General features: G+C 37.4%; 5 protein-coding genes across 19 annotated transcripts in view; all 5 read right to left on the bottom strand.

The window, feature by feature from the left end:
• The window catches only part of LOC111460242 (MAG2-interacting protein 2-like), an 11,596-nt gene extending 6,945 nt beyond the window's left edge, over positions 1–4,651 (bottom strand). For both annotated transcript variants that reach the window (XM_023103416.1, XM_023103406.1), the window contains exons 1-7: positions 4,503–4,651; positions 4,322–4,370; positions 3,795–3,962; positions 3,143–3,344; positions 2,808–3,025; positions 1,123–2,122; positions 1–817 (exon numbers count right to left, since the gene is read on the bottom strand). The exon at positions 1–817 is cut by the window's left edge and continues 151 nt beyond it. In XM_023103416.1, coding sequence (XP_022959184.1) covers positions 1–817; positions 1,123–2,122; positions 2,808–3,025; positions 3,143–3,344; positions 3,795–3,962; positions 4,322–4,370; positions 4,503–4,586 — 2,538 coding nt within the window. In that variant the 5' untranslated portion in view covers positions 4,587–4,651. The remainder of the gene's footprint in view (positions 818–1,122; positions 2,123–2,807; positions 3,026–3,142; positions 3,345–3,794; positions 3,963–4,321; positions 4,371–4,502) is intronic.
• Positions 4,652–8,013: 3,362 nt separating this feature from the next.
• On the bottom strand, positions 8,014–41,700 carry LOC111460282 (chaperone protein dnaJ 15-like). 5 transcript variants are annotated; one of them, XM_023103497.1, is made up of 13 exons: positions 41,586–41,700; positions 41,170–41,342; positions 40,092–40,215; positions 39,758–39,840; positions 39,571–39,682; positions 39,378–39,482; positions 39,181–39,231; positions 38,475–38,564; positions 38,240–38,348; positions 38,004–38,152; positions 37,862–37,915; positions 35,689–35,896; positions 8,014–8,179 (listed from the first exon to the last, which is right to left on the bottom strand). In XM_023103497.1, exons 2-13 carry the CDS (start codon positions 41,298–41,300, stop codon positions 8,157–8,159), a joined length of 1,239 nt encoding a protein of 412 aa, XP_022959265.1. In that variant the 5' UTR covers positions 41,301–41,342; positions 41,586–41,700; the 3' UTR covers positions 8,014–8,156. The 5 variants fall into 5 exon arrangements, with proteins under 5 accessions (XP_022959265.1, XP_022959258.1, XP_022959239.1 ...); XM_023103490.1 differs by lacking the exon at positions 8,014–8,179 and adding an exon at positions 35,348–35,508 and having other exon boundaries at positions 35,639–35,896; XM_023103471.1 differs by lacking the exon at positions 8,014–8,179 and having other exon boundaries at positions 35,348–35,896.
• On the bottom strand, positions 17,355–30,837 carry LOC111460253 (MAG2-interacting protein 2-like). 10 transcript variants are annotated; one of them, XR_002713398.1, is made up of 11 exons: positions 29,914–30,837; positions 28,608–29,572; positions 27,986–28,071; positions 27,505–27,864; positions 22,868–24,086; positions 22,484–22,749; positions 19,748–22,396; positions 18,909–19,306; positions 18,169–18,302; positions 17,760–17,900; positions 17,355–17,638 (listed from the first exon to the last, which is right to left on the bottom strand). XR_002713398.1 is itself a non-coding variant. In XM_023103456.1 (7 exons), exons 1-7 carry the CDS (start codon positions 30,285–30,287, stop codon positions 19,811–19,813), a joined length of 5,856 nt encoding a protein of 1,951 aa, XP_022959224.1. In that variant the 5' UTR covers positions 30,288–30,837; the 3' UTR covers positions 19,550–19,810. The 10 variants fall into 10 exon arrangements, 1 of the variants encoding a protein (XP_022959224.1); XR_002713403.1 differs by having other exon boundaries at positions 17,356–17,638; positions 17,840–17,900; XR_002713406.1 differs by lacking the exon at positions 17,760–17,900 and having other exon boundaries at positions 17,356–17,638; positions 19,095–19,306.
• On the bottom strand, positions 30,864–32,188 carry LOC111460309 (MAG2-interacting protein 2-like). The gene is made up of 5 exons (XM_023103515.1): positions 32,093–32,188; positions 31,912–31,960; positions 31,385–31,552; positions 31,115–31,263; positions 30,864–30,998 (listed from the first exon to the last, which is right to left on the bottom strand). Exons 1-5 carry the CDS (start codon positions 32,174–32,176, stop codon positions 30,942–30,944), a joined length of 507 nt encoding a protein of 168 aa, XP_022959283.1. The 5' UTR covers positions 32,177–32,188; the 3' UTR covers positions 30,864–30,941.
• A 9,418-nt stretch (positions 41,701–51,118) lies between the features above and the next one.
• On the bottom strand, positions 51,119–51,730 carry LOC111463373. The gene has a single exon (XM_023107295.1). It carries the CDS (start codon positions 51,593–51,595, stop codon positions 51,143–51,145), a length of 453 nt encoding a protein of 150 aa, XP_022963063.1. The 5' UTR covers positions 51,596–51,730; the 3' UTR covers positions 51,119–51,142.
• Positions 51,731–54,487: the final 2,757 nt, after the last annotated feature.

The raw sequence follows: 54,487 nt of genomic DNA on the forward strand, positions 1-54,487 counted from the left end.
AATGACCAATAGGCATATCTCCAACTTATTTTCCGAAGCTATTTCCTTCATCCATTTAACTAAAAATGATTCATTCATATCTTGGTTTTCCAAAAGCTCAGATTCTTCTTCTTTAGGAACTGAGGTCATATCAGCGGTTCTTTTTCTCATGAATGGAACTGCTTTTTCAACTAACCTTCTGATTACACTTTCCTTATTTATACCCTTTAGCATCAATTTAAATTTATCATATGAAGACAACTGCTCCCAAGAAACAAGATCAACGCAGATATTATCATTGCTTCCTTCAGAATAAATTAGCTGATGCAAGTAACGGACGTCCTCACACAATTCTTGTAATTCATGAATACCTTTTTGGTTAGCACAATCAAGCAAGCAGAGACAGTTGTCCAGCTGTCCACTCAAAGTATCAATGTCTCTAGCTCTTTTCATGTACCACATTGCAAGTTCACTAATTGAAGGCCAGATAAGTCCAAAATATTTCTTGACAATAGGTTCAGTTCTAATCTGTGAACTAAGCTCATGATTTTCAGGTAATTTCGTTATAAAGTTTAACATTTTCTGACATTCAACCCAGTCCTCTTCCCTCACTGCAATGCTGGTAGGAGGAGACCTTCCAGGGAGAAGCTGCAAATAAGTCCGCACAGGAACTGTTTCAGGAATAGCAGATAAAATTTCCAACAAGAAAGGACTCATAGAATATGTGTGGCGCTTGAACAAGAGGTTTAAGGCTCCAATTTTTCCATTTTGTGCAAGATGAATAGCAGCTTCCTTGATAGGCTTCATACGGAAGCTACTATATTCCTGCACAGAAAACCTGATGAAGTTGTGTTGTCAAATTGCTAGTCAAAATAAGTTACAAAAACAATGAAGCTTCGAGAAGAACGCAACACAGGTGTGCAATAGAAATGAGTCAAAAAATCTTATAATGTTCAAATGTACAATCCAGTTCAATACTAATCATTCATTCTTTCTCGCAATAACCATAAATCTATTACAGACATGCTATATCTACAATTGAATTGGTCAGAGACTCCCTTTCTCATAAAAAACAACGAATAATAGGGCTCATTATCAATCGTCAATATAGAATAATATTAAAATATTTCTCAAAGCATATACCTGCCCATATTTATGCCAAGATATGTTTCCAGTCTGTCCTTAAATTGCAGCAACCGGAGTCTAGCCAGACGGAAACTCCATATTTCATTGCTTTCAAGATCTTCTACTTCAAGAAACTGGTAATGGTTGGTTAGTTTCAGCCCAAAATCAAGCATTGCCTTTACAGAATCTTCTGTTGGTCCAACTTTTTCAATACATTCAGAAAGGATGAAAACCTGATCCTTTATCTTTGACAGATATGCATTCATATCATTAGTTCCTTGATCAGAATGCAGCCACTGTGACTTCAGAATTTCATCTTTATCCAAGCCATAACAATTAGCAAAGTTCAAGGCATCTTGATACTTCTGATTTCTAATGAAGATATTGTACATTTCCAGAACAGATCTCCGTGTGAGTGATAGCAAGCTCCACTCCAACCGGGAGATGTCAAGATTATTAATCGACTCTTCCATACTCTGGTCCGAGTGATGCAAGTCACCACATTCGTTATATTTAGCTGGATCTGACATTCCTTTATTTTCTGAACACTCTAAAAGAAAAATTTGGCCTTCTAACTGCTGTACCCTTTCTATAATAGGCCTAGAATACAAAGGACTGTCCTCCTGAATTTTTATACCACTGAGGATGTTAATCATAGCAACAAGTCCACTTCTCCTGGAAATTGCAAGTATGTGATCAGACCACCATGTAAAATCCAAAATGTCACTTAAAATCCTATTTGCTCCATTTAATGTCCTATCTGTCGCTTGAGATTCATGTTTCTCTTGAGGAAAAAAACTTGAAATGGTAAAGGGCTCCCTATGTAGATTAAAAATGTACAATTGTCCCGTCACATCTAGAGTGGCAACGAATTGTGCCTTCGGTGAAACTTGCAGCTTTGAATATGATGTTTGACCTTCATATCCTTTTGGTATAGTATATACACCGTCAAACTGAATTGAATGTAACAGCTCCAAATCAAGTATCCCACTACGCCAAAGGGACAGATAACATGATCCTGGAAAAAAACATTGAAAATAACTAAATAAACATGTCCGATTATAGTTAAATGCACCATTTATAGGATGCACACATCACATAGAATGTTCTACTTCATAACAGGAAGATTTATTACATGGAATGTCAAGAAATGTTCCAGTTCACTATATGCACATGAAAAGGATCTTAAAAGAACCATCTGGGAAGAGAAAGAGGAAACTCTGACTGAGAAAATACTGAAGCTTTATTAGAGCTATCACAACGTTTGGTAAAAATAAATAAATAAAAAGTAAAGAATGAAGGCTGGCAGAAAAAACCGATTGGCAAATATTGGCTCCATGGAAAAAAACTAGACCCTTCACTAGTGTACCAGTTCACATAAGAAGTATAGGCAAAGAACTCAGAAGGGTCTCAGACACTCATGTAAAGCAGACAACCTTCGACTATGGGGAACCAAACTTATAGGTCCAAAAGTGGTAGCATAAGTTCACACTGATATGAACACGTACAATTAGTATAAAAAGTAACCATAGAAAAAATAAGATGAAAGAAAACTAATTCTGGACTGCCTTTCAATAGAAATTTGTTTACGTTGCAGTTAGTGTTTAAATTATATTATTTTCTTTCTCATAGTTCCATGATGGCAGCTTAGAAATCAAGCATAAATTTTCTCTTCAATAATTCAAGAAAGTGGTACATCTTACCAGAGTTTCTACTGGAAGGTATAGAGGTGCTAAAACTACCAACAATGATGAACAAAGAAAGATCAGGATAATAATCAAAGCAGAAAACTCTGTTTGGAAATTGGCTCTTTGCGGTCAATACACTGTTTGAGTGTGCTGCCGGAAAAGATATAGTTGGCTCTTTACTGATCTCCATTTGTCGAATAGAACCATCTGATGCAACAATGATGAAGGTACACCTGAAATATAGAAGTTGACCAGATTACACGCTTGATCAAAAAAACGAAACTAGAAATCCCAACTAAATACTACACAAACCAGAACTTCTATAAAGCTAATCTTGGATAATTGCTTACAAGTAAGATCTCCGAGAATCAGAATCCTCCTTCGCAATCAGGCTTATTATAGGCAGAGAAACCTTTAATTGCCTCCCTGTAACTCTTGATATTTCTTCACCGTTTGATTTGATAAAATATATTGTATTGGTATCATCAACGACTCCAAGAACATTGCAACTTTCAGACCATGCTCCCATAGTGAATGAATTAACATTGGTGTCTGATGCATGGGAAGATGAAAATAAACTATTTTTATTTTTCTCTGCTTACTCAACTATCTGTGACATTGTCTAAATATAATGAATAAAATTAACTATTCCATGACGCTAGAAAAGACCAAACAATAGGAATTTGGGGAAAGAAATCTTTAATGAATGGTTTGGATTAGGAATTAAGTTTAAATTCATATAAGGAATAAACTAAGTAGGGCATAGTAACATACTACTTCTGGACAAATCTTACAAATTCAATTGAAATATGGAAATAAAATGAAAAAAATGAGAAAAAGAAAGGATAAAAAAAAAGGAATAAACATAATCCAGGTTAGTTATTGAAAACTGATTTTTCTGTCCTTTACAAAGTAGACTGTACGATATTGAATTTGACAACTTCTAAAGTAGTTATACTTCAAAAAGTGATTTGCAAAAAAAATTCATAAGAAAAACAATACCCAAAAAAATGCCAAATGGGTCCAAGTAGTCATCTTCCTTCCGCAATATCGTTATCTGATTTCCAGCAGCCACTGCAACACGTTCCCCACTTGAAGAAATAAATAACGATACCAATCTTTCTATTCTCTGCGGTTGGTTATATCCAATCCATTTATCCCTGAGTCTACCTGCCATTGCACGTATCAGGAGAAAGGTAAGAATAAATTCATAGAATATCTCAAAAGAATGAACATTGTCAAGAAGCTCAGTCTTCACGAACAAATCAAGGATCGTTATCTTGAAACGAAGTGATTTGAAGAACACAGCCACTCACAAGATACACATTCTTCAATAATAACTTTCGACATTTCTAATTCATCTTAACTTGAATTGATCCCAATTATATCACGATTGAACAGTAAAAGCTTTCAAAAACGATTGATTTACACAAGCGTGGAAATTCAGTTGAGCAACATGCCAATTTGTGGAGAGAAAAACTTGTCTGAAAATTGAATCCGAAAGAAAATTGCACAGAAATGCAACATACCTCCAATGCGAAACAGAGAAAGGAAACTCCCTTTGGAACCCGCGATCACCTAAATGCAAACGGAGAAATACACATATAATACAACAACAAGGAAATCCAGAAAAACAAATTGAACACTACGGAATTGGGGTTATATACTTCGAATCAGTGAGAGGTAAGAAGAAAGGAGTGAAGTACGGACCTGGTGAGGAGGATAGTTGGGACGGAATGGTCTCGAGGCGTGGCGACGAGTTTCGTAAAGTACTTTCTGCTCGAGCTCCTCCATGGCCAGATTTGAGTTTCGCACAGAAATCACGAACCAGAGGGAGAGAAAGGGGGCCAGATTATGGGTTTACCAAACCCCGAAAACCCGAACTGACGACCCAACCCGAATTATCCGGGTTGGATTTATCAAAAATAGAAATATATAAATTTAGATATGAAAACTTCTGTATTCATGGATGCGCCAGAGTGGTCATTCGGCGTTACTGCTATGCTGTCGTGCGCGGGTTCGAATCTTCACGACTACTTTTTAATATTATTTTATTTATATTCTTTTATTATTTTATTTAATTTCATATACATTATTTTTATTATTTATTTAGTTTTTATATTATTTTATTATTTTGTTTAATTTTTTTTTTTATATTATTTTATTTAATTTATATCATTTTTATTTTATAAAGGATAAAACTTAATATATTTCATACTATTTTTAAGTATATATATTCTATACTATTTTTAAACACGAATAAACTAACGAACCATTATCCATATATTTTATACTATTTCTTTTTATATTATTTTATTTGTTTTCTTTTATATTATTTTATTATTTTATTTGGTATCTTTTATATTATTTTATTACTTTCTCGTTATATTAAAATACGGATATGTACATTACGATATCTATGTACATCATGGTGTTATGTGGGCCCTTTTCCTTCAATAGCTTCAGCAATGAGCTAGTTGAAGGCCAGATCCACGGGAACATATATGAATCTCCTAGAGGATCCATGTATAGAGAAGTACTACGGATCCAATTTTACTCAAACAGAATAACAGAGTTCAAGGTCATGATCTTTTATGAAAACATAGATCCCATCATGATTGCATGCGATTGTATTTTCTAACCCCAATAGTAGAGCGACTTACTAAATATTTTTTAATATTCAAGTCACGTGCTATTTATTTTTCAAATAAATGTAAGACACTCATATATGGATGATGACGTCTTTGTGCAGGTCAGGGAAAGAAAGTCAGGATAGTCACATTTCCATTAAGTTGTAGCCCTCAGGTTAGAACCGGGCATATGCATCTATAAGAAACCTTGGTCCCAAGTTAGAAGCAAGGTCGAGTTGAATGATTTGGCCTAATGTAGAGGAAAGACAAATCTTGCATAAATTTTGTTCGGTGAGCAAAGACAAATCTTGCAAAAGGTTTGACGAAGCCACAAAATTGGGCGTGTAAGGCATGGGCTTCAGACTTCGACTTGGAGCTTGACTTGAAGGTGTAAAAAGACGGACAAATTTTTCGCAAAATAAAACAAAGATAATTTAAATATAATACACATTATATTTATATTATATCAAAATAATGCTCATACATAACCGGGTAGAAAAACACAAAATATTTAAAAACTAAAGGGTTGAGGATGATGGGTGAGACTTGTCTATGGCACCTGCTCCAAAGTCTGCTCCCACGGCTCCTTATTTACCTAAAAAACATGGAAAACATGGAGTGAGTACAAAGACTTGACAAGTAGCGTACTTGTAGGCTCTTACTCGTGTCCTTGGTATGCTAGGGTACCATATTCATTATTATCTTATTCTAGTTCTTGTTGCAAGTATGTAGGCCCGTTCTTGACTTGTGAGTTCTTATCATGATTTGTCCTCAGATCTAAAGACCTTGGTACTTTGGTTATGGGTTCTTGTCTTTAGAACTTGGGTCTTAATCCATGTTCTAGTTCTGAATTACTGTCCATGTTCTAGTTCTGAATTACTGTCTCGTTCTTGGTTACTTTCTATGCTCTTATGTTCTTGTTTTGTTCTCCAAGACACTCTCCCTGAGATATACGGTACTAATCATGAATCCAACAACCTTTGTCCAAGGCTTCATACATTTCAAGTGACACAGACTAACATACGTCTAAGGCTTCATGTGTGTCATAATTTGGAGTTAGTTCTCTTCGTAATCTTCTACAAAAACAAACCTTGGATGTGCAGAAACTGAATGGGGTTGGCCTCACTTAGTGAATTTGCCTATAGGCTCACATTGGAATTTCAAGCTTTTAAGCTTCTTCTTTAAATCTTGTGGGTAATCTTGTATAGAAGGTGTAGGAACAAGTTTAAAGGGAAATGGTGGATAATTTCTCTCGAATTTGGAAGAAACTCGAGAGTAGGAAATTCAAAATGTCAAAAGTTATGACTTACGATTGGGAGCTCGACTTAACTTGATTCTTGTTCCAAATGAAAACCCCAACTTTAGACTTTATAGAGAGAGCTTAAACCGGCTGATATTTCCAGAATCGTCATAATTTGGAGTTTGATTTTTTCTAGATTTTTTGTCAGAAATATCCTCTCCTATCAAAGAGCAAGCAACCTCCAATTTGAATTCTAGTCGTTAGATGTGATGGTGTGTGTCTCCTCTAGAACATACTCAAACTTGGTGAAGACCCAACGGTTGCAAGTGAAGATACGAAGCATTTTCTGATCACTACTCACTACCGCAAACCTAATTTTTTTACTATGGCATTTTTGTACTTTCAGCGAAGTTTAAGAGTATTTTGGTAATTTGTTATTTTCTTGTTATTGTATTATTATATTTATTAAAATTTAAACTTTATCTAAAATTCTTCATCCATTGTTGTCATTTTTGTTCCACTTTGAAATTCCTACTCATTCCTTTTCCAAAGGCCTTAAATTCTTAAAATTATAAGTTATTAAAATGACTTGCTTAAAGATTCTTGTCCTGACTTGAATTTCTTTCCTTGGATCCTTATAGCCTTACTTGAGCGGCTTAATCTTATTTGAGTTACTTTATCCTTATTTTGGGTGTTATGGGGTGAAAAATGAATATGGGACTTAATTTTTCCTCAAGACTGGTCGTAAGCGTGTCAAGACCACATGTTATATAGTTGAAAAGGTACAACCGTGACACTCAGTGTTTTCTAGAATTCACGCCAAAATGCCGACGTAAAGCATGAGTCTCGATCCGACACTACAAACATTGGAACTCCATGCAATCTAACAATCTCTTTCATGTATAACTATGCCCAGTTGATATCCACTGTATAAGTTGACTTGCTAGGTAATAAGTGCGCCGATCTAGTTAGCTTGTCAACGATTGTATACAATTTCAAAGTCTTAGGATACCTATATTCTCACGCTTTCATTCTAGCACGCTGAGCACATGCTTACAAACTCTACTCTATCCATCTTCCTACTTAATGATCTATTATGTGCCCTAGTTCCTTCCAAATTCAATAAAACCAAAAATGCCCTCTTTTAGACTTTAAAATTAAAAAAATAACTACAGAGGCCTAATAACAAGAACTTGAGGAAGCAAAAATTAAAATGTATCCAACAAAAACCAATTTAATATATGAAGGTATTGTATTGGAGTTATTTACACACAATTTAATACACTTTTGCTATGTCTTTGAGAACCACAGATAGCTTACCTCAACTCTGATGGGACAAAGAGTGATACACCAAAACAGAGACTAAAGTATCACAAGCATGGATGCACCAATCTGACCATTGAATTCTAGAACACAAAATATGGTTGAAACTTTATTTTTGTTGCTCATTGGGAAGACGAAATAAACCTTGGCACACGTAATGCAACGATTCTATCAACCCAGCTTTTTGTCTGACCCTCGAGGAATCCCTTTTCCATAAAATTTTACGTTGCTCCAACAAAAATTTCACCCACAAACATCTCCTAAACACATTCCAAAATCCCATTCTCATATAAGTCAAGAAATTCCAAAAGGTACTCGTAATGGTTACCTTTTTAGTTAGTATATTGAACAAGAAAGCAAAGACTGACTAAAGCTTTTACCTTTTAAACCTGTAAAGACTAACTAAGAAGCGTTAGAGTGAGTTTCTAGTCTTTGTTTGAATAAAAGGAAATTGGTTAGAAGCTATCCTTTCTTCTCTGCATCATTAATTAACTCGCATATGAAATAATACTTGCTATGCTTTCTTTACAGTCTTTGTAAAGTAGACTAAGAATGAAAGAGATTGAACTCTTTCGTCTGGACTCTCCACTCTCCTTTCATTTAGTCTTGAACTGTAAACTAAGACTCAACCTTTAATTCTCATGAACCTCGTAAACTATCAGCTTCTCTCTCAATTGTCCCTATTCCTCTCTTGCTTGTAAACTCCCGAACCTTCTTGCTTTCTCTTTCATCGTCCCAAACATGGCAATATTAGCACTGATGGTACGTAAATGTAACTCGTTGTTCAAACAACTATTCAGAGTTCCTAGAGCTCCTTGTAAGGCTTGTTGGAAAACCTGTTGTCGTACTTGATTAATCGCTTTTTGTTGTTCAAAACGAATAGTTTCATTTTTATAATTTTCTAATTGCTCCTACCCCTATGGATTCTTTCTCCTTATTCCTAGTTATTCTTTCATAAGGTAAAGCATATTCATTTAGTATCTCTTTTCTTTTACTGGGTAAAGCAGCTTCTCTCCTTCTGGAACTGTAACCTCCCCTCCTTTTCTTTTCCTATTTCTTCTTTGCCTGGGTAAATGGGTGAATTCAGTCCTGTTCCATCAGGGTTTCAGGAGTTACTCCTGACAAATCCATCTGGATTCCAGACAGCACATTTACAACAGACCAAGTCACAGCCTTGTGCCCTTCTTGTTTTCTACCTCATATGGCATTTTAGGCCATTCGGTTCAGTGGTCCACAATAGATAAGAGGACTTACCGAACCGAAATAAATCCTTCTCCAGTAACAAAAGAAAGCCCTCAATAACTGAATTTGTATGACTTACCGATTGGTTCATGGGCAATTTTATGAGGAGAAACTTGCAACACCTGCCCACTTTCAAGATTTAACATGAAGAAATTAGAAGTTTAAAGTTGAAATGGACTTGTTGAGTTAGGAATAGGGTGATCTATTCCCTTGTTTTGTGTTTTTTTTTTAAACAAGAAACAACTTCTAATTGATACAATGAACGAAGAACAAATGTTCAAGGGATATGAACTCCCATAGGGAGTGAAAAAGAAAAAAAAATAAAAAAAAAAAGAGATTAGTCATGAAAATAAATAAACATTTAAAGAACCAAGAACTTTTCCAAGAACTTCGTCTGAAAGATTTAGAGAGCTTGCAAATGAACCATTAAACTATGAATAAGGCTTCAACCAAACAATTTAAACCGGTAGCTATTTCAAATCTTCCAAAAACCAAGAATCGGCCACCAACCAACAAAAAAAAAAAATTTAACCCATCATAAAGCAACCTTGAAAACTATTCAGCTTTGGAAGAATTATGAACCCACTGAAAGAAGCTTCGAAGAACCATCACTAGCAAAGATATAAAAAAATCTCTTCATGCAAGTCAATCCATATATCTCAAAGAAGCCAAAACAAAAATTAAATATCTCAAAGAAGCCAAGACAAAACTTTGTAAAGCTAAACCATAATGTGGCTCCCTTCTTGAGCCAAAGGAGGAAATTCATGTAACTCAAGATCAAAATCTTCTATCAATGTAAGAAATTTAGCCAGCATAGATGAAGGAAAAAGAGGAGTCTTCTTGTCACAATCCTCAAAATCAACCTTAGAGACCTCCCCACGAGGTGGAGGGTCCTTTGCCAAGTGAATAACTCCTCTTGTTAAACCTAGAAAAAGGGTTAAAAACAAAATGGTTGTTGAGAGGTAAGATGTGAAGGGGAGAATGGTAAGGTGACATTTTGATTGGAGGGTGCTAAAAGCCCAAAGAATTTTCCTCAAAGCATGGATGGACTGAAAAAACTGTCCCTTTTCTACCCTTCCCCTTTCTTTTAATACAAGAAACCAATGTTGATATTTAAGTACAAAGGCATCCCTGGAATTAAAAAACACATTCCAATGGAAGATTAAAGAAGAGGAGTACTCTACAAAGGGGAATACTAGTAATAATTAGAGTTAGTTATGGTACCTGGTCATAAATAGGGGAAGTGGGAAAGGGAGGGGGAGAACATTGATTCAGTGAGTTTGGCTAGGGCTTGAGTGAGAGAGCTCGAGAAAGGGAGGTTCCAAGTACCTCTAATACTTAGATATCTTGTAGTTCTGTTATACATTTAAATGCATTTGGTTCTATCAAAATTACTTAGTATGTGTTCCTTTTGGCGATCCCACAAAAAAATGAGACCACCAAAATCCAAAGGAAGATCAATATTTAACAAGGGTAGATGCTCTCCTGAAAATAATCATAGAAAATTTGCAAACGTCTGTGGCTATCTTTGACAAAACATTGAATACCAAATAAGAAATAGGCGGGAAAGATATCTGAAACTACTGAGACAACATTAGTGTGCCGCTCTAGAAGATTGCAAGATCACCATCTATACTTTTTTCTATCGGGAAGGTAATGCTCCCTGGATTCCCACCTAAAGAAAGACCAAAATATTTAATGGGAAAGCCACTACAGGAGCATAAAAAAAATGACACCCACACGTAAGGAGCTAAAACTATAAAAAGAGGCTCCATTCAAACAAACTAAGGCATACAGGATAATTAAAAAAAAGTCAACCACTGAAGCACATAAAGAAACATGGAACTGTACAGAGAACCAAATATCAATCGAAGTCCTCACAAAATCTCTGAAGATTCTATTGTTCATCTAACTCTAAAGGCCCCACAAAATTGCACAATACCTGAATCATCACAAAAAACACCATTCTCCCAGAAGGGAAAATCAAGGAGGAGCTCCTCAATCATAGATCTACAACCCCTAGGTTGGGCTGAGCGAAAACCAAACGTCTAAAAACACCCCAAACCAAACAAGCGAAACCACAAATCTAGATCCTCTGCCACACTCCTATAGAGGATACAACAGTACAGCCCGATCAGCAGGGTAGCTTCCTCAAAACCGATCTAAGGTATTAACTCCTACATGGAGTACCTGCCCACACAAGAAGTTCAACCTCCTTGGGAATTTTTGCACTCCACAATAAGGTAAGATAGTACCACTAGAGGGAGAGGGATTCACCAGACACCAATAGAAAGAAATGCACAAAAAAACCTTTTGAAGGACTACGACCTCAAAGATGTAAATCCCATCTCTCTGGACAAATACAAAACTCCCCACTCAAGGATAAGACAGTCACAATCTCCGTTATCTCCCTATCGAACAAATAACATTCAAACCCAAGAGAGAGAGAGAAGATGTGCTACCAGAATTAAAAAGAACAGTCGTCACCAAATCATTTCTCATAATGGAAGTACGGTATAAATGAGGAAACGTAGAGCATATGGGTCTATCCCCTAAACAATTGTCCTCCCAAAAGTAGGTATCCATCCCATTAGCAGGTGAGATGATAAAAAATTCAAACCAAGAATGTATCTAAAAAAGTAACAAAAAAACATCAGCTAGGATTCAGTAGAGGTTTTGCAAAAGCAGCTCTAACTTTGCATAATGTGCTGTTCTCATTAATAAGGTAAGACGATACTTTTCAACATACCTCCTCTTATATCCCAACTATGAAAAAGAGACACATATCACACATTCTAACACTTAATTGGTCATGTGTCAAACATGTGTTGAGCATAAAAAAACACACCAAGCATTAGTTGAACAAATTGATTATAGTACCAACACTAGTTAAAGACATGTCTAACTCTTACAAAGAAAATCTGTTGGACACTAATGAATATATGTCAAAAAATCCTCATCAAGAGTGGACCTCATGGAAGCCACCATTTGTATTGAGAAAAACACACGGGGTTTCATACCAGCAGAAATCTCAATACCATCATCATCCAAGATTCCCCTTATGGTCAATATAGACCCTTGCTTTTAATGGAGAATTGTTTGTTGACGTTATGACTGGCTACCAGCGCACTGAACAAGCACAGAAAAGATTTTGTACCCCAGAGGATACCGAGTTTATTACAGATACTTCATGTGGCATTCTTGGACCACATCGTTGGTCAAACCACCGAGAAACAACAACTAAAGAGGCCTCTCAAGCACAACAAGACTCAACACCAAATTTACACATAACAGAGTCTATAGTCATACCACAAAGCCCCAAAAAGGTAACAACCATACCCACCCGCCATGGACAGCCCCCTATCCTCCAAGCCAACTCCTCAAAAAAAAGACCAACCCCCCAACCGAACCTTACTCCTCCACCCTCCCCACCTTCCATGCCCCGTAAACCCATAGCATCCCCACATAAACCATTGGCCACCAACCCCTCACCCTACTTTACACCAATCTCCAAAACCCCATCTACTGTACCACTTCTTATCCCCGACCCTCAAGTTGTGACAATATCACCCGAAAAACATGCCATCACCATAAATGACCAAAAAACCTTCCTTGTCCCAGGAACAAAATTCTCCACTGTTGGCATCGACCAAGAATCAGATGATGAATATGCATCTAGCCCCTTACCCCTCTCCACCGCCCCACCATCCCCCACCACGGAAAAAGCCAACGTTTCTCACCCGTTGTTAGAGATCAACCTTGTGGATACAGAGCTTGGCACTCTTTTTTCAAGGAAAGCAAGATGAAACAAAGGCAGAAGAAGTCCCCCCGAAATCAGCAACACTCACACCAACAAGAGCCATCCAAATCTTGGCACCATGGCTAAAAGAGCACCACATGTGCACCATGGCTATTCCATCCGGGAAAAAGAAGCCCACTACGGCCAAGAAATCGAGTAAACTGACTAGGGAGATTGCTGGCCTCCTTTCAAACATCAATTATGAGAAATCGAGCAAGTCACAATTGGGAGGTCAATACCTCTTATGATTATTATCTCTTGGAATGTTAAGGGATTGGGAGATTGGCAAAAGAGAGCCTTAATCAAGTCCTTCCTCGTAAAATACAATCTCACTATGGTTATTCTTCCAAAAACAAAATTGAATTATGTCGATCGCTGGATAGAAAAATCCCTATGGAGTGCCAGACATATTGGTTGGTCAGCTTTGGATGCCTCAGGTTCATCAGGGGGATCTTAATCATGTGGAATGACCCAACTTTGACCATTTCAAAAGTCACCAAAGGCTTATACACCTTAACCACACATATTACACTCGCTGATAATTATAGTTTTTGGGTTACAGGAATCTATGGCCCCTGTAGATATCAAGAAAGACATGTTTTGGCCGGAATTACAGGACCTATCATGCTTATGTACAGAGAATAGGCTTTTGGCGGGCGATTTCAATACCTCTCGATGGGCACATGAAAAACCCAGTGGAAAAGCCACCAAAAGCATGAGACATTTCAACAATTTCATAAGAGAAGCCGAACTCATTGACCTTCCCCTCAGTAATGGACTCTATACATGGTCGAACAACAGATCTCCACCCACCTTGACACTCATCGATAGATTTCTTGCCACAGAAGGCCTCCTTGGAAAATTCAGTAACGCTGGGGTTCAAAGACTGAATAGACCTATATCTTATCATTATCCCATTCTATTTTCCATGGGTTGCTGTAAATGGGGCCCCTCACCCTTCAATTTTGAGAATATGTGGCTGAACCATTCTAAATTTTTGCCAATGGTAGAATACTGGTGGAAGAATACACCCCTCCGTGGATGGCCAGGGCACGGTTTCATCAACAAACTTAAAAGACTAAAAGAAGTCCTAAAGAAATGGAATAAGGAGGTTTTTTGTTGTATTTCGACAAAAAGGAACCAATTGCTAACCAAAATTGCCCTCCTTGATCAGATGGAGGAAACTGGCTCCATCACACTAGTTCAACACACACAGAAAAAGCTCATGAAAGCCGAACTTATTTCGTTGGCAGTAAATGAAGAGCAATCTTGGAGACAAAAATGCAAAAAACGATGGTTAGAGGAAGGTGACATAAACTCCAAATTTTTCCATCGTATCATGGCTACAAAGAAATGAAAGAGTACCATTATGGAAATTCTATCCACACAAGGCATAAGTTTCGTAAACGAAGATGAAATTGTATCAGAATTTGTGTCCTTTTACACGTCCTTATACACAAAGGACAATGCCCTCTGCGAATTTCCTCACGATCTTGACTGGAGTCCTATTGATCAACAGCAAGCTGTCTCCCTCGAGGTCGCTTTCACTAAAGAAGAGGTGGGGAAGGCGATTTAGAATTTGGGCTCTGACAAAACTCCAGGACCGGATGGTTTTACCTCAGAATTCTTTCAGAACTTTATGAGAGTTGATATCATGAGAGTATTCCATGATTTTTTTCGAAACGGAGTTATTAATGGCAACCTGAATGAAACATACATATGTTTGATCTCAAAGAAACTGGATGCTCGCACGGTTGCAGACTTTCGTCCCATAAGCCTCACGACCGGTCTATATAAAATCATAGCAAGGGTATTATCAGGACGCCTTAAAAAGGTTCTCCCCTTCACAATAACGGGGCAACAAACAGCTTTTGTTGAGGGGCGACAAATTCTTGATGCATCCCTCATGGCCAACGAACTCATTGATGAATGGGAAAGAAAGAAACGAAAAGGTGTAGTCATTAAACTTGACATGGAAAAGGCCTTCGACAAGGTTGATTGGACTTTCCTCGAAAACATTCTTGTGGCAAGAGGCTTTGGCCCAAAATGGCAAAGGTGGATTAAAGGATGCATCTCATCCACAAATTTCTCCATGATCATCAATGGAAGACCGAGAGGGAAAATTTATGCCACACGAGGCCTGAGACAAGGAGACCCACTATCCCCTTCTCTCTTCATCATGGTAATGGACTGTCTCAGTCGCCTACTGACAAAGGCAGAATACGAAGGGCAGATCAAAGGTTTTCAGATTGGTAATGAAGGGCTGAGCATAAACCACCTTCAGTTCGCAGATGACACAATCATCTTTTCTGATTTGGTGAATGCCTCTTCCATAAAAAACATGATTGAGACAGTAAAAACCTTCGAAGGATTCTCCGGACAAAATATCAATCTCCAAAAAACAAAGATCATAGGCATCAATATTAGCACAGAGATCATTGAAGAATTTGCTAGCATATATGGTTGTAAAAAGGGAGAATGGCCGAATATGTACCTAGGACTACCTCTAAAAGGAAATCACAAATTCTTTTCCGTATTATTGAGAAAATAGAAAAAAGGTTGTCAACATGGTCATCATGTTATACTTCAAAAGGCGGAAGACTTACCCTAATACAAGCCACATTATCCAACCTCCCTACCTACTATATGTCTCTATTTGAAATGCCACAAAAAGTAGCCGAGGATATAGAAAGACTTTAATTTCTGGAAAGATAGCGCACACCTTGTTCGTTAGAATATTATAAACCTCCCAACAGAAAAGGGAGTCTCGGTCTTCTCTCGATAAGGAAGAAGAACACACCTCTCCTGGCCAAATGGATATGGAGATATCATCATGAAGAAAAGGCCTTTTGGCGAAATCTTATAAAGACTAAATATACTCCTACATCAAACAAAGATCACCTCCCTCCATCTTCTACAAAAGGGCCTTGGAAGTACATAAAGAAACATCAAAATCTCATCACCCACCGAACTCGCCATAAGGTGAGGAATGGGAGAAGCACATCATTTTGGACCAACCCATGGATTGAAAACACCACGCTAGCTTTGAAGTATCCACTTTTGTACAGGCTTTCTCACAACAAAAAAGCCACGATTAAAGAAACGTGGAATGTTGTCAACAAATTTTGGGACTTGAAGCTTGGTAGGAATCTAAAGGATAATGAAGAAACGGAGTGGGCCGAATTAAGCCTTGACCTTGCCCCTATGGTTGTCAAACAAAGAAGACTCACTAACTTGGCTCCCCAACGCAGACGGGGTCTTTTCTACGAAATCCTTGATGATGGACATGGGGAAAAAGTAGAAGCAATAAATCTCACGCTAGCAACGACAATATGAAAGGACATCAACCTAAAAAGGTGATGTTCTTCCTTTGGGAAATAGCGCATAAAGCCATCAGCACAAGTGAAAATCTTCAAAAAAAGAATGTCTTACATCACTCTCTCTCCAAATTGGTGTCCACTATGCAAGAAAGCAAACGAATCACAAAGTCACTTGTTTATGCAATGCACATACACTCAAAATTTCTGGACAACGATTCTTAATATATTCGGATGGTATCTCACATTTCCTAGGGAGGTAAAGGATTTTTTGAATATGGCCTTAACGTACCACCATTTCAAGAACGCAAAAGTCCTATTATGGAAAAACTTCATCATAGCTTTCTTTTGGAATCTGTGGAAAGAAAGAAATCAGAGAATATTTGCAGAAACGACACAGACCTACACAAAACTTTTCGACAATGTTGTTGACCAAGCTATATCTTGGTGTAAACTGTCTAATATTTTTACTTCCTATAGTTATACCTCCCTCCTTGCAAATTGGGAAGGTCTTTTGTAAACATCATGGATTATACATCCCTCTTGTAAATTTCACTCATCAATGAAATTGCCTCTCATCAAAAAAAAAAAAAAAAATTATTGAACAGTAACAAAAGTATTAAAACTTTTATAAATTTACAGGATAGAAGACAACAGAAACATCCTCAATCCCTCTTTCTCAATCTTTTCTGCCAATCTTTTTTATTTTCTTCAAGATCCAAAATGGATTGTGTATTCAAAGAAAATAATTGAAACAATGTGTATTCAAAGAAAATAATTGAAACAATGCCTTCAACATAACAACGATGAGATCAACTTACCCTCGAATCTTTTTAATAAAGTTATCTGCTTTCTTTCATCACCTCTTATACTCATCAAGTATTTCAGACTCATGGCATGTCTTAGAAGAAGCAAAAGATCTGTCAGTGGTGCAGCTACCAATTTAATAGGCAGAGAACCAGAACCCCCTAACAAGATTTCCAAAAAGCTTTGATTGGGAAAAATAAAATAGTATGTATGGGATGGATATATGTGTAAGCCACATAAGGCCTACAAAAGTATATAAATCTTGAATTTGAAAGTAATGAAGTATATCTTTAAATATTGTCCATATACACCAAGTACTACAACGCATCATACCAAGTTGATGGTGACAAGGAGAGAAGCACCTCAAAGCCAGCACTGTCATATTGCCTTCTCTTCTCTGGATCAGATAGGATGCTATAAGAATATGCGACCTCCTTAAAATGTTCGGAAGCTTCAGGGTGTTACTTCCATTCTTGTCTGGATGATATCTACCACATTTTTTGGGGTAAGAATCACTTTGAAGACGGATGGTTCAAGAGATGAAAACAAATTTATTTCTTTTTTATATAAAAATTTGAAAGTGGAAGGGAGGAAATTGAAATGCGTAACTTAATTTAATACACCAAGAGCCTAGCTGAAATCTTATTCTGTAACCACTCGCAGCAATTCGTAATTTAATGTTAATGCACCTAAAGCCTAGCTGAACTGTAACAGAGCTGAATATCAATCACCACTCGAGTTCCAAACATGCTGAAAAGATGAAGAAAAATAAAATTCCATCTTCCATCCATCTTTCAGATATTACCCTCAAACAAAATGTCTGACCAAATTAACCATAATAATCTTTATGTTCTTTAAAATTAGACCAACGCAGATTAATAATCTTCTTACGTCTCAACTTGGGCATTTGCATACAGCATCTTCCCATTCATTATTGAACGGAAGCAAGCGGTACGATAAAATATGAACTAAAGAAGATCAAATTCCAGTGATACGAAGTGTAGAGCAAGAGAATTACTTGAGAGCAAGCTTCCTATAAGCAGTCTTGATGTCCTAATCAGTCGAATCCATGGACACGCTTAAAACCTCATAGTGGTCCCGTTGAAGCGCTGGAGCGGAAGGTCCTTCTGACTCTGAACCCGTTCATCTCTCCTTTGGATGGGGGAAAAGTCAGTATCCTCTCAAATCGCTTCAAGAATTGGAAAATTGCCAAATTTCAAGAAGAGAATCTCAAAATTCAAGGAAGAACAAATTATGTGAAAACCATTAAAAAAAATGCATCAACATCAAAGCCTATTTCGGATTGAGCTCAATTTTCAGAAGATTAAAGGAAGCAAGTAATAATCCGTTGGTTAGGATCCAATCCACAAACAAGGGGCGTTGATACAAAATCATGGAAAACCAAATGAGACCCGGGGTTTCTGAAGATTTGCAGAGAATGTGGAGAAATTTTTGCAAGGAATTATTGTAGAAATGGTGTATTTCTAATTGCAAGAAATTATTGCCGAACCAAACCAAATCGTAAACACTCCTAATATTTGCTGAGTAAACAGGTAAGTATCGCATTCATTTTTAAATAATTTTAGTTTTGTACTTGATTACAAATATTCTTGTGGCAAGAGTTAAAAGGCACCGTCACTTTTGTTAGGATTGTTTATAAACTCCTTTTTAGTTTGTTAGGTGTATTTTCATTGAAGTATTTACATACATTATGATCCGTTGAGAAGCAGAGATAGTAATGCCTAATCAATAGCTTACCTCAACTTTGTTGAACCCCTGAAACTGAAAGCATACACCAAAACAGAGACTCAAGTATTATAAGCATGGATGCACCAATTTGACCATTGAATTCTAGAAGACAAAATATGGTTGAAAGTTTATTTTTGTTGCTGATTGGGAAAAGGAAATAAACCTTGGCGGAAGTAATGCAATGATTCTACCAACCGAGCTTTTTGACTGACCCTCGGGGAATATTGAACCATCTCTTTTTGAAAGATCTGAGGTCCCATCATCTCCTTCATTCTCAACCTTCAAATTGATGCCAGTAGATTTACCATTACTTCCAATACTCGTAGCACCAGCTCCGATATGATTTGATGCCTTTGTGATGGTGAAATGAAGAGTGTATGTCATTCCGTTGTTTGAGAAGCTCATTCACCTGAGTTTCAAAACCTTCAGAAATGCAGAGAGAAAGAACGGCATATCCATCCAGTAAACATAAATAACTTTGTTAAGTGATAAAAAGAAACTATACTAAGTGAAACAAAATTTTCCTTCCCACTCCAAAAGGTCAAAAGAAATAATATAAAATTATATTAAATCAAGAAATGAAACAAAACTTATCCGATCAAACTAATGTGGGAAAAAAAAATAAGTCTATTGAAAAAAAAAATCATTGATTGAGGAACATTTAGAATATCATTTGTTTGGAAAAATGATAATTACAAAGCATATATTGAGTAAGTAAAACTTTGGGACCGAAAATGACCTCTATAACACCTTTTTACTTTCTGTACTTGGAATCCAAATGCCTAATACACAATACAACTCACTTTCTTTAAGCTCAATGGCAGACTGACATTGAAGTTATAACAAACCTTTGATTTCAATCCCCATTTGTATTGCTTAATTAGTAAGAAATACTTGTTAGAGAAATCGTCTCAATTTTGAGATAACAACAACAATGCGGATTCTATTAGCCTTCCCAGCTTCTCTCTCAATCTGGAAATAGTGTTTCTCAAGACTTCAGGCACTAATTCCTCCATGTCACCAGATTCATCATTCTGCATAGCGTGGAGCTCCCTTTTCAAATATTTGAGAAGACTAGCCTCTGCCACGTTGACAAGACAGACTGCAGGGTTTGTGCACATAAATTTCGTCACCATGAAGGCAGCAAGAACAGGCTGATCAGCCTTTACAAGCTCTGATATGAAGATAGGGAAGGTAATCTTCCTAAAAAGAAGCAACCCTCTCCTACTATTAGTACTTACACTCCTCCCTTTCTGTTTGAGGCATGTTAATTGGTCGCTACCAAAAAAGTTTCCCACCAAATAACAGAGATAGGAGAGAGTGTTATCATAAGAAGCATTGATGACAATGGTTGACAAAATTCCTGAGGCTAATACAAGCAATAAAAAATCAAGGTCTCCGCCTAGTTCATCTGAGATTCCATCTCGTTTCAATTTGCTTTCAACTGCATTTAGACTCTGCAATCTTAATGCTTCATAAGGCAACAACATCGCCAACTTCAAATTCACAAAACAATCTTTATCGTCTAAAATGTCACACAGGGTTTTGGCATCGTCTTCATCAAGCAACATTCCACAAGATTTTGACAATGATTCATCAACCAATCTCATCACATCCTTAGACCGAGAAAGTGAAATGAGTTTTTTGAAAATTTCAGTCCAACAGACATGTAAAGGGTGAGGTGTAGGAGCCGGGACAGTCTCACTCTCTCTACTCTCTGTCGGTTCCACTTCCTGAAAGCTTTCCCACCCTTCATCCCAACCATCTATACTCCAATCATCTCCTCCACTGACTGCTACCGAGCCTTCAGCTTCATCTCTCTTGATCAGGAAAAGTCCATCCCATTCCGCCAAAATGGCCAGCAAACTATCTGCATGGACATTTGTAGTTGCAACAGCACAGAATTCCATAAAGCAAGAAACTGCAGTCTCGATGCAAGAAAGGTCATCGGACGTGACTTCTAAGCTAGATGAGATTGTCCCCGCAAGTTGAGTTGACTTTAGGGCAACTAAAGTACTTGTAAACCTGCTAGAAGTATCTTTATTATCGTCTAATATTGTTGGAATACTTGTTAGGTCACTTTTCTTGGTTGTATACTGGAACTGTTCCCAACCTTCCCAAGGTAAAACACTATACAGTATCTCAGACGAGAAACCTTTGATATTTCTACCTGTGATATACTGCATAAGCTCTAATACATAGACACGGACAGATCTTGGTAATTGCAGTTTAGCAGAGAACTCTGCCATTCTTTCCCAAACTTTACCTCTGGTACTTCTTAAATTCTCCAGATCACCTTCCAATCTACTAAGTGAAGATAATAGATGGCGCAGATTCTGGTGCTCATGGGAGTAATTGACCAGATCAAGTAGAACAGACTCCAATATTTGCAGGTATAGACGAGAAATATCTTGAATCTCAATCTCGATTCCAGAATTCAAAGCAATGGGATATAGTGACACCGACTCAGAAAATACCTGTTCTACAGCTCCAAAACCACAACGAGAGAAAATCATCGCTCTGCAGAAAACAAAAGCTTCAAAAGCAGAATCATCTAGTAAACCATAAGTTGCATAGCTTACAATGGCGTCCCAACTCTCACTTGGTGAGACACTATCCTCTATAACCAATCTAATAAGAACCTTTAGACAATTCTTTAAACACTCAGGATTCATCTTCAAACATTCACCTCTGGTGTCAGTTTTTCTCATTTCATTCAGCAATCTAATATAAAAATTCAAAAGGATGATAAGGCACTCCTGCCATGCCGAGTTGTCAGGTATATCTCCATAGTTATTATATAGGGGTATAAGTATAGTGAAATACTGTTTCATAGCATCCAAAGCATCTGAATGAGACAACAATCTAAGATACGTAGAGCTCAAGTCATAAATGTGGCCAAGTTGACTAATAAAAGCCTGAAAATTCTCCGGGCTTCCGTTCTTGAAGTCAATGCTTATTCTAGTTTCCAAAGTCGTTAACAGTTTCAGGATGTAGTGTTTATAAATGTCCTGGGAACATATGAGACCTTTCGGCACTGGATCAGAATATATACCAACAAGGGTCTCCACCATTTGTGCCAAAGCTTTTATATTACTTTCACGGCTGAAGTGTTCGAAATTCAGCCCACTTAATCCAGCAATATTTTTGAAATTGAGATCCTTTATGACGGCGACTCGTCTGCATTCTTGTTCAACAATTTCGTAGAAATGAGCCAAACCAAAACTGGAGTCATGTACTTCGTCGTGTTGTGTCTTTTGTGGTAACCATCCACCTTTTTCCAGCTTCAAGTAGCAGTCGGCGAGCAACCCATATATAAAGTGTAGCCGCAACTTATCAGTCCCATTAATAGATGGGTACACAACGGTGGAAATAGTTTCAATGGTTTCTGCAGCACAACCAATAATCTCCTCTCTGAATTCTGAGATTTCGACCATAATATCCTCATTGTTCCAAGCCTCTGAAACAAGGATAGAACTTAGATATTTCAATAGCACCTGCAGGAAAAAATTATTTTTCATGGTTAAGATAAGGCCATTGTCTTCTGTACTTGCACTTAAAGATATGAAAGCTAGCATACTTGCCTCAGTCCGATGCATGCCATAGGTATTAGCTAAATTAAGAATATCCTTCAAAATATGTTTCTTCTCCAAATTTACTGATTCAATTAAGGACAGAACAACTCTCTCAATGTAATAACGGTCTCCAGATAAAAAACGTGATGTTTCAACAGCAGGAATAATATTCTCCAACGTTCTAGAATGATCAGCTATACGTTTCTGTTCTTCTAGCTTAAGTTTCCACTCCCGCCAAAATGTTGATTCCACTTCATTACTTTTTCTACTTTGATCTGAGAACAAGAAAAACATGAAAGAAGTTTTCATCACATTTCAAAGTAACAAAAGGAAGCATTGTAAAAAATAATAATAATAAACCATCAAAGTAATACAAAAAGCAAAGCTAATCACCAGAGCTAAAAGTGTTCTTTTCTTTAAATTTTTCAAGAAGCAGCTGCCTCCTTTGAGTTGGACCGTCGCACACAACTCGAGACTCGTGCAACAAACAATATGTCATCCCCACAATCATTATGCTACCAGCTTCTTGGTAGTCTTCCCTTGTCCGTAATTGCTCTTCAAAAACTTCAACCCCATTGAAGGCATCCACCAGATTCAACAACAGCAAACAGCCAGTCAAGTCTGCCACCTTGGTAGGAGATTCAATAACTGATTTCGCAAGAGAGGTGATCAAGCTGTCTTTAGGAACAAACCCATTCCTAGCACGCCATGACAATAGAGTAGCAATAGCTTGCGTTTTCAAACTTGAGTATTCTGTTCCAGGATCCAGTTTCTTAATTTCTGCATTCTTACTCAGTTCAAGCAACCAAGGGAGTTGCAAATAAGCAAATGACAAAATTTTTCCATTCTCTCTCAGAAAGGTAGCCAATTTAGTCCTATTTTCAACAGGTAGGTCTTTTGCAACAAGAAGTAACCTATTCACAGTACTTTCTAGAAAAGACTCTTGATCGTTCCTGCCAACACCACCAACTAATTCAAAACAATCTTTGAATTCACCAATATTTTGAATTTTGTTTCCTTGAAGTGAGGAAAGCAAAGTACTTTGTACTGGAAGGTTTGAACAATATGTCCCAGCCATCACCATTAATTTTGCGCACTGCTCTTGCATATCAAGTTCTTCCCATGCATGGAGGAGTTCAGAAATTGATTCCTCATCGCAGTGGCTCAAAGAGAAACCTAGTAGGTGCTTTCGAGAATTAATATCCATATTCTCAAGGGAAGGACCCCTTGCTATTGCAGCACACAAATCCCAAACGGAACCATGCCCTTTCTTTGTTAAACCAAGGCAGAGATCAAATGCCAATTGCAGATCACCAGCAACTGCAGCTTCTCTAGCTATAGCTTCTTCAACTGCTGATATCTCGGTTGGAGAGCTCAATCCAAGAAGCTTGCCAACCTGAATGAGTTCTTCAACATGTATATAAGCTCCAGGATGACTTGAAATTGCCATTTTTATTATCTCCATTGGATCTTTTATTTGTCTGAATTGCACGGACAGAAGAGTAACTCCAAGGCTTGGTAGTAATTCTGTGAGAGCATCAATAATATCAACCTCCGCTTTGACATATCTACTGCTCGGAAATATGTTGAGACACTCCTTTGCCTTCCAGACCTGTAAAAAGATTTACCATGGCTATCATTCAACTAGTATGCACTACTTGGTAGGGGGGAATCCACAACAAACTACATCCTAGTTTAGGGTAGAATTTAAGTCAACTACATTTAGTGCACAAAGTTTGTTATGTATAGGTCATTGCATTATTATCCTCGACTTTATAAGAGACAATTTCATTGATGAGTGAAATTTACAAGAGGGATGTATAATCCATGATGTTTACAAAAGACCTTCCCAATTTGCAATGAGGGAGGTATAACTATAGGACGTAAAAATATTAGACAGTTTACACCAAGATATAGCTTGGTAAACAACATTGTCGAAAAGTTTTGTGTAGGTCTGTGTTGTTTCTGCAAATATTCTCTGATTCTTTCTTTCCACAGATTCCAAAAGAAAGCCATGATGAGGTTTTTCCATAATAGGTCTTTTGTGTTCTTGAAAGGGTGGTACGTTAAGGCCATGTCCAAAAAATCCTTTACCTCCCTAGGAAATGTGAGATGTCATCCGAATATATTAAGAATCGTTGTCCAGAAATTTTGAGTGTATGTGCATTCCATAAACAAGTGACTTTGTGATTCGTTTGCTTTCTTGCATAGTGGACACCAATTTGGAGAGAGAGTGATGTAAGGCATTCTTTTTTGAAGATTTTCACTTGTGCTGATGGCTTTATGCGCTATTTTCCAAAGGAAGAATTTCACCTTTTTGGGTTGATGTCCTTTCCATATTGTCTTTTTGGGTTGATGTCCTTTCCATATTGTCTTTTTGGGTTGATGTCCTTTCCATATTGTCTTTGCTAGCGTGGGATTTATTGCTTCTACTTTTTCCCCCATGTCCATCTTCAAGGATTTTGTAGAAAAGACCCCGTCTGCGCTGGGGAGCCAAGTTAGTGAGTCTTCTTTGTTTGACAATACCACAGGGGCAAGGTCAAGGCTTAATTCGGCCCACTCTGTTGCTTCATTATCCTTTAGATTCCTACCAAGCTTCAAGTCCCAAAATTTGTTGACAACATTCCACATTTCTTTAATCGTGGCTTTTTTGTTGTGAGAAAGCCTGTACAAAAGTGGGTACTTCAAAGCTAGCGTGGTGTTTTCAATCCATGGGTTGGTCCAAAATGATATGCTTCCCCCATTGCCCACCTTATGGCGAGTTAGGTGGGTGATGAGATTTTGATGTTTCTTTATGTACTTCCAAGGCCCTTTTGTAGAAGATGGAGGGAGGTGATCTTTGTTTGATGTAGGAGTATATTTAGCCTTTATAAGATTTCACCATAAGGCCTTTTCTTCGTGATGATATCTCCATATCCATTTGGCGAGGAGAGCTGTGTTCTTCTTCCTTATCGAAAGAAGACCGAGACCTCTCTTTTCTGTTAGGAGGTTTATAATATTCCAACGAACAAGGTGTGCACTATCTTTCCACAAGTAATTTCTGAAAAGTCTTTCTACATCTGCGGCCACTTTTTGTGGCATTTCAAATAGAGACATATAGTAGGTAGGGAGGTTGGATAATGTGGCTTGTATTAGGGTAAGTCTTCCGCCTTTTGAAGTATAACGTGATGACCATGTTGACAACCTTTTTTCTATTTTCTCAATAATAACCTTCCAGAAGGAAAAGGATTTGTGATTTCCTTTTAGAGGGAGTCCTAGGTACATATTCGGCCATTCTCCCTTTTTACAACCATATCTGCTAGCAAATTTTTCAATGATCTCTGTGCTAATATTGATGCCCATGATCTTTGTTTTTTGGAGATTGATATTTTGTCCAGAGAATCCTTCGAAGGTTTTTACCGTCTCAATCATGTTTTTTATGGAAGAGGCATTCACCAAATCAGAAAAGAGGATTGTGTCATCTGTGAACTGAAGGTGGTTTATGCTCAGGCCTTCATTACCAATCTGAAAACCTTTGATCTGCCCTTCGTATTCTGCCTTTGTCGGTAGGCGACTGAAACAGTCCATTACCATGATGAAGAGAAAAGGGGATAGTGGGTCTCCTTGTCTCAAGCCCCGTGTGGCATAAATTTTCCTTCTCAGTCTTCCATTGATGATGATGGAGAAATTTGTGGATGAGATGCATCCTTTAATCCAACCTTCGCCATTTTGGGCCAAAGCCTTTTGCCACAAGAATGTTTTCGAGGAAAGTCCAATCAACCTTGTCGAAGGCCTTTTCCATGTCAAGTTTAATGACTACACCTTTTTGTTTCTTTCTTTCCCATTCATCAATGAGTTCGTTGGCCATGAGGGATGCATCAAGAATTTGCCGCCCCTCAACAAAAGCTATTTGTTGTCCAGTTATTGTGAAGGGGAGAACCTTTTTAAGGCGTTCTGTTAATACCCTTGCTATGATTTTATATAGACCGGTCGTGAGGCTTATGGGACAATGCGAGCATCTAGTTTCTTTGAGATCAAACATATGTATGTTTCATTCAGGTTGCCATTAATAACTCCGTTTCGAAAAAAATCATGGAATACTCTCATGATATCAACTCTCATGAAGTTCCAACATTTCTGAAAGAATTCTGAGGTAAAACCATCCGGTCCTGGAGTTTTGTCAGAGCCCAGATTCGGAATCGCCTTCCCCACCTCTTCTTCAGTGAAAGCGACCTCGAGGGAGGCAGCTTGCTGCTGATCAATAGGACTCCAGTCAAGATCGTGAGGAAATTCACTGAGGGCATTGTCCTTTGTGTATAAGGACGTGTAAAAGGACACAAATTCTTATACAATTTCGTCTTCATTTACTAAACTTATGCCTTGTGTGGATAGAATTTTCATGATGGTACTCTTTCGTTTCTTTGTAGCCATGATATGATGGAAAAATTTGGAGTTTATGTCACCTTCCTCTAACCATCATTTTTTGCATTTTTATCTCCAAGATTGCTCTTCATTTACTGCCAACGAAATAAGTTCTGCTTTCATGGAGTTTATCCTCGACTTTTTTCAAGAGTATGAGATACAAACAATCTCCACAAAATAAGATATGAGATAAAAAAAATGCAGTTAGTTAACATTAATCACTCAGTTCTCTTTAAAGTAGAGTGGTTGCTATAACTATTGTAGTTCATCCAACCAGATCAAATCATATATACTAAAATGTTCACAAGAGAAATACTATAAATAAATGAAAATAATATTATATTCAACCATGTTTATGGTGTTAACATAGTGTAGTTAAATTCATATTTGGGCTTCCAGTTACTCATCGAGTAAGATGTCATTTACTCATCTTAAGGATGAGACATAATTGTTGTTCAGTGTCGATTAAGTTTAAGATTCACATAATTATCTAGGTATCCACAAAACAAGGGGTAAGAGCTCATTTCAAGTATTTAGAAAAATTAGACACAAATTGAAGTTCTGAAAAAGACAATTAAAAAATCTCGGCTGTACGTAATAACTGATTAATTAAAATTATGAAAACTTACTTCTGGACCGTTAAGACTTGAAGCAGAGAAAAAGTACTCTCTAGCAGCTTGAATGACAAGGTTTTCAGCCTTCTCTGCTGACAAAGAGACCGAACTTGTACCCTTCAAGTAGTTTCTTGCAAGCGAAAATTTCCCAGCTTTTAACAGTCCACGACAAAATTCTACTAGCATATACTCCAGGTCCAGAAAAGGGAATGCCTTCTCCTTCAGACACAGCATGTCATGCCACATATTTGTCCAATCATTGTCCGATCGACTGGACTGTCGACGAATAAACTTTGAGAGTATGAGGCGCATAATTTGTTTTACACCTTTACCATCACCCTGACCTTCTAAGAAAAATTGCATTGGCTTCGGCACCTGGAACGTTAGAAAGCAAATTGGGTATTGTTGAATTTGACATTAAGAGGGAAGAAAACAAACAGTAAAGAGTTTCAGTTTTATAATACTAATCTCAACTGGTTATGAGAAGTCTACCAACCTGGTAATAGGACAAAAGCCTTTGTGCTTCAACGTGGCCTTCTGCCAGCTTGAGCCTTCGTTTCAGGTCATCAGAGGATTTGGTGTCTGAAGTGTTTTTGAACATAAACCAATTGCGATTTAGAGATTATCAATGACTGAGCTGTAAATACAGCAGGCGGCAGAGCAAACAATTATGTAGCATTAATGTGCAGATAAGATAGCCTTACAATATAGAAGCATCAACGTTACGAAACAATTGTGGAAAGTAGACCTCACTACTACTAGGGAGGCATCATTTCGGAATCAGCAATTGAGGAATTGGAACCCCTAGCTAAAATGCTTTGGATGAATTAGTCAAAGCATTTGTATGGCCATAGAAAGAAACTTTTGGATATTTAAAGAAAAGGGGAAGGATTAGAGGGAAGTTTATTGCATAGCTAAAAACCATTGGTGATCTCTAACATTATTTTTTTGTTATTACACACCCTCTTTTGACTCTGGTTGAGTTGCTTTTTTAGTTAACCCCTTTGTGTGAGATCTAGAGTTTTAAGATCAAATTCTTATCAGAATAGAGTTCAAAAAAGACTAGTTTAAAACTTGCATAACTGAAAAGAATACGTCACCAATAAAGTTAAAATTACCTTGTATTGGAAGTAGTTTTGTCAAAATGCCTGCCATGGTACTCCATCTGTCAGTTACGGTAGATAAATATATGCACTGTAACGCACAGTCAACAGCTTCAACGTCACTCCTAAAAAACTCATTAGTTTTGAAGTCTCTGCACCCTCCTTCAATGACCAATAAGCATATCTCCAACTTATTCTCTGAAGCTAGTTCCTTCATCCATTTAACTAAAAATGATTCAGTCGTATCTTGATTTTCCAAAAGGTCAGATTCTTTTTTAGGAACTGAGGTCATATCAGTTGATCTTTTTCTCATGAATGGAACTGCTTTGTCAACTAATCTTCTGATTACACTTTCCTCATTTATACCCTTCAGCATCAATTTAAATTTCTCATATGAAGACAACTGTTCCCAAGAAACAAGATCAATGCAGATATTATCATCGCTTCCTTCAGAATAAATTAGCTGATGCAAGTAACTGACATCCTCACAAAATTCTTGTAATTCATGAATACCTTTTCGGTTAGCACAATCAAGCAAGCAGAGACAGTTGTCGAGCTGTCCACTCAAAGTATCAATGTCTCTAGCTCTTTTCATGTACCACGTTGCAAGTTCACTAATTGAAGGCCAGATAAATCCAAAATATTTCTTGACAATAGGTTCAGTTCTAATCTGTGAACTCAGCTCATGATTTTCAGGTAATTTCATTATAAAGTTTAACATCTTCTGACATTCAACCCAGTCCTCTGCCCTCACTGCAATGCTAGTAGGAGGAGACCTTCCAGGGAGAAGCTGCAAATAAGTCCGCACAGGAACTGTTTCAGGAATAGCAGATAAAACTTCTAACAAGAAAGGACTCGTGGAATATGTGTGGCGCTTGAACAAGAGGTTTAAGGCTCCAATTTTTCCATTTTTTGCAAGATTAATAGCAGCTTCCTTGATAGGCTTCATGCGGAAGCTACCATATTCCTGCACAGAAAATCTGATGAAGTTGTGCTGTCAAATTGCTAGTCAAAATAAGTTACAAAAACAATGAAGCTTCGTGAAGAACCCAACACAGGTATGCAATAGAACTGAGTCAAAAAATCTTATAATGTTCAAAAGTACAATCCAGTTCAATCACTAATCATTCATTCTTTCTCACAATCACCATGAAGCATGCGATGGGGAACAACATTTCATATCCATAAATCTATTACAGACATGCTATATCTACAAATGCATAATTGGTCAGGGACACCCTTTCTCATAAAAAGCAACGAATAATAAGGCTTATTATCAATAGTCTATATAGAATAACATTAATATTCTCAAAGCATATACCTGCCCATATTTATGCCAAGATATGTTTCCAGTCTGTCCTTAAATTGCAGTAACCGGAGTCTAGCCAGGCGGAAACTCCATATTTCATCGCTTTCAAGATCTTCTACTTCAAGAAACTGGTAATGGTTGGTTAGTTTCAGCCCATAATCAAGCATTGCCTTTACAGCATATTCTGTTGGTCCAACCTTTTCAATACATTCAGAAAGGATGAAAACCTGATCCTTTATCTTTGACAGATATACATTCATATCATTAGTTCCTTGATCAGAATGCAGCCACTGTGACTTCAGAATTTCATCTTTATCCAAGCCATAACAATTAGCAAAGTCCAAGGCATCTTGATACTTCTGATTTCTAGTGAAGAGATTATACATTTCCAAAACAGATCTATGTGCGAGTGATAGCAAGCTCCACTCCAACCGAGAGATGACAAGATCATTAAGTAAGAGTGAAGATGAAAAGGAGAAGGCCCGAGAGAGAAGGCCGAAACTTCTTGTCGCCGGAAAAAACTCGCAAGTTCGATGTTGGAACCCGAATCACCGAGAAAGGGAGAACTCCGACGTTAAGTTTTGGGTTGTTGAGATTCCCCGTTGTTTCTTTCCAAAACCCTAATATATTCACGGACCTTCGCGTGGCTAGGTCGACATTGTGGGATCTTGACGGACTGAGCGGTAAGAGAAGACGCAGGGGAGAGAGGGAGAAACGGAAAGAGGAGGTTAAAGAAGATAGGCGACCCGCGGGGCACGAACTGACCCGATTTGGTGCGCGCGTGACCCGAACCGAGGCCTTTTTCCTTCCGACCAATTCTATCCCAATTTGGAAGAATGTCTCACCCATTTCCATGGTTACTCATTCTATAGGACATTTTAAGAAGCTTAATCAAGTTGGAGCATATCTTTGAAGACCCGAAATAAGCTCGGGAAGTCTACATCCATGTAAGTAGCCACATGGATTATTCAAGCAATATTCGTAAGGGTCGATTAGATACACTGTTCGAGTTAGTTGAGGGAAAAGATATAGTTGGCTCTTTACTGATCTCCATTTGCCAAATAGAACCATCTGATGCAACAATGATGAAGGTACACCTGAAATATAGAAGTTGAACAGATTACACGATTGATCAAAAAAACGTAACTAGAAATCCCAACTAAATACTACACAAACAAGAACTTATTTATAGCCAATCTTGATAATTGCTTACAAGTAAGATCATGCTCCCATAGTATTGGATAATTGATATCTCTTCACCGTTTGATTTGATAAAATATATTGTATTGGTATCATCAACGACTCCAAGAACATTGCAACTTTCAGACCATGCTCCCATAGTGAATGAAGCAACATTGGTGTCTAATGCATGGGAAGATGAAGATAAACTATTTTTATTTTTCTCTCCTTACTCAACTATCTGTGTCTGATAACATTGGTGTCTGATGCATGAGAAGATCGAAATTCATAAGAAAAACAATACCCAAAAAAATGCCAAATGAGTCCAAGTAGTCATCTTTCTTCCTCAATATCGTTATCTGATTTCCAGCAGCCACTGCCACACGTTCCCCGCTTGAAGAAATAAATAATGATACCGATCTTTCTATTCTCTGCGGTTGGTTATATCCAATCCATTTATTCCTGAGTCTACCTGCCATTGCACGTATCAGGAGAAAGGTAAGAATAAATTCATAGAATATCTCAAAAGAATGAACATTGTCAAGAAGCTCAGTCTTCACGAACAAATCAAGAATTGTTATCTTGCAACTAAGTGATTTTAAGAACACAGCCATTCACAAGATATACATTCTTCAATAACAACTTTCGACATTTCTTATTCATCTTAACTTGAATTGATCCCAATTACATCACAATTGAACAGTAAAAGCTTTCAAAAACGATTGATTTACACAAGCGTGACAATTCAATTGAGCAACAGGCCAATTTATGGAGAGAAAAACTTGTCTGAAAATTGAATCCGAAAGAAAATTGCACAGAAATGCAACATACCTCCAATGCGAAACAGAGAAAGGAAGCTCCATTTGGAACCCACGATCGCCTAAACGCAAACAGAGAAATCCACATATAATACAACAACAAGGAAATCGAGAAAAACAAATTGAACACTACAGAGTTGGGGTAATATAGTTCGAATCAGTGAGAGGTAAGAAGAAAGGAGTTGAGTAGGGACCTGGTGAGGAGGATAGTTGGGACGGAATGGTCTCGAGGCGTGGCGACGAGTTTCGTAAAGTACTTTCTGTTCGAGCTCCTCCATGGCCAGATTTGAGTTTTTGCACAAAAATCACGAACCAGAGGGAGAGAAAGGGGCCAGATTATGGGTTTACATTGAACCCCGAAAACCCGAACTGACGACCCAACCCGAATTATATCGGTTGGATTGACCCAAAACTGTGTGCGTTTTCGATTATATGTAGATTTTTTTTTTTTTATATTTCTTTTTATTATTTTGTTTAATTTCTATTATATTATTTTATTACTCCTTTCCCTCTTGGGCTCCAACTACATGACTATGAGCTAGTTGAAGGTTAGACCTAGGGATACATATACGAGCTCTCTAACGAGTCATGTGTAGAAAAGTACTATACATCCAACTTCACTCAAACGGAAGAGTAGAGTTCAAGGCTAGGATCTTTTTGTGAAAACATAAATCCCACCATAATTACATATGATTGTATTTTCTAACTCGGCTACTTACTAATTATTATTAAATACTCAAGTCACGTGTAGCGCTTAGGTTAGATCAGGCGTATGCATTTCTTTTTAATTGTTATTTGTATTTCACTATTTCATTGACATGTATAGAAGACATGGGGCACGCATCATCGTTATATTGCTATGCTATGTTTCACTATGTTATGTCATGTTATGCTAAGTTATGTGATGTATATGTTATATTGTGTTATCTCATGTTTATAAGTTATGCTATGGTGTGACAATGACATGATACAAAATTATGTTATGATGTTGGTAATCTATGATGCATAAATCTACATACACCACGCCATCTATGAGAAACCTTGGTCACAAGTTAGAGGCAAGGTTGAGTTAAATGACTTAGCCTAAGGTAGAGGAAAGTTGATTTGTGTTGCAGATGATTGAAGATGTATGTGCAAGCAGCGTGTGTAGGCGAACAAGCTTGGATTTCACACAAATTTTGTTTGATGAGTAAAGACAAATCTTGCCTAAGGTTTGACGAAGCCACAAAATCGGGCAAGTAAGGCACAAGCCTCAGACTTTGACTTTGAGCTTGACTCAAAGGTGTAAAAAGACGGGCAAATTTTTCTCAAAACAAATCAAAGAGAATTTAAAATATAATACACATTATATTTATATTATATCAAAACAATGATCATATATAAGTAGGAATTGACACAAAATATTTAAAACCAAAAGGGTTGAGGACGACGGGTGAGACTTGTCTATGTCACCTGCTCCAAAATCCGCTCCCAACCTCAACAAGCTCCTTATTTACCTGAAAAACATAGAAAACATGGAGTGAGTACAAAGATTCAGCAAGTAGCGTACTCGTAGGCTCTTAATCGTGTCCTTAGTATGCTAGGGTACCACACTCGTTCTTATCTTATTCTAGTTCTTGTTGCAAGTATTTAGGCCCTTTGGTTATGTTCTTGACTTGTGAGTTCTTATCATGATCTGTCCTCTCAGACCTAAAGACATTAGTACTTTGGTTATGGGTTCTTGTCTTTAGAACTTGGATCTTGATCCATGTTCTAGTTTTGAATTGTTGTCTCGTTCTTGGTTACTTTCTATGTTTTGTATTAGGTTTTTATTTTGTTCTCCAAGACACTCCCAGTGGAATTTACGGCACAAATCATGAACCTGACAACCTTTGTCCAAGGCTTCATACATTCCAAGCGACATAGCCTAACTTACGTCCAAGGCTTCATGTGTGTCGTAATTTGGAATTAATTCTTTTCGTGGTGTTCTACAAAAACAAACCTTGGATGTGCAGAAACTGAATGGGGTTAGGCCTCACTTTTGAATTCGCCTAGCTTGACATCGGGATTTCAAGCTTTTAAGCTTCTTTAATGGCGGCCACGATGGAGGGAATAGTCTTACGGCTATTTCAACACTCAATTCCTTCATAAATCTTGTGGGTAATCGTGTTTAGATGGTGTAGGAACAAGTTAAAAGGAAAATGGTGGATAATTTCTCTCGAATTTGGAAGAAATCCGAGAGTAGAAAACTCAAAATATAAGGCTATGACTTGCGATTGGGAGCTCGACTTAACTTGGTTCTTGTTCCAAATGAAAGCTCCAACTTCAAACTTTATAGAGGGAGCTTAAATCGACGTTGATATCTCTACAATCGTCGTAATTTGGAGTTTGAGTTTTTCTAGATTTTTTCGTCGAAAATATCCTCTCCAATCAAAGAGCAACCAACCTCCAATTTAAATTTTAGTCGTTAAATATGATGATGTGTGTCTCCTCTAGAACATACTCAAACTTGGTGAAGATTCAACCGTTGTATTTGAAGATACAAAGTATTTTCTTTTCACTACTCATTACCCCAAACCTGAATTCGAAGTTCAATGTTATTTTGGTATTTTATCATTTTTTATTATTTTATTACTATATTTTTTCCTATTCATTCTCTATATAGAATTAAAAATTGAAAAAATTACATTTTCATCCTTTATGATTACTTTTTTTTTTCTCAATCCTTTTTGAAAGGTTTTAAATCCCGAAAATTATTTGTTAAGGTATTAAAATGACGGGTGGCTTGAATGTCTTAATTCCTTTCTTTGGATCCTTAAGGCCTTACTTGAGCGGCTTAATCTTATTTGAGATACTTTATTCTTATTTTGGGTGTTGCAAGGCGAAAAATGAATATGGGGCTTGAGTTCCCCTCAAGACTGGTCGTGAGCAAGCGTGTCAAGACCACATGTTGTATGGTTGAAAAAGTATGCCCGTGACACTCAATATTTTCTAGAGTTCGCGCCAAAATGCCAACACAAAGCATGAGTCTCAATCCGACACTACAAACATTGAAACTTCATACAGTCTAACAATCTCTTTCATGTATAATTGTGCCCAATTGATATCCACGGTATAAATTGCCTTGCTAGGTAAGAAATGCACCGACTTAGTTAGCTTGTCAACGATTGTATACCCTTTCAATGCCCTAGGTAAACCTATGATAAAGTCCATAGCTATATTCTTTATTTAGATGCCTTTACCTATAGGCACACTAAGCTCTTACTTACAAACCCCGCCATATCTCTCTTCATACTATGCCAAATGTTGTTTCAAATCTTGATACATCTTAATTCCACCGGGATGCATAGAGAATAGAGAATTATGCGTTTCGGTTAAAATCTCAAAACCAAAAATGCCCTCTTTTTTAGACTTTAAAATTAAAAAGATAACGAGAGAGGCCTAATAACAAGAACTTGAGGAAGCAAAAATTAAAATGTATCCGACAAAAACCAATTTAATATATGAAGGTATTGTATTGGAGTTATTTACACACAATTTAATATACTTTTGCTATGTCTTTGAGAACCAGAGATAGCTTACCTCAACTCTGATGGGAGAAAGAATGACAAATTTTGTTGAGCCCCACGAACTGAAAGCATACACCAAAACAGAGACTCATGTATTACAAGCATGGATGCACCAATCTGACCATTGAATTCTAGAACACAAAATATGGTTGAAACTTTATTTTTGTTGCTCATTGGGAAGACGAAATAAACCTTGGCACACGTAATGCAACGATTCTATCAACCCAACTTTTTGTCTGAACCTCGAGGAATATTGAACCATCTCTTTTTGAAAGATCTTTCTTTTTCGTCTGAGGTCCCATCGTCTCCTTGATTCTCAACCTTCGAACTGTCGCCAGTAGATTTACTACTACTTCCATTACTCGTAACACCAGCTCCGATAGGATTTGGTGCTTTTGTGATGGTGAATGACGCGTGTATGCCATCTCGTTGTTTAAGAAGCTCGTCCACCTGAGTTTCAAAACTTTCAGAAATATAGAGAGAAAGAACAGCATATCCATAACTTTGTTAAGTGATAATAGAAACTATAATGAATAAACTAAGTGAAACATAATAAGTGTGCTTCGCTCCGCTCCGCCCTGCCCCGCTCTGCCCCACGATGAATCCTAGTCGAATAAAAACAAGGAAATATCGAAGGCAACTATATCCTGACAAATCCTAGTAGAATCCAAATCCCCAATTTTCCTGTCATTCCCAACTTCAATAGAGGTTACTCCGCAGCTGAAAAAGGAACAGGGGCTTGTAATACTATCTTGTAACTTAGCTCGAGAACCAGCCATAAATATTGACCCTACTGAGTGAACATGGTTCAACTGTAACGGCCCAAGTCCATCGTTAACAGATATTTTCTTCTTTGGGCTTTCTTTTCTAGACTTCCCCCAACGTTTTAAAACACGTCTGCTAGGAGAGGTTTCCACACATTTATAAAGAATGCTTCGTTCTCCTCTCCAACCGATGTGGGATCACACAACTACCCTTTTCAAGCCCCAACATCCTCGCTGGCACTCATTCCTTTCTTCAATCGATATGGAATCTCACAATAATCCTCGCTTAGCCAGAAATGTTGCAAGACAATTAGAAAAGGATTGCATAAAAAGTGGGGGGAAGATTCTTCTCAACTTGATCATCAACTTTCTAACATTAATGTTTGCAGCTACGAAGCACAAACACTTCGTTTTTGACAATATCCATGTCGAACAAAGATACATTTGGACACGTGTTCGACATACTAAATTGAGTCTCTTTCTTTTTTTAAAAAAAAAGAATTGAACATGTGGCAAACATGCCATAGACACTCCTTGAACAGGCTATGCAACCTTTCGGCTTAAAAAGCCCGACCACCAACAATAATACTAAAGCAAGAAAAACCCTAAATCATAAAAGCCTAATCGATTTAAGTGTTAAGAGAAGGTATCCATCCCATTATCAGGTGAGATGATAAAAAATTCAAACCTAGAATGTACCAAAAGAAGTAACAAAAAAAAACATCAGCTAGGCTTCAGTAGAAGTTTTGCAAAAACAGCTCTAACTTTGCATAACATGCTGTTCTCATTAATAAGGTAAGACGATACTTTTCAACAAAGCTGCTCTTATATCCCAACTATGAAACAGAGACATATATCACACATTCTAACACTTAATTGGTCATGTGTCAAACATATGTTAAGCATACAAAACACATACCAAGCATTAGTTGAACAAAATTGACTACAGTTCCAACACTCGTTAACGACACGTCTAACTCTTACAAAGAAAATGTGATGGAAACTAATGAACATATGTCAAACAATTATTGGACAGTAACAAAAGTAATAAAATTTTTATAAATTTACAGGATAGAAGACAACAGAAACATCCTCACTTAATCCCTTTTTCTCAATCTTTTCTGCCGATCTTTTATAACTTTTTTATTTTCTTCAAGATCCCAAATGGATTGTGTATTCAAAGAAAATAATTGAAACATTGCCTCCAACATAACAACGATGGGATCAACTTACCCTTGAATCTTTTTATTAAAGTTATCTGCTTTCTTTCATCACCTCTTAACTTTAAAACGGACTACAAGCCAAACGAAAACGTTGCAAGCCATTCAACATACCAAAGAATGAAAGAATCAAAACTGATCTCCTCTGGAATTATCTAATTATGCTATCTAAATTTATAATTTCAATGAAAAGGAAAGAAAAATAAGAATATGGCATTTCCATCATCCTATAAGAATGCTTGTAGAGTGAGAACACTGAGGGATGTAGATATGACTTCAACAAATTGCCACTTACATGCTATCAACAGACGTGTCGACATCTATGGACATATAAGGGATGACATTTATTGCTTGGCTTTGGCCTAGATATTAAGAAACCAAAATATGAAAAAACATGATCTAAATTACAAGAATGACCAATGAAAACTTACAGACTGTTTTTCCTCATTGTATCTTTTTGTCACTTCTTGGAAGCGTGCTAATGCCTATGGAACATCATACCAAAGCAATTAATAAAAAATAAGTAATAGTGTGAGAGAGAGGAGGGAGGGAAGGCAAAGAATATTTCAACACCTTCCGGTATTCTGTCTCGAATTGCCGTAGCTCATTTCTCTTTCTCAAAATTTGAGCTTCGACATCTTTCAGTTTTTCTGTTGTCTCTGCATAATCTTTTGTACATAGTGCCTCAATAGTATATGCAGCAGTCTTGAAAAAGTTATCTCCTGGATAAACACGGAATATATTAAAAAAGCAGTTAACACGAAACGGAACAAAATTTGAAAGATGAATTAAGAAATCTAAGTTAAGACCATAAACAGCAAAAATATGGGTGCCAGCCTTTAGCTCTGAGACCTCACAAGGCTGAAGACCTTCCAAACTCTTGAAGAAAGCAGCCTCAGGGTCCTTAGCCATTGCCAACTGCAACAACACATGAATTCATTCAACCATCAAATTTCATCGTAACGAAAAATATGACGTGATGACCGTTCTGGTCAAAAGTATAGGAAACACCAGTAAACTACACATAATTGGAACTTGAAGTACCGCATTGACAGTGGAATCCATCCTGTACACTTGAAAATGCAAAAAGTACAACCCAGCAGACGTTACTTTCCCAGTCTTCTCACTATCTTCCTACGGAAAAGCAATGGAAAAACCATAGTACTAAAGTCAACACGAAGTTAAATCATAGATTCCCAAAATTAATCTACTCAAGAACTATTTTACAAGTTCGGATCCACATGACAGGCTATGGATATGGTAAGCTTTCATCGAACTACTCACGGTAAACCTACTATAAAACACAGTTCAAAGTATGTCCTCAAGTATCATAAAACTGAAAGGAGGGAATTTTTCCAAACATCTCCAATGGAAAAATCGAAAAGAAATTTTTTTAACATATATCCATCTTTTTTTTTTCTTGAACAAGAAAAAATTCATCCATCCAGCTTTAGAGATAGCCATACAGAAGCTCATTGGACAATTGACATTAAAGACTTGGGGCAAGGACAACTAAATAGCTTTAGGAATAAACAATTCATCTTTCCTTCTAAATTTCACTAGCTATCCTCATAAAATAACCTCATTTAAGTTATGAATCAATTTTAAATAAAATAAGTTGCTTAGTGACGAGGACAAGTTGATTCCTCAAGAACTTCCACCATTACTCTACTGTGGTGCTCAAGAACCATAATAATAACCTCATTTAAATTATGAATCAATTTTACACATACATTTTGAAAGGTGATACCTGTATGGCCAAACTATAACCGCCACTGACATCATGTTCAAAAAAGAGCAGCTGGAATAAAAAAAGGATAAGCACAGAAATCAGTAACATGAAACGGCTTACAAAGCGGATGCACATGAGAACAAGACCAAGAATCAAGAAAATTTGCACATATCAGAAGAGCCCCATTTGGATGAAAGTTACTGGCAAAACTACACCTTGAATTTACTTTGTGAAGTTGAAGTAACCCTTATAGCAATTCCTGCCTGAGCTTGCTCTTCGTTAATTGTCACACCAAAAAAGTGAGCGCATTGCTTATCCACCTACAATAAACAAACATAACAAGATATCAGAAATACTGGAAATGTTGCTGCTGTTCTACCATCTTGATGTAAGCAATATATGATGCACCTTGCCACTAACTGATGTTCCAATAGGAAGAGGCCTGACTGTAACAGTTCCATTCAGAGCTTCTTCAAGAACATTAGCAGAAACTGTAGTCTTAATAGGAACACCCAGCTTACTAAAAAATAAATAATAAAAGTGATCAAGAAAAATCTAGACGACTAGACCAGTAAATAACTCAATAAATGTGCACCTGAACAAAGCTGCAAACATGGTATTGACAGTTCCAAGATTGGACAAGTCTATTTCCATATCCATGCCACTAGCATCAAGGGCCTGAACACATTAATTACACGATGGAAGAGTGAATTAACAATCTTGACCTCAATTTGAATCTCAGAGAAAGCTTTGATTGGGAAAAATAAAATACTGTGTATGGGATGGAAATATGTGTAAGCCACATAAGGCCTACAAAAGTATATAAATCTTGAATTTGAAAATAATGAAGTATCTCTTTAAATATTGTCCATACAAACCAAGTACTACAAAGCATCATAACAAGTTGATGGTGACAAGGAGACATGCACCTCAAAGCCAGCACTGTCATATTGCCTTCTCTTCTCTGGATCAGATAGGATGCTATAAGAATATGCGACCTCCTTAAAAAGTTCTGAAGCTTCAGGGTTACTTCCATTCTTGTCTGGATGATATCTGCCACATTTTTGGGGGGTAAGAATCACTTTGCAGACAGATGGTTAAAAGATGACAATAAATTTATTTCTTTTTATATAAAAATTTGAAGGTGGAAGGGAGGAAATTGAAATGTGTAACTCAATTTAGTTGTGAAGGTCCAGGCTCACTGATAGTAGATATTATCCTCTTTGGGCTTTCCCTTTCGGGCTTTCCCTCAAGGTTTTTAAAACGTATCTACTAGGGAGAAGTTTCCACACCCTTATAAAAGGTGTTTCGTTCTCCTCCCAAACCGACGTGGGATCTCACGATCCACCCCCCTTCAGGGCCCAGCTCCTTGTTGGCACACCGCCTCGTGTCCACCCCCTTTTGGGCTTAGCCTCCTCACTGGCACATCATCCGATGTCTGGCTCTGATACCATTTGTAACGGTTTAGGCCCACCGCTAGCAAATATTGTCCTATTGGGACTTTCCCTCAAGATTTTTAAAACGTGTCTACTAGGGAGAGGTTTTCACACCCTTATAAAGGGTGTTTCGTTCTCCTCCCCAACTGGTGTGGGTTCTCACATTAATACACCAAGAGCCTAGCTAAAATCTTATTTTGTAACCACTCACAACAATTCGTAATTTAATGTTAATGCACCTAGAGCCTAGCTGAACTGTAACAGAGCTGAATATCAATCACCACCCGAGTTCCAAACATGCTGAAAAGATGAAGAAAAAGAAAATTCCATCTTCCATCCATATTTCAGATATTACTCTCAAACAAAATGTCCGACCAAATTAACCATAATAATCATTATGTTCTTTAAAATTAGACCAACTCAGATTAAAATAAGCTTCTTACGTCTCAACTTGAGCATTTGCATACATCATCTTCCCATTCATTATTGAAGGGGAGCAAGAATTACGATAAAATATGAACTAAAGACGATCAAATTTCAGTAATACGAAGTGTATAGCAAGAGGAATTACTTGAGAGCAAGCTTCCTATAAGCAGTCTTGATGTCCTGATCAGTGGAATCCCTGGACACGCTTAGAACCTCATAGGGGTCCCGTCGAGGCGCTGGAGCGGAAGGTCCTTCCGACTTTGAACCCGTCTTCATCTCTCCTATGAACGGGGGAAAGGTCTGTATCCTCTCAAATCGCTGCAAGAATTGGAAAATTACCGAATTTCAAGAAGAAAATCTCGAAATTCAAGAGCGGAAGAACAAATTATGTGAAAACCATTAAAAAAAAAAAATGCATCAACGTCAAAGCCTATTTCGGATTGAGCTCAATTTTCAGAAGATTAAAGGAAGCAAGTAATAATCCGTCAGTCAGGATCCAATCCACAAACAAGAGGCGTTAATACACAAAATGATTCAAAATCATGGAAAAGCAAATGAGACCTGGGGTTTCCGAAGATTTGCAGAGAATGTGGAGAAATTTTTGCAAGGAATTATCGTACAAATGGTGTATTCCTAATTGTTTCCCTCTTTTTCCTTCATTTTTCTTTGTCCGTTCTACCGCTACCCTTCAGACAACAAAATACAAAAAACGACAAGAAAAAAAAAAAAACCTCATTTCTTGAGAATTGAACCCGGGCCAAGTGAGCCGAACCGAACCAAATCGTAAACTCCTAATATTTGCTAGAGTAAGCAGGTAAGTATCGCATTCATTTTTAAATAATTTTAGTTATATTAACTCCTTTTTAGCTTGTTAGGTGTATGTTTCATTGAAGTATTTACATACATTATGCATTTTAAAAGTAAAAAAATAAAAATTTAAAATTTAAAGAATAGTACGATCAAAACCATTATCGAACATTTAAATAAAAAGAAGTCTGAATTGAGAGGAGCTTCCTTTCGTTCGGATATGACGAAAGTGAGAATTATCTATGTTCAACCTTAAATGAAAGGATCTAAAGGAAGGAAAGAACCTCTCTTCTGCTTAGTTGTACAAATGTAATGCATACTAACTACTTAGTTTATCTTCATGGTTCTTCGCCCCTCTCAAGGTAGGTTTACAGAACAATGAGCTTGTTTAAGGAATTCTTGACTGTTTTCACACACAATAGTGGCACTTACCATGAGCTAAATAACTTATGTAGTCCCTCGTCTCTTCTAAAAGCTGGTTTACACGCCCTCGATTCACTTCTACATACAATAGTGACTCTTCAATTGATACCATTAATGATGCTAGCAGTCTCGTAAGTTCTCTTAATTTCTTTTAGAAGTTGTGGAGGTTTACTAGGTTCTTAAATCGCATCTTGCATATATGGGACAGACGAGACTAGTGTCACAATCGTACTCTTGATCGCAACGGACTTGGAATTGTGCGACACTCACTTTCCAACGACAGGTGAGCTAAGTCAATTCGTTCTTGCGTCGCTTACCACCAAGCGACGTATGCTCGAGTCTCTGGCCTCGGTTTAAGAGAAAGTTTTTAGAAAACGAGGGCAAAGAGAGATTTTTGAAAGAGACGTTATATAAGCAAGCAAGAGAGTAACAACAACGACTCACAGTATATAACCTTGGGTAGGGAGAAGTTGACAACTAATCATATTTCCTTATACTACATTCTCAGGTATTTCATGTTTGGCAGACCTAGACATGATTTTTACGAAATGTCATACTCCCTAGAAATACAAAAGTAAAACACTAGAACATGGAAAGACATAAAAGGGTTTGGCTTGTCATGGGCAATGCGACCATGGGCAACACGCCTTGGACGAGCATGACCGTGACATCCTCCCCCACCTAATTGGTTGACGTCTCTGTCAACCGACTACTTTCAAACCTGGTGAAGGGGTGGCAGTGGAGTTCAGATCTTCAGCGCGTTTCCAGCTGGTTTCCTCCGTAGGGAGATTCTTCCATTTGACAAGGAATTCGTGAATCTTCCGTACGGGTCTTCCTATCTTCCAAACTCTGTCGGCTAGGATCTCCTCTATTTCTTTGGTGTTTCTTTGTTTCAGATCGATGCTCGGTCTCGTGATTACATTTTGCTGGTCGTCGTCTGGATTAGGATGATAGGGCTTCAAGTTGCTCACATGAATTACTGGGTGGATTTTCATCCATGTGGGTAGCGCAATTCTGTAGGAAGTAACCCCGATCTTTTTAAGGACTTCAACCAGGCCTTCACATTGTCGAACTAGTCTCTGGTTCTTTCGGCTGTGGAATCTGATCTGTTCTGGTCTCAACTTGATGAGGACTTGGTCTCCTACTTGGAATTGGAGGGGGCGACGCTTCTTGTCCGCCCACTTCTTCATATGCTTAGAAGCTTTCTCCAAATATGCCTGGGCTATATCTGTTGTCTGCTTTCATTCTCTGGTGAAATTTTGAGCTGGATCGATGCGCGACATCATCAAGGAACAGTTACATAAAGATCCATCGGCCAAAGCCGTCGTCGAACTAGCTAAAGCTGGAAAAACACGACAGTTTTGGGTCGAGGGAGATCTCCTGATGACCAAAGGAAACAGATTGTATGTCCCAAGAACGGGAGAACTGAGGAAGAAGCTCATTCAGGAATGTCATGATACCTTATGGGCCGGACACCCGGGGTGGCAAAGAACATACGCCCTAATAAAGAAGGGGTACTTTTGGCCGAACATGCGAGATGACATCATGCAATACACCAAGACGTGCCTCATCTGTCAACAGGACAAGGTCGAGAAAGCCAAAGTCTCAGGACTCTTGGAACCTCTACCTGTGCCAACAAGACCCTGGAAAAGTGTATCTCTGGACTTCATAACACACCTTCCAAAAGTCGGAGAATATGACGTCATCTTGGTTATCGTAGACCGATTCTCAAAATATGCGACATTCATCCCCACTCCAAAATTATGCTCGGCAGAACTCACCGCCCAACTATTTTTCAAACACGTTGTAAAGTTATGGGGCATTCCGTCAAGCATCATCAGTGATAGGGATAGTAGATTCATTGGGACATTCTGGACTGAGTCGAGAACTATCTGACATAATCCCTTATGTGCCCCTGATATCTAGCATCAGGGTCGAGAACTATCTGACATAATCCCTTATGCTTCCAGATTGTTTCAGGGTTATTAATTTTTCCATTGCCATGTGTTCTAAGTTTTCGGGTAAGAATTGGTCCCTCAACTCTCTCTTGAGGTCTTCTCACGAGTCGATGGTGCACAATCCATTCTCGATGTCTTGCACCTTTGTACGCCACCAAAATTTTGCATCGTCTATGAGATGCATTGAGGCTACTGTCACTTTTATGTCATCGGTACAAGTCATTGTGGCTTTGAAGTACTGTTCGACATCAAAGATGAAGTTCTCCAACTCTTTGGCGTCCCGATTCTCTTTGAAGGGTCTGGGGTCTGGGAACTTTAGCTTCTTGGATAGGGTATTAGTTTGCCCAGCCGTGACGTTCTCCACGGGTCACCCCAATTTGGGTGTTCATGTCGGCCATCTTTTCTTGGATGGCATCGATCGTTGTTCTGAATTCGTCAGCTAATCCATTGAATAAACTCATCATTGTATTTTGTAGCACATCGAACTCTTCGTCACGTCCCTCCTTGTGCACGATAGAGCTATCGGGGCTACCAGAAGGTCTTGAGCTGCTCATAGGAGCAACTCTTTCTTCGAGCGAGACCACTCGAAACATTAATTCTGCAATTGGCAACTCATCCAGGCGGTTGCCCATTGCGTCAATTTGTACGACTTTTCCATTCAATTCCGTCACCCGTTCTTCCAAGAAGCGGATGGTGTCAGGGACTTCTTTGAGGAATAGCATTTCCTCCTCTATTAAAGTAAGCTGGTCGGCTTGTGATTTGGGTGTCGACATAGTTTCGGTCTTTGCTATGTCACGGAGCTAACAAAGCTCTGATACCACTTGTCACAATCGCACTCTTGATGGTAGCGGACTTGCGATTGTGCGGCACTCACTTTCCAACGACAAGTGAGCTAAGCCAATTCATTCTTGCGTCGCCTACGACCAAGCGACGTATGCTCGAGCCTCTGGCTTCGGTTTAAGAGAAGGTTTTTAGAAAACGAAGGCAGAGAGATTTTCGAAAGAGAGATTTTTGAAAGAGACGTTATATAAGCAAGCAAGAGAGTAACAACAACGGCTCACAGTATATAACCTTGGGTAGGGAGAAGTTGACAACTAGTCATATCCCCCTATAGTACATTCTGAGGCATTTCATGTCTAGCAGGCCTAGACATGATTTTTTCGAAACATCATATTCCCTAGAAATACAAAGTAAAATACTAGAACATGGAAAGACATAAAGGGTTTGGCTTGTTATGGGCATGCGGCCATGGGCAACACGCCTTGGACGAGCATGACTGTAACAACTAGCTCCTCGGGAATTTGGGTGCTCTCAAGCCTAGACCTCTAATTAGCGCTCACAATCCTAGGGTGATTGGTCTACTAAAAAACACATTGACCTAAGTCTTTATAACGGCTCAAGCCCACTGCTAGCAGATATTGTCTTCTTTGAGCTTTTTCTTTCGTGCTTCCCCTCAAGGTTTTTTTAAATGCTTCTGCTAGGAAGAAGTTTCCACATCCTTACAAAGAATGCTTCGTTCTCCTCCCCAACCGATGTGGGATCTCATAATTTACCCCGCCCCCTTCAGGGCCCAGCGTTCTCGGTCACACTTGTTCTCTTCTCCAATCGATGTGGGACCCCCCAATCCACCCCCCTTTGGGGCTCAGCGTCCTTACTGGTACACTGCCTCGTGTACATCCCCCTTTGGGGATCAGCCTCCTCGCTGGCACATCGCCCAGTGTTTGGCTCTGATACCATTTGTAATGCCCCAAGCCCACCGCTAATAGATATTGTTCTCTTTGGGCTTTCCTTTTCGGGCTTCCCCTCAATGTTTTTTAAACGCGTCTTCTGGGGAAAAGTTTCCACACCCTTACAAAGAATGCTTCGTTCTCCTCCCCAACCGACGTGGGATCTCATAGTCAACGTGTAAACCGCTCGTGTAATGCCCAAATGTTAATTTGGTTCTCCAATGCATGCTTTGTTAGGGAGATATTCCCTATAGATCACCTAAAGCATGGAAAACATAATCTAAACATCCATACAAACTCGACAAGAAGATAACATCTATTAATCACTCTAAGCACGTATCACAACATCTCATCCTCCTTTCTAGCACAACGAAAAGCATTAAAATAGGCATACAACATAAATTCTCATCTTATAGCCATTTCGGTAAGTTTCTATAACATACATAACACTCTCATCCTAATTGTCATTCTAGAGTCCTATCCATGCATATTCTAACCACCTAATGTAAGATATGCTCACATGTTAGCACGTCCTAGTGATCCTTATAAGTATTACTTGAGAAAAGTCTAAATTGTTACTTACATGAACGACGTGGCTCTATCCATGCCTGATGTGGGTCCCTTCTCCTTCAAACGCTCATTTACTACTTCACTCAAATCAACTTTATTCATTCACCAAGTCTAAATAGTTTTAATAGTTTTAGTGAAGAGATATAAATGTGTTGGTCCAAAACTAAAAATTCATCATTCTTGAGGTCTGTTCCAACTTTGACTACTAGTTCGATTCAACTCTAGTTTTCTTCACATAAGTTGTGCCAAATTCTTCCAAAAAAAAAAAAAACAACGTATCAAATTTTAGAACCTAATTCCAATAAAATCTCATGCATTGGGAGGTGAAACTAAATCTTTTACATGGGTTGGGTTGGGTTGGGTTAGGTTAAGAGAATTTTTGGACTAACACATGTTCGAGTTGGTTGGATTCTTAATTTTTTTTTTAAAAAAAAAAAACTTTTATTTACCCACAATACATAATCATTCAATACAATATGAGATAGAAGATATTAAAAGTTCATAAATAATACACAAATCAATCTATAATCATTCAAATAAACAAATTCTTCTACAACAAGGTAGAATTGTAACATCCTACCATACTTCAACATTGGAATAAAACTAAAGACAAATAAATACAAACACTTTCCGAGCCATTGGTTACTCCAAAGTAAGAAAAATTCAAGGAGGGATCTTGAAATTAAAAAACAATAAAAATAATTAATTTTAAAAAATTGTGCATAACAAAATATAAACTACTATAAACCCATTTTATTAAAAATAGACTTATTTAAGCATGACATCCATGGAGCTAGAGAGAACTAAATTATCTGAAAAATTAGAAAAATATGAATTGTGACATAATAATTTTTAGTAGATTTCAATAAAGAGATAATAAATAGGGTAGACCTTAAATTACCTAAATTTTAGAACAAAATCTTAAAAGCTTCTGAGGAAGATGTAATGACCTTATTTTTTTTATCAATCAAATTTTGTGTACATAGCTACCATAAACATTGTAACTACCAAAACATTTTAGACAATTTTTTTTAATAAAATTTGGTATTTATAATTATTTAGTTTTCACAAGTCCGATGAGGAAAATGATGGATTGAGAGTAAAAAGAATCTTAAATGAACTTTTAGAATTGCTTTCCGACCAACACAAAGACAGAAGTTTTGAAAAACAAAAACAATATGCTTTAAAATTACTCAAATATATACCTAATCTATAAACCTAAATGTATGCATGAATCATAATGGATGAACAATAATGTATTTAAAAATATGACTAGTTTGTTAGTTTATTCCTACTGCAAATAATTTTTTAAAAATAATATGAAATATTGATTTTTAAGAGAGAACTCCAAGTTGTTTTCAAGACCGTGAAACACTCAAAATATTAAGTAAATTTATATGAGACTCATTATGATATTAAGGGTAGGTATCACCGGTAAGTTTGACATTGCTCGAGATTCTTCACTACGAGCAACTCTCACATCTTTGTAAATTTGACTTTTGTTAGGGCTTTGGTGAGATTGTCCTTACGTTGCTCTCCAGTGTCAACTTTGTTTGGTCCGTGATCAACTTTGTCTTTTTAAAAAAAAAATTCAATTTTGCAATATGCAATTTCTTCAACTTCTCTTTTGTGCAGGAACTTCACCATCATAATTGCATGTAGAAACTTCTTGTAAGGTACTTCTCTATCTTTCAACATTGCTTCCAAGACTACAAGTTCTTCCGAATTTTTTGAGGCACCATCAATCTCAAGCAAGTTGGATAACCCAACTAGGTATTCGATAAAAACGGTCGAAACAAGTTGGTAATTGTAACTCCCATTGTTGTTGGATTCTTGTTTCTTTTCAAGTCTGTCTCTGGGCCTCTTTGATTGTGATGACAAGTTCGATATCTCATTTTTCTTACACTTTGGTGGCCTCCCTTTAGGCTTCATTGGTTGAGATAATAAGTCTAATGTACACCGACTTGTAGGTTGCTCTTTGCTGACTAAAGTAGCCTCTAGTTTCTTCTTATCTCTGATCTTTCGTTTCTTCTTCTCGACACACTAGTTTTTCTTTTTTCCTTTCTTGCTACCAATTATGAAAGATGTTGATGCTCTTTCATTAGTATCTTGATTTTGCGGCCATTTTACCTTCAACAAGGCTCCTTTTCTGTTGAATATCTTAAGGAACGAGCCGACTAACTTTGTTCTAATGCCTTCTTTTGTCATTTGACCTTGGTTAATAATATTAGCCTTCAAACTCTGACTAATAATATTAGCAATCAAACTCGAGATGTAATATACTTTGGTTAGTAGACGTTGATCTCCATTCTTGCATTCGTACAAGATGGATCCTTTGTCTTAGATCGGTACAGTTGATCCATCACAAAGATTCATATTTCCAATGAGCTTCTCATCAAGCTCCTAGAACTTTGTTCGATCTCTAGTCATGCAATTGCTCACTCCAAATTTTAATAAAGAAAAAGAAAGAATCTAGATCACAAATGGAAATAATAAATTTGCTTAAAAAAGAAGGGTGACAATGTGGAACTTGGAATGACAAGAAAACTAATAATAATTTCTATAAAAAAATTGTAAGTAGTTCTACTATTAGCTTGGTTGGATGAATTGTATTATGTATGATGACGCGTGTCCCATGACCTCTCCACGTGTCATATGTATGCATGATATATTAAGATATGCTATCTTGTTCGATTTTATGCTATGATATGTTATGTCATATCATGTCATGCTATGTTATGCCATATTATGTCACGTTATGCTATGATAATCTATGTCATTTAATAAAGGTATGCTATTTTGTGATCATGTCACGTTGTATAAAATTGTTATGAAATCATTAATCTATGATGCATAAAATTTCGTAGACCATGCCATGAGAGCTATGCAATGTATTACAGAATGTATAGGAATTATGTAAGCATAATTCACATACTTATTAAGTTATAGATAAATGGAGATTTATCTTGCATCATACATTATGACATGATTATAAATGATGGGGACCTCATGCATATTTGTGCTCTCCAATATGATGAGTTTGGACGCGTACGTTACGACTAAGGAGTTTTTACATTTATGTTCATCATGATGTTATGCGGGTTCTTTCCCTCTGTGGTGTTCGACAAGAGTCCATTAACGATGCTAGTTTGACGAGCCAGACTTATAGAGTGTGCGAGCCCATCTAGTAGGTCCATGCTTGCACGTGCGGGTCATGTGCAGAAAAGTACTACACATCCAATTTTATCTGAACTGAAAAGTTGTCTAAGGTCATGCTATGATATGTGAAAAAGGATAAGAACCACCATATTGCATGTGTTTGCATTTTTTGACTCTAATAGTGGAGTTACGAGTATTTCTTAAAATACTCAAGTCATGTACTGCTCTTACATTTTAAGTAAAGATAAGACATCCATGTACGTATGATAGCGGTATCGTGATGAAGGTCATGGAACCAATGATAGGGTACTTACATTTTGTCTATTTGATAACCTTAGGTCATATTAGGCCATTAATTTGTTTTCCTTTTGATGTTACAAGTGTATTTATTTTTGTTTTATATGTTTTAAATATTTTTACTTTACTATATTCAATGAACGTTTTCATATTTAACAGTCATGTTATGCATGTAGTAGCGACTTTATTTTAATAGAAAAATAAAGTCGTTACACATTCACATGTTTATTTATGTTTTCATTATTTTTTTTTTAAAAAAAAATTGAAAGGTGATGATTTTGTGTAAAGTGGGAGGCATTGCTTTTTAGGAGTGGAATGAAATTTGGGTTTTGTTTGTGAATGCTTTTGCATATCTGGTCCAAATTCCTATTCCCATTTCCTCCTGCCTTTTTTTATCTTTTCTACACATTCTTCAAAAAAGAGAAAAAAAAAAAAAAGAAAAAAACACTCCCAATAACAACCACATTAATACCCATCAGATCTCGATTATTCTTTGTTTGATATCATTATCATATTTTAAGTACTATCCTCAACTTTATCATCGTTCTTTAATAGAAATTTGAATCTTTTCATGAAAATTTAACGTTTTGAATCTAGATCGTTTGTGGGTATTAAGCCCTAAATGTTAGAACTAAATTAGAAGGAATAAAGAAAAAAGAAGAGGGTCCCTCCCACATGTAGGCCACTAACTCTTGAACATGGCAAGAATCTATTCAAAAAAGTTAAAAGGGAAGAGGTATATTCTTATGCCACTCCGACTCTCAATCTCTACACCATTTTCAAATTAATGGGTGTTAAATGACCACGACTCTATACAATGGTATGATATTGTTCACTTTGAGCATAAGTTCTTATAGTTTTGCTTTGAGTTTTCTCAAAACAGTGTCGTACCAATGGAGATAGTATTTTTAATTATAAACTCACGATCATTGCTAAACGAGGAGACGTGGGGCTTTCATCATCCAACAATCAGAATTTCAAATACAAAAATCATTTCCCTATAACAAATTATTTCCCCAAACCCCCTTGTGATTAACATCTCAATACTTCCCTAATTCCTATTTTAAGTTAACAAAATTTTAAAATATACTAAAAAACAGCTAAATATTTGATCACACAATTTTTTTTTTTAAAACAATTATAGAAAGGGTTAAAAAGGAGGGAAAAAAACCATCCATTACTCGGGGATGCTGGCAAGCAGTGGCCGCCACGTTTTCCGGAGCAAGTATTTGTGTCGGAAACCGGTCCAACCCGGTCTAGGCGAACCTGGATGCCAACTGGTCGGTCCAATCTCACCATCCTCCTCCCTACAAACCGGAGTCACGTTCCGGATCGGAGCTGCCGCAACGGTCTCGTTAATCTCGCCGTCGGATTCATCATACGGCGGTGATGACACGAACAAATCCTTCAACGTGTTGCTCCGAGACAAATCCTTGTGGTCGTCTCGTTTCTTATCCGGCAAGGCGCGGCGACGGGGCGAGCGGCGGGCGGAATTCCGAGTGAGGAGCATCCGGAGGGTGGTTTTGCGGCGGCGGAGGTGAACGAGAGGGCTGGTCCTAGGGCTCAAGGTGGGACTCTGAGCGACGCCGCAGTGGGTCGGGAGGAGCTTGAATTTGAGAAGCGACGCCATGGAAAAAGGTTAAGAATGAATCGAATCGACGGTGTGCGTATTTGGAGTTACACACAGAGAGAGAGAGAGAGAGAGAGAGAGGCTTTGGAATTTGAAAAAATGGTAAATGATTGAAGGCCGGAATTTGAACACGATTTTGATGGCACTCCCAATTTTTTTTTTTTCTCTCTCCCGTCAATTTTGGGACATTTTAGGTCTGATGGGTGTAAACATGATTTTGGCAAACATACCCGTGTTGACAAGGGGGAAAAGTAAAGACCTAACTATACATGAAAACAATTAAAAGGGGTTTAGAATGGGCATACGACCATGGAGAACACGTCCTGGACAAGCATGACCGTGACATCCAACCCCACTCAATTGGCTGATGTCCTTGTGATTTGACTCTTCACAAACTCAATATATAGAGTCGTTCTCCAATATGGTATGTAGAAATGACTCGACATGGATACCAGAGAGTTCACGCCTCAATAGTATTCAAATAGAGGATGTCTGAGATGTGTCGATTATAAAAGTTGACTAATGGGTCTATTCTCGATAAGTGTATCTTAGCGAGCAGCAAAGGCCAATGACATTTAAGGTCTTGGATGACATCATGAAGCATCGATGAGACTTAAGAATCCTCGATTAACAATGTATTGAGCCAATATGCACTAATAAGCAATACAATGCCTCGATAGGTTCCAGTAAGTGTTGAAATCACCAATAAACTCTAGTTGAGCATGTTAAGGTTGTTTTGACCCAACCAAGGGTTTAAACACATTGATGTAGAAGCGTGTAGGACATGTTGTTGAGAACCACGATGACAAATGAGATGTGATATTGCATTTGAAGGACCTTGACCTAGTGTAGAGGAAAGACCACAAGCCTTAATACTTGACCTAGAGTATAAGCAAGTCGGCTAGAGTATCAATAGAGTGAAAATACACGTAAAGATGATGTGTATGGTCGAATGAAGCTTAGTTTTTGTATTAGTTATGTTTGGTTGATGAAGGAGAACCTCGCTTAAGATCATACAAAATCACAAAGCTTGATGAAAAAATTATAATGGGGCTTGAATTTTCCTTAGAGTTTGGTTATGATCTTGATAAAATTGTGACACCACACATATTGAAGAATATGACTCGGATAGTTGGCACCATAGCCAAACTATGACAATTGGTACATGATCGTGTCGGATAACACGGGTGTGCCGACATTGCGCCCTATCTCCAAAGGTTGGTATATGCACCTGCTATCCAATATGGATCCCGTAAATGACTTAGTATAGATACGGGAGGGTTCATGCATTGATGAGAACCTAGATGGATGAATGTTCAGGATGTCCCGATGAGATGAACTATACATGGGTCGGCCTGATAGACATGTTGAGCAAGCCAAGATGGTCGAGCTATCTCGAGACATGGGATGGCCTCACAAATGCATGGATTGGTCGATGGAAACCAAGATGATGATGGAGATGCGATGTTGTACATGAGAGACCTTGGTCTAAAGCAGAGGCTAGATCAAGTCGTATCTAAGATCCTATGAAGTTACAAAGTCAGCTGAGCATGTCAAGATTATGGCATCGTACGGTTGAAAAAGTACGATTGTGACACTAGTCACGAGCCTCATATGAGATTGATCCTTTGGTTAACGTTGGCCTCAACTCAAGGTCGACAAGGGAGCTTAAACTATTGATGGGATCAAAATGTTAATATACTTCAACATAACGTTAACACATTAGATTGTTAGTTTGTTTTGGTGTCCCTTCAAACTTTGAATTGAAAGAGAGAGTAAATTACCTTTTTACCCCTGAAAAAGTCCTTTACCAACCCTACTTTTCTCACTTTAGGCCGGTACCCATAGATTGTGGATGTCTACGAAAGTTTTTCCTTTTTCTTTCTTTCTTTCTTTTTGACGATAATGAAGGAAGGTTGAAAGTGTTGGAACTTGGCACTCTAAATTTTATCAGAAAATTTGTCAATAAATAAATAAATATATATATATAAACACGACAAAATCATTATTAATAATGCAACAAATAACATAATATAATAGGTCAACCACATAAAAATGAGGATTACGAGTCCATTCTATTCCCACAAAAAGAAATTATTTTTGAATAATCTCGAACATGATGTGAATAGAAGTTTATGGATTTATTTATTTTTTTCTTGTATATATTTTTTAAAAATTTTTGTCAATATTAATATTTTATCTGAGATCCAAATATTTTTTTTGACATCAATATTTTAAACCTTTAAAAAATATTATTTTTTAACTAAACAATTTGGGATGGATTTTGATAGGTAAGTTGAAAATTGGAATTAAAGTGTATTTAATATATTAAAAAATTGGAGTTTGGTTGATTTAGCCATTTTTGTTAATATTAATTTGATTGATTTTTAAATTTCCGTCAATTCATCTAACTAAATTGAAAGCTCAGCTAAATTAATTACACTTAATCTACTAAAATATCCGTATTAATAATTTTTTAAGTATTAATCATACTTTATATAAAATAGGCTACGAAGAGAGAATTATTATATAAATATATTTAATTTTGGCCTCAAGGTTTTAATATATATTTTGAAAAATTACATTTTAAATAATTAAAAAATTATCTTAAAGAGTTTGCTGGAGAATAAGTAATCAATAAAATAATTATAAATTAAATAAATACATACATATAACAAGAAAAATATATAGTTTAAAATTAATAATAATTTTAGATGGGTTCGAGTTCAACCAGTTTAGTTTTAGGAAAACTCATGAATCAATTCAATTCATAAAATTTTCAATTATTTGAATTCGATCAAACTTAAATAGGTTTATAATCCAACTCAATCGAGCTAAGAGCCGACTGCGGAAGAGAATGAGGTGTGTGATGACGGTGGTACACACGCTGGG

The sequence above is a fragment of the Cucurbita moschata genome, unplaced genomic scaffold (assembly GCF_002738365.1).
Source record: "Cucurbita moschata cultivar Rifu unplaced genomic scaffold, Cmos_1.0 Cmo_Scf00002, whole genome shotgun sequence".
NCBI lineage: Eukaryota > Viridiplantae > Streptophyta > Magnoliopsida > Cucurbitales > Cucurbitaceae > Cucurbita > Cucurbita moschata.

Coding starts and splice junctions, on each gene's coding strand:
- LOC111460253 (XM_023103456.1), bottom strand. CDS start 30,287: ATGTATAATCTCTTCACTAGAAATCAGAAGTATCAAGATGCCTTGGAC. Junction 22,750..22,867: donor AAAGAACACTTTTAGCTCTG/GTGATTAGCTTT, acceptor TCTTGTTCTCAG/ATCAAAGTAGAAAAAGTAAT. Junction 22,397..22,483: donor ATGGCATGCATCGGACTGAG/GCAAGTATGCTA, acceptor TTTTTCCTGCAG/GTGCTATTGAAATATCTAAG.
- LOC111463373 (XM_023107295.1), bottom strand. CDS start 51,595: ATGGCGTCGCTTCTCAAATTCAAGCTCCTCCCGACCCACTGCGGCGTC.
- LOC111460282 (XM_023103497.1), bottom strand. CDS start 41,300: ATGAAGACGGGTTCAAAGTCGGAAGGACCTTCCGCTCCAGCGCCTCGA. Junction 40,216..41,169: donor TATAGGAAGCTTGCTCTCAA/GTAATTCCTCTT, acceptor AAAATGTGGCAG/ATATCATCCAGACAAGAATG. Junction 39,683..39,757: donor ATGTTTGCAGCTTTGTTCAG/GTGCACATTTAT, acceptor TTTATTTTTTAG/TAAGCTGGGTGTTCCTATTA.
- LOC111460309 (XM_023103515.1), bottom strand. CDS start 32,176: ATGGAGGAGCTCGAACAGAAAGTACTTTACGAAACTCGTCGCCACGCC. Junction 31,961..32,092: donor CCAACTATCCTCCTCACCAG/GTCCCTACTCAA, acceptor GTTTGCGTTTAG/GCGATCGTGGGTTCCAAATG. Junction 31,264..31,384: donor CTCATTTGGCATTTTTTTGG/GTATTGTTTTTC, acceptor CCCATGCATTAG/ACACCAATGTTGCTTCATTC.